The sequence below is a fragment of the Scleropages formosus genome, chromosome 14, assembly GCF_900964775.1.
Source record: "Scleropages formosus chromosome 14, fSclFor1.1, whole genome shotgun sequence".
Lineage (NCBI taxonomy): Eukaryota > Metazoa > Chordata > Actinopteri > Osteoglossiformes > Osteoglossidae > Scleropages > Scleropages formosus.
Window position 1 is genome coordinate 13,689,217 of NC_041819.1, and position 60,948 is coordinate 13,750,164.

A 60,948-nucleotide genomic window follows, 5' to 3' on the forward strand; every position below is an offset into this window, starting at 1 on the left:
GGTTTTGTTCACCTTCTCATGTCTGTTGTTTTTACTGCAGTTACTGCTGTTTCTTACGACACAGTTAAAAGTCAGCATGACGCTTCTGCATAGATGAGGAGTCGGTGTCTGGTTTACGACTTGCCAGATTTTCCACCAGTTCAATTTGTGTTCATCATCTCTTCTGCAAAAACCCTGCGCTCGCATCCCGCCGGGGCTCGAGATTTCATGAGGAGAAATAAATTTCCGGGGATCAAAGACGAGGAAGTGACGAACTTTGTTTTAGTCAATTGCAAAAAGTGCTCCAGGCGGGCAATCAAGAACTTTCCCTTTTTCATGTTTTTGTGAAGGAGCATCCCAGTAAGGATGGATGGTGATTGTTCTCAAAAAATGTGTCGACTGACTCTTAACTTTACATGCCTTATTTATGAGGAAAACAGCGGATCTGTCAAACAAAGGATCATATATTACTGTAGTAAAATGTGAATATTTCAGTAGTTCTCTAACAGAAGAAAGCCTCGACTCGGAGATATGAAGACATATCAAAGCCTCTGTGCTGTGATAACATTCATTTTTGTAACGGCAATTATGATTCACAAATCACAACCGCTTTAAAGTGCTCAGCACTTGCTCTGTATGCTGAGCGCACCCAGTCCATAAGAAGAAATGCAAGGAGATATACTTAGTGTAGAATACAAACACGAAAATAATTGCATTCTTATATGCAAATATGTATCTAAGCTATAATTTAAAAGTGATCATATTCTTTTTTGTGTTTAGTTTCTTTGGATCTTCATGGCTGCAGTTTGAGAACAGCTTTGAGAACATGCGGTGGCATAATGGTATACAGGGTAGCGCTGGCACTTCGTAGCTCTGGGTTGTGGGTTTGATCGCTGCCCTCTGTGTTGTTTTCGTTTTCTCCTCGTGTTCGCAAGAGCTTCTTCTGGATCTCCCGTTTCCTCCTTTTGCCTGTGAAATATGTCTCCCAGGTGAACTTCCCTTAGTGAGGGACAGCAGGTGGCGTAGTGATTTTCGCTGCGGTCCTTGGCCCCGCAGGACCCAGGTTTGAATTCCACCTACTGCTGTAGTTCCCTTAGCGAGATATTTACCATGAATTGCTCCAGTGGAAATTATCCAGCTGTGTAAAGGGATAAATCACTGCAACTAGCTTAACATTGTGAGTTCCTTTCAGAGCAACGCTTTATCCCAGCGGCCTGCGCTTCCAGAGGAGAAGAAGAATGACTTTTCAGAAAAACGCTCTTTCCCGGCACCAGAAGATGCCCTTTCGCTGATAATAAAATGAATTCTTATCACCTGATATAGCTTTTGTTACAGATCCAAAGCTGCAGAAAATACAAAACAACCAGAAAAAAAAAAAAAAAAAAAAAAAAAAAAAAAAAAAAAATCAAGCAGCACAAAAATCAACCAAACCAAAGCAAAATTTCAGATCTTAGGTGTCTCCACAGTGCTCAGGGACTTCTGCTCTGGCAAGACAATATTCCAGAATGAACTGAAGATGAGGATTTATCGCCCGTCGTTGTAGAATGATGATGCAGAGTTCGGATTCAGGCACCGCAGACATCATTTCGGTTACTTGGCGCACCTGGCAGGACACGGGACGCGGCGGTTAGAGACGCCCTGCTGACTCCTGTAATCTCTCCAGCCACACTCTCACAGGTGGAGCAGGCGGTTAGAGATGTGACCTGCCGCATGGGAGGAGCGCGGTGCTCGGCTCGACCTTCGTGCTGCGCGAAGGCCCTGACGAGCGGCGGTGTGGAGCAGCAGGTCAGCAGCCGACCAGTAGCCCAGGAAAGGATACATTAACACAAGTTAACGTTTCCAGAGGAAAAGAGCCATTGTCATTAACCTGCTCTGACACCAACCTCTGTAAATATTACTTATATCTTTATCATACATCCTGTCATCCATTTTCAGTAACAGCTTGTCCTGTTCAGGGTCGCAGGGTCCTGACGCCTACATTAATAATAATTATTATTATTTTCTCAGCTGCTCTTTTTTATTATTACTTAGCTTATGAATGGCACAAGGTCACAACATACAGATTGCAAATATGTCTACATGGATAAAGCTAGAGTTCAAGATCAAATGGTTACAATAGTTTGTTACTGTAATTATCCTTTATTTAACTGACTCCTTTGTCCAAGATGACTTACAATGTTAAACAATCATCTTTTTAATAATCTACTCATTTATACAGCTAGTCATATGTGTGCGGTGTTTTCTGTTGTCCTTTTGTAATGTGAACGTCCCTGGTTTGGATCTCTACTCCTGCTGCAATGTCCCTGAACAATGTACTTACCCTGAGTGACTCTAGTAAGAATACCGTGCTGTATGTAGATGGGTAAATAATGCATTGTAAATGGCCTTGGACAAAGGTACCAGCTAACTAAATAATGTTATGTATGGATGCCTCTATTGATAACGGAAAGAATGAAAACAGATTGACAGAAATTGCATCTGCGATCTGTTCGCTGCTTACTGCAAATGCCAGAAAAGAAAGTACAACCCTTTTGAACACAATGTTCAGCCTGTGCGTGAAGAGAAACAAACAGGGAACACCTGGTACTCAACAATGGCATCAAGTCGAGTCTGAGCCCCGCAGCAGAGACCCCTTTCTGGAGGGTCTTTGTAAGCAGCCAGGCAATCATGCAGATGAGAACATGGCCCTGCGAGGTGAAAGGGCTGATGGAAAACCTAAGGGTTTAAAGAACACAATCACAAGGGTTTTTTTTTTTTATTATTTTTTGGTAATAGAAGAACTGCACCATTATTTCTAAGAGGACATTCGAGAGGAGCGTGATTGTGACTTGGAATTGTCCAGTGAAATTACACAGATTTTCCCCAAGATATTCTTTCCACCATTAGAGCAGGCTCCATTTCAGTGAGCTGATCTTAAAGGATTTTGACACATGGCCAGATTTTGCCTTCAGCTCAGGACTGATTGAACATGTCATTAAAAAGCAAATTTAAGTCAGTGCACAGTTTCTGGGTATCTGGAATTCATTTGCATAAGAGTGAGTGCATTATGATTTGATTTCCAAGACTGAGAGGCTGTTAAGCTGGTTTCAGGTAGTCTTCCATGCCTGCAAATTAAAATTCAAATGCAAGACCCAATTAAGAACAATGAAAATGACTATAATTTTCCTCAAATTGAACACTGCAAGATTAGAGTACATTTTAAAACTTTACACTTCTATATCACAAAGCTGATGTAGAACTAAAAAATACAGTTGGTCAAGGTAATAGCGTCTACTAATCTGCAATAGTTGGAAAAGCCTAGTTATATTTGCTTTGCACCTTTCCCAGCTAATAATGTCAAATAAGATTTAAACCGCTCTTGAAATATGCAGAAGGTGCTAATTATAGCCCTAAGGACTGCTCATCCATCTAAATGTCTGGTTTGTGTCAAAGAGTTGCCTTGAAATAAATTTCATTCAGCCCTTTGCAAAGAACCTGTTGCTCTTCCCTTGATTCCACTAAACACAGACAGAAAGAACATTAATTTGGGGAATCATCTTTTATCTGACTGAAAACAAATTAAAGAAATGGAAATATACTTTATGGGCACCTGTCAGGGATAAACATTGGAGACAAGTAAGTGGAGGACCCAAGTGCAGATGAGTTTTTATTCAAGCATCCAGGTTCCAGGGACAAGGTGAAATCAAGGTCAGGGACAGGCGAAGGTCTGAGAGGCACAAATGTCATAAAGGGGGTTAATCCAAGTCATGGCTGACGAGACCGGGAACCAGGTGAGCTCACCGAGACCGCAAAGCACAAGGCAATTGCAAGAATCCACAACCAAGCGTGGACGCAGAGCCCTTTTATGCCCGGTCTGCTTGAACGGACGCAGGTGCGGTTGCCTGGCTCGTTCCCGGGGGCGTGACAGCACCCTTGTTTGGGAAGGGAAAAAAACAAGCATGAAATGGGAGCATCAAAAACTGTTTTAGAGAGCGTTAGAAAAGAGAAAATCGGGAGTTAAATATCTGAATAAAGGATAGATTCATGTTCCCATCCAAATCCCACTTTCGACACCATGTCACATTGTTTTTCTGGGTTTGACACAGATACATAAGTCACTGTGAGAATTATTATATTTAGTGCTGGACACTTCAGTATAGCCAGCTCACAAACTGCCCCCATTTAACACGCTCTGTTTACTTGTAAGCCTATATTTAAACAATTTGAATCCAAGCAAATCTAAAAAATAAGAGCATTTATGTTATATCATATATCATTACCTTAATTTTTCAATATTTAATTTTTTCAGGCTGATGGACATATTTCGACCCTTTTGTCTGCTGAAACCTGTCATATTATGTGACTCCTGTATTACCTCTGCCACGATGTGTGTGTGACCTGCTGGAGTGTAATAAGCTCAGGAGTGAGCAGGTGCAGGCTGTTGAAAAGCAATTCTACACCTTTATTAGCATTCGGTACAAAATGAAATCCCCTCCTTTCAGGGGCAACAAATCAACTTGTCTGCTTTTTCCTTCTGTGCCACAGTCCCTAGAGTGTGTGCGAGTCTCTCACTCCTCCTCCTCCTCCTCTTCTTCTTCAGGAGCATCTGAAATTGGCCACACCTGAGGCTGGTGGCCTGCAACCAAGTCAGCCTGCTGCTACATTGCCTAATATATGTTGAAGGGGGTGTGGTGATGCAGTGGTGCAGTGGGTTGGACCACAGTCCTGCTCTCCAGTGGGTCTGGGGTTCGAGTCCCGCTTGGGGTGCCTTGTGACGGACTGGCGTCCCGTCCTGCGTGTCCCCTCCCCCTCTGGCCTCATGCCCTGCGTTACCAGGTAGGCTCTGGTTCCCCGCAACCCCGTATGGGACAAGCAGTTCTGAAAGTGTGTGTGTGGGGGTGTGGTGGTGCAGTGGGTTGGCCTGGGTCCTGCTCTCTGGCAGTTCTGGGGTTCAAGTCCTGCTTGTGGTGGACTGGTGTCCCATCCTGGGTGTGTCCCCTTCCCCTCTGGCCTTACACCTTGTGTTGCTGGGTAGGCTCCGGTTCCCTGCAACCCTGTAGCGGACAAGTGGTTCCGACTGTATGTTGTTGTTGTTGTTGTTGTCGTCGTTGTCAACAGGTTAACAACAACTTGTCAAAGAAACCCAAAGCACAATGCAGTACTAGAAATAGTGATATCTGGGCATGCGAACCAAAGTACTTGATCAATCTGTCAAATATGAGGTGTTTCTTCTCAAAATGAGCCCAGATCTTTGGTCTCGGCAAATCTTATTTCTAAACGATTCTAAGCTATTAAGAAACGTGAAGGATTTGGCTTTTTCGGTCACTTAAAATAGTGCATAGCTTCTCAGTGCATATTTTAATGTTTTAAAGGAAAGAATGCTATTGCTCAGGATAATATAATCACATTACCGATTGCATGACAATCGGTAGGTGCCATATATAGGTGCTTTTATTCGATATTGTTACAGGAAGTGCTGAGAAATAGGCTTAAAAATGGCTAATAGTTTGCTTAAAACTAATAGACGGTCACATTTTGAGGTATTTCAGCTGAACAAATAAAAACATGTTAAGCGCGTAACTGACGGCAGGTTCTAAACCGCGCCGTTTAATTACCACACAGTCGTGGGGGAAAGATGTGACGCTTTCAAGCCCATTAATGAAATGCACTTCTAATTAACTGCCTGTGCAGAGGATTAAAGAGACCGACAAATTTTCATCTGCAGCAGTCATTAGTTACAGCTTTCAGTTTATGCAGGATGTGCATTCAGTCATGTCTTAAAAAACAGCAGCTATTGAACCGTTCAGCAGGTTTGGCCACGTGTCCAGCTCCAGCCTACTCTTGTGGCCGTCTCCCTAGTGCGAGTATTACTGTAGGGGTGACGTGGCGGCACAGCGGGTAGCGCTAATGCCTCGCATCTCTTGAGCTGTGGGTTCGAATCTCACGCGGTCTGTGTGGACTTGGCGCGTTCTCGTTGTTTGCGTGGTGTTCCTCCCAGCGCTCTGGTTTCTTCCCATGCTCCAAAGATGGGCTTCAGGTGAACTGGTGATGCTACATTTTCCACTGTGTGTGTTCTTTGATGGGCTGGTTTCCTGTACAGTTTGTTTCCTGTCTACCAGGATAGACTCTGAACCACTGTACTGTATGAGCAGTTATTGATGTTAGACAGATGGATGCAGGAGGATACTGTATAAAACCAAATTATGGAATGCTGACTGGGCTAAAAGTTCACTAACGAATTCCGGAATGTGACGCTGGCCTATACCGGGTGTGAGCCATGCTTAAACGGAGACCACACACACCATCGAGAAAATCTACAAGCAGGGTGCGAGTCTGCAGATTTTGCTGTTTAAAAAAACAGAACAATGGTGTGATGCACGCACACATTGTCTGAATCGCTTCTCCCCTACAGAGTGGCGGGGAGCCAGAACCTAACCTGGCAACACAGGGCATAAGGCCGGAGGGGGAGGGGACACACCCAGGAGGGGACACCAGTCCATTGCAAGGCACCCCAAGTGGGACTCGAACCCCAGACCCGCCAGAGAGCAGGACCCGGTTCAACTCACCGCGCCCCCCTCTGTTGTGACGCAGATACTTTAAAAATGTACTATTTTATTTCTGTAATTATTGTCATTATGTCTCTCGTTACACGAAAGAGGAAATGCAAAGGGGGCGCCGAATGGGAAGAAATAACAAGTTTCCTCTTCTTGCTGTTCAGCCTGTTGCTGCCACGCAGGAATAAAAATGAAAGAAAACATGTAGAGCTGCTGATGACCCGCAGCAGCACCCGGGAACCCCTCCGCGGAGGAACACCCCGAATGAAAGAAGCACCGCGGCTCATAGCTCATTGGCGAGTTTCTGGGCGCGAAGGGCGCGCGGACAGGGGTGTCGCCGAACGCGCGAGGGTTGCGTTCTTCCCGCGCGCGACTAAACCTTGCGTTTAGACACGAAACGACATTAATTAAGTGGAGTTTAATTTCAAATAGACGTCGAATATGTGACACGGTAAGTTTGCCGGGAGGTGAATTAATGAGCTGTTTTGAAGCGCGAGGCAGAGCTCGTTATAGCGAAGTCCCGCACAAACGCTTTTGAACTTTAAAATCACAAGGCTCGTGTATGTAAATGTGACGCGCGCGCTCCCGCTCACAGGACTGCGTGCAGTTTGCCACGCGGCAGCGGATTTTAACGGAGCTCGAAGTGATTCGAACCAGTGACAATAAATGAACGTCCATGTGACCGCGCTGCCGCCAGACCGGAGAGGAGTCACCCGCCCGGGCCCTGGTCTAGGCCTGGCGGAGGCGCCATCTCCGATCAGCGACTCAACATGTCGCGTAAGCAGAGTTATGAACGTGTAATAGTAAGAGACATATCCAGTACTAGTATCACAGACTGTCTCTCTGCGGCGATAACGAATTTCCGTGACTCATCTCAGAGATGGGCTGTCTTGAGATGAGTGAAATTACATTGGAAATTACTTGATATTAGTTTCATCCCATTAAGTCTCCGGGTGGCCGACTCCCCCCGCGAGGCCTGCTCGTGCCATAATGAAGACTCGGGGTGCTCTCGCGGTTGGACCGGGACCACGGGATCAGCGCGCTCCGCCCACGCGCGCGTCTTCGCCGTCGTCGGCCACGTGCTGCTGGGCTGCGCGCTCCGCTCGTCGAGTCCTCCGTGCTCGGGTCAAGTAACATCTTTGCAACAAGTCGATCATTCATGGCAATCAATTATGCTTTTAATTTGTTTTTCGGTCTAGGCAGTTTAGAAAAGAAAAGGGGAAAAAAAGGAAAAAAAATCTTTCTCCAGCCAGTGAAAGATAAATTATCCATTTCGGTAACAAAATAACTGAATCGCTGCAAGGAATTTATGAAACGCATTACACACACATTTTCAGAACCGCTTGTCCCATACAGGGTCACAGGGAACCGGAGCCAACCCGGCAACACAGGGCGTAAGGCCGGAGGGGGAGGGGACACACCCAGGACGGGACGCCAGTCCGTCACAAGGCACCCCAAGCGGGACTTGAACCCCAGACCCACAGGAGAGCAGGACTGTGGTCCAACCCACTGCGCCACTGCATCCCCCTGAAACACATTATATATCGAAAAATCCACATCTTTAAAACTGTTAAAAATCAATATGTGTGGTTGCATCCCTTAGTGATAAGATGGAAAGTTCTAAATGCATCAAAAAGAAAATCCTGTGTAACATTTTTTTTCTAACTGTCAAGATATAACATAAATACGTTCAATCCATTCATCGATTATCAGCATCGTCTTATCCGGTGCAGGGTTACTATGGTTCAGAGCCTATCCTGGAAGCATAAGGTTTGAGATAGGGTACACCTTGCATGATCCATCAAGGAGCAATGAAACACATGCCAGATGCATGTCTATATTTAAATACTTTGCAGTTGTTCCAAGATTGTCGTATTCTAAAACGTACACAGAATTCCAGCGTATAACATTGTATTTATCAGACTCGCATGTCTACAAAAAATGTTGTTTTTTTTTTTTACATTAACTCGTTTAGCTGACATTTTTCTCCAAAGCGATTTACAATGTTAAGATATTTACAATTTACTCATTCATACAGCTGGATAATTTTTACTGGACTAATTCAGGGTAAGTACCTTGCTCAAGGGTACTACAGCCGAAGGTGGGGATCGAATCTGCAGCCTTCAGGTCCAAAGGCAGTAGCTCTAACCTCTTCACCACCAGCTGTCTGGCTTTTAGTAGCTGTTTTCAGTCATGTATACTTATTCTAAAATGTTACAATGTAATACACACTGGTCAACATGTGCAATCTGACCAGTCTGCAGCTACGCGGCCCCATACGCACCAAGCTGTGTTCATGACACCTTTCTGTCGTGGCCAGCATTAAGGTTCTCGGCAATTTGTGGGATCGGACCAGACGGGATAGCCTCCGCTCCACACACCCATCAATGAGCCTTGGGCGCCCGTGACCCTGCTGCCAGTTCACCAGTTGTCCTTCCTTGGAACACTTTTGGTAGGTACCAACCACTGCATTCTGGGAACACCTCAGAAATCCTGCCGTTTCGGAGATGCTCTCCCCCGGTTGTCTAGCCGTAACAATTTGGCCCTTGTCAAAGTCGCTCTGATCCTAACGCTTGCCCCTTCGTCCTGCTTCCAACACATCAAATTCAGGAACTGACTGTTCACTTGCTTCCTGTATCCCACCCCTTGACAGGTGCCACCGTAATGAGATAATCAGTGTTATTCACGTCACCTGTCAGTGGTTTTAATGTTTTGGCTGATCGGTGTATATGCATATATGTGTAAAATATTTCTTTTACATGGGTGATATGACACAAAATGAAAAAGGCCCTCGCTGTGAGCCAGTGGGAGATGGAAGCATCGGGGGGTGGCTCACTTTGACAGGCAGCTCACTTGGGCTGTCCCACCCTGATTCTCTCAGTGAGTGAAGACCGGCTGCCGGGCAACAGTCAAGGCTCTTATACAGAGCAACTGGTCTGGAGACAGAGGTCTGAGGTGGGATTTGTGTCTTGCAAAGTTGCGATTTGTTCCATTTTAATAGCCGCTCTGAAGAATTTTTTTGGATGTTTGCATTCGTGTTGGAATACCGGATGGCAGAATTGCAGCTGTGTGTTTCCATCACTCTTACACATATTGTCAGATGTCAGTGGCGCGATACAACGAAGGTCATAACGGCGGACGCTTACAGATTGAAAGCAAGACAAAATGTGCTGATTCAAGCCTTTGTGTGGATATGCAGGGTACCCTAGCAACCAGAACACTGACTGAGCATAACCCCCCCCCCCCCCCCCCGTGTTAATACACAGAGCACGTATGGAAATGAGATACTTTCAGGAAATGTCTGACACATTAGGCATACAGTGTGATTGACTGCCTGTGCTTGTTTGAAAGCAGGAGCGGCTATTTTTATTCTGCTGTCGAGGAGTCGGTGCGCCTCCTCATACACGGAGGCTGCTTTGAATCAGCTTTCGCACCGGAGAAAGAGGCTGGCTGGAGGGGGGGGGGGGGGGGGGGTTGAAACCCAAATTGCATGTGGTGTCAATTACTACAGCGTTATTACAATATTGCACTCTGACGGTCATAATAATAGTGTGTGCTCGATTCTCTCAGTGCCTGCAGGGCAGAGCTACAGCGGAGGCCTCCTGGTATTTGAAAGAACAACCTTCCGGTTGAAAGGCCACGTCTTTAAGTACTGTACCGTGCCTCCAACTTCCTCCTCCATTTGCATTTTGTATGTCGAATCTGACATGCACTTAAGTCATGAGAAGCTGTCCAAAAATTGTCATACAGAATCTGCGGTAAGCAAACACTGTTAATTAGACTTATGTTTAAAAAGGTTTATATATCACACAGGAAATAAAGATGGCCAGAGGGGTGAATTAGACCGCAAAATCGCAGACTGGTTGTCCCAAACGACACTTTTGCTGCCATTGTTTACAACGGTAAAAACACTTCGTACATGTATGTTTAGTTAACAGGTGGTTACTGTAATTCACCGTTAATTGAGTGCTATGGGACAGGTTGTGCAGCGAAAATAATTAATGTAACGGGCTGAAAACTAGCTGTGTTATTCCTTCCCAGGCCGCGGGACGTGCACATCAAAGAGATCCTCGCACATGAAAGTGGGATGATAAGGGAGAGGCTGTTTACACATGCCAGCGTGTTCCTTCAGGGCCACGTGATTGTGCCCCCCCTCCACCTTTTTTCCAAATGATTTTTCTATGTGCTCTGATTTGGAAATTAGTAGTCGTGGTAAGAAAGGAGTCTCTCGGATAAGGTAAGCCGAAAGGCACGGGTGAAGCGATACGGCTGCCGCGGGACACACCTGGCCAGTCCCCCGGGGGTCCGGGCTCTGATAACGGGCCCGGCGATGCACGCTGTCCCGCAGGATGACCCCCCCCATCTCCGAATTAGCAATCGGCTCAGTGCAGTACTAACGCTGCGTAATTCGCAGAGTGAATTAAAAGGTATAAGGATGGGCTAAATGGTTCTCTCCTGCCAGATAGCGTTTGTTATTCAGGGTCAGTCATCCACTCGTCCTCGTTTATTAGTGACTTAGGAACACGAGGCAGCCGAGCGCTTGTTGAAAAGACGCTGCATTGCATAGTCATTGCAAACAAGAGCCATGCTTCTTGGACAGCCCTGGGTCACACATTCTGCACATATCTTTGCATATTAAATCACTTGCAACATCATGTAATATTTCTGCATGTGAAACTGTCCTGCTGGTTTTATTCCTTATGTCTGCTAACACATCTTATGTCGTAATGATGCTTTCCTTATTTGGCTAATTATTTTGCAGGCTGAAACAGTAACTATATATATGGTATATGTGCAATACAGTAGGCTATGTTGCAGTGCTTTGAGATCTAACTCCATCCAGGTGCAGAATTGTTTTAAGCAAATATGGAAACATGGTGACCTTAATGCCAACACAGATTTAATAAATGAAAATATACTAGCTCTTCGTGTTATGAATGCTTGACTTATGAACGACTTATAACCAAACAGATGTGGCTGTGTGGGACACTGTCTTGCTATTACCCTGTCCACTATTAGTATGTCCACTTTGTGCTATTTATCACTGTTAGTATATGAAGTATAACGAGGTGTCAAGGCCTCGCATGTTTATTGGACGAGTTGGTCGACAACAGACAATGAACGTTTTTATTCTCAATCGTATTAAATGGAATTTTATTTTAGAGGAGCTCACATGTAAACGCTTCTAAATAGGACGTCTTGCAAGATCTCTTTTATTCATTATAGCTATATACCCAGTATTTTTACAGAACCTAACTGATGAGCTTCTGTACTTTAATTGATTCTGACTTGGGTTAAAATGACTTTGGAGTTACAAACAAAATGAACTACAGTTTATTTTTCTGCTCCCATTTGTGTTCATAAAGTGAGGGGTCGGTGTGTTTAGAGATATGCAGCAGTGCACTCACCTTGTAGGACCTATGGCCCAGAAGTTCAATCTGAATATATAAATACTGGGTTTTTAACCACAGTTCTGGGTACTAATTTTTGTAGCACAATAGTAGCAAGAAGAGAAATGGTAGGGAGTTATAAACACCTGAAATAAGCTGTTTAATGAACTGGTCTGGTTGTCTTGTTGGGCCTGACCTATACAGTAAAAATGATCCATTTGACTACTTTGATCACTCAACAGCCATCCACCATTAATCCCTGGTCAGTACCTGCTTGTCCAGTGCAGGGTCACGGTGATCCAGAGCCTATCCTGGAAGCACACGGTGTGAGGCACAGTACACACTGGACTAGGTGCCAGTCTATTGCAGGGCAACCCAAAAAACACTTTAGATTGGGTATATAAAATGCACCAGTTTCCACATCCCTCCTGAAATATGCACAGATTGCCCACTGTTTGCCATACAAGTATGAAACTTTAAAGAACATGGAAGCTAATTAGCAAATACACCTGATTTGTTAATAAAGAACTGGATTCTCTTTTTATACTACAGCCTGTCCTTAACCTATCCGATGAGCTCGCCGTAGATCGACTTCGTCGCAAGTTGAAAGCCCGCTGTAAGAGACGAAGCGGGAGACGAGAGGTGCGGTGCTCGTCAGTGAGGGATTTTATTTAGTGCGGGGAGAAGGAAGGGGGTGGAAAAGGGGGGCAGGGAACAGGTAGGATGAGGCTTTGTGCGGGTCAGGGGAGCAGGGAGCCTCGGGTCGGTCCGGACGCCGGCGTTGTCTCCGGGTTCGGGTTTGGGTTCGGGTGTGTCTCTGTCTCGCTGGATTTGCTCTCCTCCTCCGTCTCTCTCCCCTACTGCTGGAAATAGGGGCGGCACGGTGGCACAGCGAGTAGCGCTGCTGCGAGAATGTGGGTTCGATCCCCACTCAGTCTGTGTCAAGTTTGCATGTTCCTCCTGTATCTGTGTGGGTTTCCTCTGTGTGCTCTGGTTTCCTCCCACAGTCCAAAGACATGCTGTTCAGGTTCCGCCTTAGTGTGCGTGAGTGTCACGGAGTGAGTTTGTTTCACTGATGCTTGGATGAGTGACCCAGTGTAAGTAGTGTATCCAGCAGTGTAAGTCACCACGGTGAATGAGGTGTGTGGGCTCATAACACTACATAGAGTTCATTGTAAGTCTGTTTGGACAAAAGCATCTGTTAAGTGAATAAATGTAAATAGAGAAGGTGATCAGCTGTGGCTGCTTTAGCCCTGTCTCCGCTGCCTTGGCGTGCTACACGCGCTTATGCTGTATTATATAAACCATATGGATGCATAAACTGTTAATACCCATGAGTGCTATGCTCTACAATAGGTGTCTGTTGTACACACACACACACACACATTTTCAGAACCGCTTGTCCCATACGGGGTCACGGGGAACCGGAGCCTACCCGGGAACACAGGGGCGTAAGGCCAGAGGGGGAGGGAACACACCCAGGACGGGACGCCAGTCCGTCGCAAGGCACCCCAAGTGGGACTCGAACCCCAGACCCACCGGACAGCAGGACTGTGGTCCAACCCACTGCGCCACCGCACCCCCATGTCTGTTGTATTATTCACTAATTTCACATATTATTTATGTTTAACGCTATGCATTGGGGCTCAAAAATAATACGTGTAAGTCGGATGGGGCGGTCGTCGTAAGTCAAGAATCACGCGCACACTGGAAGGGACTGTTTCGAGCAGCGGTTCCACCGAGTTGAGTAAACAGCCAAAGTACAGTTTTCAGAAGCATACAGAATACATTGAGAGCTGTGGGTGGAAAATCAACTCCAGGGTAGGCGACACAAATGCTCATCGTTGTGCAAAAGCGACCCTTCGTGTGTCAGTCTCTTCCGTCTCTCCCAAATCGTTGGGCAGATGCACGCGGCGCACTGATGTCTGATTGTAATGTAAATGTTTATGTATATAAAATTACTACTAAGGAATCATTGATATTCAGATAAGAGTTTTATGCAGCTACTCGTGTGATGAACGTTGGTTTGAATGGTGGAAGGAAACAAACTGTACTTAAGAATCACGTGTCTGCATCTAAGTGTCTCTTTCTGCTAACATAAGGGACACGTTGTATTTTCTACGAGATGTATGTCGCTTTGGAAAAAAAGCATCTGCTAAATGAATAAAAGAAAATGTAATGTCTTAGCGCATCCGGCCTCAGTTCGAGGCTGCTGAGGCGACGTAGAGCGTGTTTCTGGGGCCCAAACCGGAGCGTCATCCCACACACTGATTCACACCCCAGTTCCCCTGTCCTCCGTTGCCGTTTGATCTCCAGCCGCTTCTTGCCGCTCTCCTCTAAAACCGTTTTGGGTCCCGAAGCTTCAAACAAATGAGTTTTGTTGGGTTATTTGTTCGGCCCGTTGCTCCTTTGGTCGCGCAGCACAGACGCGGAACGGAGAAGCGGAATAGCTGCGATTGTCTGCTGCTGAGCGCCCGGCTTTAGCGTCGAAAGCCCGATTCCCCGGTGACGCGAAGGCCGCTGCCGATGCCGGCGCGGCGGGACCTTGCTCCCTGTAATCTCTCGCATCCTTAAGAGACTCCTTCAGCCAAAGCCTTAAATATTTACCGTCTTGTGCCGCAGCTCTCATTTGTAAGATCAACACGTGTGGCAGCAGACACAGAAACATCCACTGCAGGTATTATTGCCTTCCTGGAACAGCGTTACTCATTCAGACTCACTTTAACGCTCCTGCTCCGACTGACATGTTCATCTTCAAAATAAAGCGTAGTTTCACACGTGACGCTAAGCGTCCTGAAGTTTCGATACGTGAAAAGCCCTTCGTGGTGTGAATTTCGTAAGTTCTCGTAAATCAAACGCACAATTACTGTTAGCTTCACTGGCAATTTTTTTAATGAGCCCTTTAAGCAGCACACTTTGAAAATCACCGCATCCCATTAAAATGGACACAATTATTGCAATGGTTAACATCAGTTATTATAACGCAGCATAATGAGCGTTTCCCCCTTCATTAATTACGCTATTATACTGTATGATTGTACCTGCACTCGTTCTTCTTCGAGACTGTTTTGTAAAGTACAGTTAAAACACACACACATGGCGGTGTTTATGCACTAATTCAGTGTTTAACGAAAAGAGTAAAGATGAAAGAAATGAATGAGGACGAAGCGACGGAGAGTCCAAACGGGACCATGATCACTGACATTATAACAGGTGAAAGTAGCACTCGGGGCTGATGGAGGTTGAGATCTTAACGCGGCACAAAACCAACTATGACAGGGAAGAAGATCTCGTGGTGGCTCTGCTCTCGCGACACTCAGCTCTTGGTAGGAGCTCCAAATCCAAATTCCATCCTCTTAAGTGTGGAGAAATGTTCCGTAGGCCAAGGTACAGGTTTTCAATAAAACTTGTACAGCAGAATTCTCATAAACAAATTTATCTCAGTGGATGACTGTTAAACTATGAAAACAAGAACATTCGCTTGCGACGGACTGTCCCTGTGCAAGGACAAAAACATGAACAAAATTATATTCTGTTATGATGCAATGGGTTTGGAGGAAAAAAAATCAATCGGGGTGAAGCTCATTTATAATATCAGTAATTGTTTTTCTTTCAAACAGCTGCAGAGAATTTGGCGTGAGCTACAGCACCGCCGAGCCATTTTGTCAAGTTTAAATTACTAATCAATAGAAATAAACGAATCAATAATAGCAGTAATATGAAGAATAATAGTCCTTGATAATTCATGTGCATCAGTTGACCTTGTGAGAAACCAGCCTGAGAAAATATAGTGTTTTACCATCTGTAAATCAGTGTCCATTACAATAACTCACATGGTACCTTCAGTATTTCACTAGTCTTTTCTTGCAGTTAAATAATACTTAATCTGTTGGACCTTTGATTCAAATATTTTTCTCAGCACATTACTGTACTTTTTCTTTTCTGTTACTTTAAAAATCTAATTAGGCATTGCAATTAAGTCACACCACCTAAATAATGCTTTAAGACAGAAGCTTAACCTCTGTCTGATATCCCAATTAGGTCTCCTGCCTTATTATAAGGGACTTCAATAATTATTCTAATGATAACATGAGCAGATTATTTTTGGTTTATCTGCTCTGGTGTGAAATTTCACTTTGGAACTATCAAAGGAAAGCAAGAATAGATAACAGCAGACACATATAACCAGATTATATGTGCAAACTCCTTATCTTACAAAACAAAACTGTAAAATCAAGTGATTTGCTGAGACTGACAAAACATCATTCCTTGTATACCACAAAAAGTTATAATTTTGCACTTTTAAATAGTATTTTTGTGCACTACTAGGGGAGAAAGTCGTTTTAAAAATGATGTTTATTTGATTATAACTTAGACTGCACTCTTGCTGTGCCTTTTCAGACCTTATATTACAGAAATAAAACTTTAATTTTGTGCATCTGTGCGGTTCATTGTTTTTTACTTGCAGCTTTTCATTTTCGCATGTGCGGCAAGCTTAAAATAGAACTCCATATTCGGTAGAATAAATAACATTTATTTAGTTGTAATTCATGTCACAATATATTGGAAAAAGTATATCCCAGAATTATGGTTTTGATCTTAAAACATTAAGAGAATTTAAGATGAAGTTCGGGTTTTTTCATGACCCTCATCTTGAATAGGAAGTTATATGCTACACCCGTAGAAGTTCTTATTAAATGAGGGAAAGTCGTGACCCCGATAGCTATAATGATCTTTGCTCGTTACTGTCATGAGCCTCATCATACTTTAATGATGAAAGACGCATATGTAATTTTATTTTACCTTATCATGCATTGACTCATCGCTTTTAATTTATAGCATTGAAGGTATTCACGAATTGCAGGTTCAACAGCTTATAAGATCAATTGGTTCATATCTCCCAAAACTATTTTTATACAGACACATTTTTATAAATTGCCTTCTTTATTGAACAAGGATTCTTTCTAAATGTAATTCTGCTACATGTGTACTACAAAAATTTGCTAATGATAAATGGCTCAAGGTGTTATGAAGCACTAAAGGATTATCCAAACTCTAAGAACCGTTTGTATATTGATGCCATAATTGTTATCCTTTTAAAGAACACCAACAATGAAAATATATTAAAATTTCACTTCTCTTCTACAACATCTTCTTTGGATTACTGAATATGACAATGTAACATATAGTTCAAAAATAATTTGACTTTATTAAGAGTTACAAAGATCCTCTTTAAATCACAATCAGCAGCAATGGTATGAAAAGGAAAAAATATATATGTACACACACACATCCATGATTTTCAACCACGTACCCAAATACAAGCACCTTACAGCATTAGACAAAAAAAAAAAACATAAACAAGAATAAATACATGTAACTTTTTCAAGTAAACAAAGTTGGGCAAAGAAGTTTTCTTTCAAAGACTGGGCCCCAGTGTGACCATCAGTGCTTAGGTATAATTACCAAAAAAAAAAAAATCACTTCATGAACTAATGGGTGCATAGCATACAACCTACATTCATAAATATTGAGCCTTTGAAAAGGTGAAAATTAAAGGTCAAATACAAATGAGAAATAGCAAAACAGACAATTCACAATATGTATCTATTCAAGAGACAAAAATGCTAAACCTCATAAGCATAATGGGGCTCTTTTATGACAGAGAACTAGTTCATTCAAAAGTTTAGTATACAGTACTTTTGATTAAGGTGGGGGGGATCAAATTAACATAGCAAGCTCAAAACAAAGTATGCAAGAAATTACTTTGTTGGGTGGGTACAGCAGCCACAGTGACACCAGTGTTTGCGTAACGGTCCTTTCTTCACAGGTCACCTAGAGGAAAAGGGTCCGAAACCCTGACAATTGCCGCACCACTTGGATTTCTCTCTCGCTGGGAGTTCTGGCTAAGGGGATCCTGTGAAACCTGGACACACACACTCAGGGCAGCACTAGACGTACACAGAGTGTACACGAAATATAACGTATGAGTCAGTGTTGCTAAGAACAATGGTTCCGTGGAAAAGGACTGCCAGACAAACACTTGGCCTCCAATCAATTCACAGTAGTTTTATGCCTTAAAGTCTAATCCTGATCACAATGAAATGCTGAAAGTATGTGAGAATCAATCTCGTGCTCCAGAGTTTGGTCTTACTTCTCAATACCAAATTTAAAAGGAAGCCATTTCACCACCACCCCCTCCTCCTCGGCTCCCATTCCTCACACCTTCAGCTTTCACCTCTGGCAGTTGAAATTGATTCAATACATCCAGAACAACAGAACAAAAAAGAGAAAATAACACAAAGGGTGATGTTTCAATGTTCCTTCTGGGTGAGTTTCACCTTCATTTGCCACAGAGAGCCTGCAAACAAGCCTTCCAGACTTTGCAGATTCCAGCATAGCAATAAAAATACATTAGTTATTCCTGTGAATTCCAGTACATTAACATTATATATATAAAGTTAATGTACTTTTTTATAAGTATACATATGTATAGAGCACGTTCCCAAAATCAAAATTCAGACACAAAAGAAAAAGAAAAATCTGTAAACATTGCTTAACAAGTAATCCTGCAAAAACAAGATAAGCATGAAATCCCACAATTAGAACTACTGCACAAACTCGCACACAGGGATAAAAACTGCAGTATCCAGAGCTTGATGTGGAATTTACATGCTGGTATATGTATGAAAATTTTAATATTAAACATATTTAGTGTTACTGTTCAGTTTTTTGATCGTAACAAGTACCATTGTAATTACCAATTACTGATAATTGCACACTTATGACTTGAAGGCCCCTTATAAGTCTTTTATAATAGAGCCTGTACTGAGCACAAAAGGTGTAGTGTTAATCTGTTATCCTGAGCACACAGGAAATGCCTTACACATACTGTGCACTCGGTGCAGGTGACTGGTGGGAACTGCTCTTAATTCAGATGAAGGAACATACCGATGTAACCTATTAAAGAAAGTTTGTCAAGATCATTTAGACTTGTAAACAGGGCCCAATCAAATAGCGTCTAATGAGGATTACATGCCTTTATTATGATGTGATGTCTTCCTGCATTTGGGATTTAGCAGGAGGACATCACATCACTTCATACCAATAAGTATTTCTGTGCTACTGATACTTCAAAAATGTTAATGCCACATAGAAATAGCTGGAAGTAACTGCAATCTAACCCCCAGATTGACTACAGTTCTGATTTAGCAGTGATCCAAAACAATGAACCAAAGGAAATATTTCTTTTACACATGTCATACTCAAGAAAAAAAAAATAAAATAAACGGAACATTTTAGAGTTTATATAGAAAATTCACAGCAGATTACAAATACAGCAGATTAAGTGGTTATGATTCCATACTACTACAGAGCCAGTTTTACATGGCTTCATCCACATCGCTATCAACAGATGGCCATTAATCAGCGTTATTTACCAGTTGCGCCATCTGTTGGACATCTTGCGTTACTGCAGCAACCCTTCACTGCCCAAATGCATCTAACCATCATTTCTTTTGCAAAAGGCAACTTCAGGCTTATGAAAAGCACACAAAAGGCTCAAAAAACATTCTGTTTATCATGTAAATTAGATGCATAGATTTTATACAACCGTAGTTGTGTAAACATTTGCAAAGAATTTGAAACCATTAATTATAATAGTGCAGATGTTTAAAATGAAACTTCAGTCCAATTAATATGCAATGTAATCAACAGGAATTAAAGTAGAGCAAAGAGACCCAAAGTCTATACTCGAGCATCCATTATACCATCCATGCCTACTGTCATATTGAGTCACAAAATTCAACTATGTGTGACCATTACTTTCACAAATCGTTTAGTGAAATACACAGCAAAGTTTGGAAAACACCAACCAAATTATCCGTATGCCCTGTTCTTACTACACGTCACTTAATAAAGTTACTAAAGCCAGTGCTGTTCACTGAATAAATCTAGTACCAGTGATTCCAAACTTAAGAAAAACTTTTTAAAAAAAACAAAAAAAAAAAAGTTGAGGGGGTCTATATTTTTCTAACTGCCACCATAGGATTGACTGTGATGTAATAATTTAAATATTAGAAGAACTGTGATTAGATATGGAACATTCTGATTGGCCCTTCTGTGCATAAAATATTATTTCAGCCACACAACTTTGCAAACCAGTTATTCAAATGGTGCATTCATGCACGACACATGTAATGCTGCTGCTGGTTCCCAGCATGGAGACACTGACATTGGTGTCTTCAGCAGGGGGATCGGCATCTGCATCAGAGTAAACTGACTGGGAGAAAGCGGGACCCTGGCGGTTGCGTACCTCGCTTTCGAGGGTGCCGCCACTCCCGGCTACTGACATCACTTCTTCCCCGTTGTGGCACGGACCTTCCGCGATGGCCTGTCGGAGAGGGTCGGCGTTGCTCACTCGGGCCTCGTCGGACGCCTCCCCCACTAAAGTCCGGCAGCTGAGAATGAGAGGTGGGAGGGGCACGCTGCGTGCCAACTCTTCGACATGCCGAGCCAGCTCCATGGTCTTAAACTGCGTCACCTTGGCCAGCTCCAGCGTCTTGGCCGAGGTGACGATGGGGATGCGCTTGGCGATCTCGAAGGCCTTCTGCAGCTTCTCGGCACCCTCCGTGCGGAAGAACTCGTTGATGGCCTTTTCCGTCTTGCGCAGGTGGCTACTTACCATGCAGAGGCGCGTCACGTTGAGGATCATGGTGATGGTGAAGGCGACGAGGCAAACTATGACGTAGTACATGCCCAGACCGCTGTGGGTGTAGGCCACCCGCAAGGTGACGGTATAGTTGGACGTTCCGGACGAGTTGGCCGCCACACACGTGTACCTGCCCCTGTCCTCAAAAGTGACAGCCGTGATGTTCAAATCGCCCTCGTCGGAAATCGTCCATTTTCCCCCTAGGAGACACCATCATTAATACGCAACGTTTTATCCAATCAGCCAGTGGCGAGAAACAGAAGTGGCAGCAAAACTGAACAAACTGACTGCAAACACGGTGACGTGGGACACCTGACTGACATTATCCACCTCAACTAACATTTATTTTGCTCACACTGACTTTTATCCAACGCGGTTTACCATATTACAAGACTGATTACACCGATTTACCAGTTTGTGCAGCGTGTTCTTACTGTGTTTCAGGGTACAGGAGGAGCTTTAAACCCGAGACCTAGTGTAGTGAGAGACCTGAGGCTGAGCACCACATTTCTCCCCCTGGCTGGCAAGTGTATTACCTTCCTCCTGCTGCCCCAGTATGCGGCGGCCTTTGGGGCTGAACCAGAGGACGCGATGCTCGCTCCGGTTCAGGCCGCACTCGATGAGCGCGCTGGAGCCCTCCTTCACCACCACGGCCCGGACTGCGGCCACTGCAGCAGGCACAGCGGCCCGACAGAACAGGACACACACCGTGACCTCCCACAGCAAAGCGCTACGTCCACCGTTCAGCACCATGACCATGTCGCCCCAGATTGATGTCGCGGCTCCTCTTCATGCAGCTAAAAGAAAACAAAACAAGTTCAACAAGTGCAGCACTTCCGGGATTCAGGTAGACTCCGGAATACCGCTCCCTCCTCGTCACTCACACAACAACATACTGATACTGCACATTTTTCTACTTACATTTCATAACAAAAACAACACAGAGATATTAGAAGATCAGCAATAAAGAGGAAATAATAAGAATGAGACAATATCACGCCAGTACCTTGTTAATTACCCATGTTTAACTTGTACATTCAGTCCTCCATATACTTCAGGACTACTGCTTATGCGTCGCCCTCACCGGAAGCGGAAGTTATTCCTTTGTTTTTACTACATCTTACTGGCCGCTAATGGTTTTGCAGGTCGCGTGGTATTTGCCGGAAGCGGATTCTTGGTCTCCAGATTGTACTTCCGGTTCAGGGTGTAAATCCCACCAAAACAAATCGCGTGAGTCTTTCAGTGACGTGGCTGACAGGGAGAAACCCACCAGAAAGAAGAGGAGCAAGATCACTTAGAAGACATAAACGGTAAGTCGAAAGTTATAATATCGCCCTACTTCATTAATAACGGACATGTTGCTCCTTATGTTGATTTAAAATAGACAGCAGTCGTCACACACACACTCTGCCAGACTCTGGCGTACTAACTCTCTAAATATTATTAATTTATACGTCCTTCATGTTAAATATTTATTTTTTTCTACGTCCTTTATTAAATAAGATGACATTTGATTTTACCAAAAAAAAAAAGATATCATATATGTTCTCCACTTAATTTTTCTTTTTTTTTTTTTGTCAGCTGTATGTGATGAATATCAGCATTATATTTCTGTTTTTTATTGCTACAGTTTAATCTTCTTTAACCTTTGGTTATCTTGGTAAGACTGTAACTTCCCGTCATATAATTGCTGATGTCTAAGGTCAGTGGTGCCATGATGTGAGTGCATTGCGTTCAGACTGTGGCTGGAGGACTATGAAGGATGTGACTTCATCTTTGGCATTGTCAGCAAACATTTCAACTTTTCATTTTGAATGTGTCCTGTAGGTGAGTATGTACTAAGATGTCAGACAGCGAGGACCACAGTGACTCAGGAGCGAATCTGGGCGCCCAGGAGTCGGGCAGCTCGGAGCAGCCACCCTCCCCAGTGACCTCCCCTGAGGCTGATGGGGAGAATGACGTAGATGCGGTGCCGGTTCGAAAGACCCGCAGGAGACCAGAGAACAAACCGCTCGCTGAATCTGAGCTGCCCTCCACAGATCCTAAAAAAGAGGGAGATCCTGCAAATGTAAGTTAATGCTTCAAAAACAAGACATCACAATATTTATATGCAGAAGTAAACCATACATCCCAAGTCATATTAAAAGTAAGTTTTAAAGATACTTTAAAAATAGTTTAATTTCATTCCTTTCAGGCATCGGCTAAGACAACGGTGGCGCAGGGAGGTTGGGGCTATTGGGGGAGCTGGGGAAAATCTCTCATTTCCAGTGCCTCAGCCACAGTGGCCAGTGTTGGTGAGTGGTTAATGTGCTGCGACTGCTATATTTATACCATTTGTATAGTCCAGTGATTTGTCTGAGGTTCTTTCAATACTAGGAAGAAATGAAGGAGTCCTTTACAAAAAACAGTTTGACCAGAACGTATAGTTTTTTGGTATTTTGAATTTTCTTCTATTTTGGGCCTTTTTTCCTCAAGCTGTGCCTTTATTTATACTTGCTTTTTTACCATTTAAAGGTCAAGGGATTTCTCATGTCATTGAGAAGGCAGAGACATCACTTGGAATACCCAGTCCAGTGGAACTGTCTACACAGGTCAAAGAAGAAGAGAAGGAATACCGTAATGATTCTCATCCTGTTCAATACTTTAGAATGACAAAATACTTGTTTTCCTTTGAGGCCTGATTTCTTATAGTTGTGCTGATTGTTATTTAGCAATGTGATACGGCAGAACACCAGTGCTGTACGATGTACTGGTATTAATTCAAATTCTGTCACTGCTTAGATGAAGCCAGCAGCGAAGGTAACGGTCAAGACACGTCCGCAGTGAGTGGAGCGCTGGGAATGTTTTCATCTCTCTCAAATGTTGTCCAGAGCACTGTGAGTCAAAGCATCTCCCTGTGCTTCCTCGGTCTTGCCATTCACCAGTGCCTCTATCAGAGAGTGCAAGTGTGAACTGTGTTCTTCTTATAGGGAAAAACTGTGATTACTGGTGGCTTGGATGCTCTGGAGTTCATTGGTAAGAAGACCATGGATGTTCTTGCAGAAGGAGATCCAGGATTTAAGAGAACAAAGGGACTCATGAATAGAACCACCACTTTATCCCAGGTAAATTAGATACCTCAATTAGAGCTTTCCTTTTAGGTGTTGTAAAATAGAGATAGAAGAATGCAGCCAAAACCCTAAGTTGTTTGATTATGGTATAAGCACCACTGTCCTACCAAGCAGTTAAAATGAATATTACATTTTTAAAGGCTGAAACTTGAGTAAGTAGCTAAACTTTCCAGATGAACTTCAGCATTTTATCTGTGAAACAAAACTGATTGGGTAGGGTTACCTCATATGCTTTGTGATCCTGGCAGGTTTTAAGGGAAGCGAAGGAGAGAGAAGAGAAGCAGACTGGAGAAGAGGTGTCTTCGGAGACTGACAAGAAGGCCCATTACGGTGTGCTCTTTGATGAGTTTCAAGGCCTGTCCCACTTGGAAGCCCTCGAAATCCTGTCCCGAGAGAGTGAGGCAAAGGTACAAATGGTCCAGTTCTATTCTCTGATTTTTAAAGATGTTAAATTTTGTAATCGGAGAAGATCGATACAGTTACCACCAGGCGATTTCAAGTTGAAATCGAGTTTAACTGGGTGCTGTTGTTCTTGCCTGGTGCAGGTGAAGTGTGTCCTGACCACCCTGTCAGGTCACGAGTTGGCCCAGCTCAAAGAGGAGCTCGAACTAATCAAAGACCAATTCTCACTGGTGGAGTTTGATGATGAGGAGGTGGATGAGAAGAAAGGTATTATCACAGTTCATAGGCTGGAAAAAAAAAACAGAAGACATGCTTACATTAAGACTCTAGTTAAGGACTTAGGTGCACAGAACCCAGTGGTATATATGAAAACTAACAAAAAAGATGGGAGAGCTTGGACAAGCTAACAGCAAGGTCATCTGTGCTCTCCCATCTTTGCTTTTAATTGCCACAGTTCTTTTTTTTTTTTTTCTTTTCTTCATGAGTTCCTTTTAAAAGATTCACAATTAAACATGATCAAGTTTAATATCAGATTTTCATTTTTTTCACATCAACAGTGTTGGTTTTGATTGGCGGTGTCTCTTTTTAAGATGACAGTGGGACTGAGTTTGTGAAGGAACTGACAGACGCGCTGGCGGAACTGCATATAGCGACAGCTGCAGATAAACTCGACAAGGTACATCTCACTTTACTGCATTTCACATTTCACTTGGGTTTTCTATACAGTAAAACTAAAGTTCCATATTATATGAACTGGGAAGACCTACTTCTTTTGCATAGAACTCACTGAATTTTTAAAATTAATTTTAATTAGTTTAACAAACAGCACTAGGTCAAAGTTGCACCGAGGCAGAAAACAATGGCAGAAGGTTGCAGTGTTTCACAGGTGTGGCAGTATCTAATAAGTTCCCAAAGGGCGACTGGATACTCCATAATTAATTTGGATTATAATATGGATCAAATGTTAATTTTTCTAGTGGAAAAAGTTAAACACTTCGGTCATCCACATATTTGCAGAGGGAACTTCAGGTGCAGACGATAGCTATGAAGTATCTAAGAGTAATCAGTCTGTGTTCCACAACATGAAAGTAACTGCATGGAATTTATTTAGGTATTACCTAGCTATTTGTCATATGAATCACTCATCTGCAACATGAATGTCAGAGTTCAGGACTGGAGGAAAATGAAATTAAAAAATGATGATGGCTACATGTATGGTTGTGGGCTGAAGATGTACTGTTCCCGCTGAAGGCCAGGAAAAGTGCGTGTGAGTGGGTTGCTGAGGTCAGTGCGCTGGGGCAGGACTCGAAGCCGCTGGAGAATGCGAGCGAAGAGGAAGCGCAGAGCACGTTGGATGTCCCGAAAGCATGGACTGCAGAGGTGGGGAAAGGCCAAGCAGCAGAACATGCACAACATTAGGAGCTAAACACACCACTCAACTTTAATTAGTTTAAAAATCAATACAATCTGAAAGGTGGTTTGAACATTATTTGACTTTGATGTCCAGGAATCTCGTCTTCTTGTCTTGTCACGTCAGTATTTAAGAAAAGAGTTCTTGCCTCCCCCTATATGGTTTAAGTGCTTTCTGAGAATAGGAAGAGCCTTGAGGCGGTATCCTCAGTACTAACGTGCCCAGTGGTTACCCGCTGCAGGACGTTCACTCTTCCGCAATCAGGAGCCTGGCAGAGCTCACCGCCAGGTCTATTGAGCAGTTCCACAAAGTGGCTGAGCTGATCCTTCACTGCGACAGCCATCAGGTGACGGCTGTGGATCAGGCCAAAGCCCTGTCGCAGTAAGTGCTCCCTGCCACACAGAGAGAGAAAGATGGAACTGGACACAGTCACTTCTTACTCTGGTGTCACAGTGACACCAAACCTTCTGCACTGCGCTATTATTTTCATTTATTTCATTGACACCTGTGTTCAAGATGACTTATAATGTGAGGCTTGCAATAAAAAGTTACTTACAGTGATTTACACATTTATACAGCATGTAACATTAACTGTCTCATTTCAAGATAATTATCAGGGTGTTAGAGTAAGACACAAAGCACTTTGCTATTGTAAAGCGATTGTAGTTACAGTACTCTTAAAAGTTGTTTCCCTTTACAGAATTACAGTTATTTTGTGCAAAGAGATATTGCTGCTGTCCAAGAAGTTCACGTCTTGCTTAACTTCTGTAGGGGTAAGTTGATTTATTTATTTTGCTTTTTTCAAATTTTAATGCAGCATCTTTAAAGATTAAGTTAAAAAACACATGTATTGTTTCACTACCATATCTTTCATTTTTACAAGGGCAATAAAAAAATATGATATAATTTCATTATTTCATTACTGCAGTCTCATGAAAAAGGTGATATTCTCAATCCGCTCATAACAGGAGTGTTTTTGGAGGTCAGTATAACCAGTTTTATTTAATTCCTTTAACACCATCCTTCAAATTCGCAGTACCAATGAAAAGTGCGAGTGCAGCTTGATATCCTGCGTAATATTTGACAAAGAGTCAAAGCAAGGCAAGCCACAAGTGCCTGGTGATGATGATAATGGCAGTAATGGTGATAATAAATATTATGAATATAATTTTTAAATGTAATATAAAAAAACTAGTTTCCAACAAGTGTTTTCAGACTTTTCATTGGTACTGAAAATGTGTTAATAAAGGTATTGTATTTCTCTATTACAAGTACATGAATGATTCTTTGTTTGTGATTAATGAAGCAGTGAGTTGAATGCTTTCGTCCTTGCTTTTAGGCGTCTAACAGTGCATCGTACATCCAGGATGCCTTTCAGCTGCTGCTCCCAGTGCTGGAGATGTCCCACATCCAGAGGAGCGCTGGGCAGTGACCGCTGCCCATATCTGACCTTTCAATCTCGTGCACATAGAAGCCGCAAGATCAGCTCATCTGTCCTGTCTGTTGGACCAGTCCTGCCAGGCACATCCATGGCTGTGTAATTGGGGATGATCGGAATCGACTTTGACATATGACTTTGACACAGAATAAACCTTCACTGTCCTTACTTCAGTTGCATCTATAGGAAGTTGATGAAGAATTGGAATGAGCGACTCATTTGCGTTGGGTGGATCGCTCCTTTTCTGCTATCGGAGAGTATGTCAAAATAATTGTGCTTCCTGCAGTTGTGTTGCAATTTGTCTTATTTATAAGACATAATTTAAAAAAAAAAAAAAAAACCATTAATGTATTACCTGTGTTTGACTTAGTTTGACATGTAAAGCACTTGTGATTTAAAATGTCATTTTCTAAAAATAGGGCTGTTCATTGTTGAAGAGGCAAATGAGCAGAATAATAGAACATAGTTTTTAAATGTACACAAGCCAGTGCATGAAGTTGTTAGTTTTTTTTTTTTTTTTTTTTGCAAAAGTCCAACAATTGATGTCCCTGTTCTGAGTAAACTGTATTATTCTGAGTTACTCATGTTCATGAGCTGCTTTGGGGAAGCACCTGATCATCACGAAAAAGGGATGGCTTCATTTGTATACATTCATATAAAATTGGATTATGGTTTCCTACTCAAGCATTGTGCTGTTTTTTTATTGTTACTTTGACACTTGAACCCCAAGCATCTTATAGTATTTCACCCATTTATACACCTGGATGGATTTTTTTTCTGGATCAATAGTCCAGGGTAAGTACTTTGCTCAATGAACCTAGAGCAGTAACAGGGAGATCCAGATTACCCTTCAGTGGCCTCTAATGATATGCTTCTTCCATCAGTGTTACAAAGGCATAAAAAACCTCTGCTTACTGCCACACCTTCCATAAGTGAGTGCGATCACAAATTGATTAGAAACGGGTAGGGGTGGAACTTAAACGTGTCACGAAAGGTGTGCCGTCTGGCCAACAAACAAGGGTGGACTCATACAGTCATATTCAAGCAACCTGCCCTGAAAGGTAATGACAACACAAGTGCCACTGCTGTCGATTCATTGCCATATCCTGAAGAGTTTCTAGCCATTTACTCGGTGAGTGTTTGGGACCCCATCCTGGAAGTTGCGAGCTGCCTGCTTTTCTAAGGTCCTTTGTGGAATTTTTCATTCCACGTAGCCATGTCATTTTCTGTCCTCCTTGAGTTCTTTTCCATTTGGCATTTGGATTAATACTATGCCACATGTTGTTTTCCATAACAGAACACACTGTACATATATACATAAACAAAAATTTAGAAAATAACTTGTGCTCTTGCAGTTTGTGTGGCAAAGTTAATGTCAATAAGTCTGAAGAAAGAAATTATGTGAAAGTCAGTGAAAATGTGGCCATCCTGCAAACTATATAGAAATATGTTACTAATCCTGACAACAGTAAGGTACAGGTGCGTAAAACAGAAATAAACACTGCAACAATAGACATCAGATCTAAAAAAACAAAGACAAGTTTGGTTTCTTTTCAGTTACATGCATGTTAATTGCTATAAGATGTACCGTATTACTTTTAAAGTTTATTAGGTGAGTATCAACAGGAGGCGTGGTGGCAGGGCGGGTATGGGTTACGAGTTCTACTTGGGGTGCCTTGCAATGGACTGGTGTCCCATCCGGAGTGCGTCCCCTCTCCCTCCAGCCTTGTGCCCTGTGTTGCCAGGTTAGACTCTGGTTTGCCATGACCCCACTTGGGACAAGCAGTTTCAGTGTTTGTGTTTATGAGTTTATCAACTACACTGTTATTTGCATGACAGATTTTATATATATCTGTCTCCTTTAACATGCACACAGTATTCACTGCATTGATCCAAAATTTGCTGATGAATCGCAATGAATTTACATTTATTTATTTAGCAGACGGGGGCGCGGTGGCGCAGTGGATTGGACCGGGTCCTGCTCTCTGGTGGGTCTGGGGTTTGAGTCCCGCTTGGGGTGCCTTGCGGCAGACTGGCGTCTCGTCCTGGGTGTGTCCCCTCCCCCTCCGGCCTTACCCCTTGTGTTGCCGGTTAGGCTCCGGCTCCCTGCAACCCCGTACGGGACAAGCGGTTCAGAAAATGTGTGTGTGTGTACATATATAGTTTGCATCTATAGAGAGAATACTACAACATGATGCATGATGTTGTAAATATGAATTCCATTATGGAAAAAAAGTTCTATAGTCAGTGTTTTCATGTCAATATCTAGGTCAAAAATACAAACCTCTTGTGAGCCAAACTCAGATAATGCTTAAAAGAGAACACAGTGGCAACATGATATGAATAAATGTTTTATTAAATCTGTAGTCTTACAAAATGTACTTTCCATTTAATTTTCATGACATAAAAAAAAAAGTCTGGTACTTCACAGCGTGCCAATAAAAAAGCCATTATTAATGTGTATCGCTAAGGAAACGTTGGGAGGCTCTGCAATGTGACACTGCTCCGTACTTCCTCAACAGCTGTACAGCCTGGTTCCTAAGCTCTGGTGGAGCCGGCGAGATTGCATCCACGTGCAGGATGACGAGACAACACTCAATCACATCTGGGAATGGAGTTTTCTGGAACGGCAAATACGGCTGTCACTGACCTGCTTTGCATTCTATTATAGACTAAAATGACAGTAAATGAGAAATGTCCAACACTGAAAGGAAAACAATACTAATGCTATAACACACTTTTATATGTTCAGGAATATTAGCCAGTTCTTTATGATGCTCAGAAACCATGGCAATCAGGGAGGGCAACGATTCAGAGTCATTCCTAGAGAAGGAAAGAGGAGGGAGGGGAAAAAAAAAGAAAAAAAAAAAAAAACACAAAAGTGATATGTTATAATGAACTCCACACAGACATTAAAATCTGTATTGATGACTCATTTTCAATGTACTAAAAATTAAAGAAAAACGCAGACCTATAATTATCAAATATAATCCAATGTTGCAGTTGCATCTTAATGTCTTTGCATAATTTACCCCTCCGCAGCTTCAGAAGGCGCTGGGACTTCTGGACATGGTGACTCGCCTGCGTCGGCCTGGGACTCCTGGGTTCGGGCATGCTGCTTGACCAATTCAGAGAGCCTCCTCTGAATCTCTGCTATCGCTCTCTGCGTGGCCTGGAAGGACACATGTACCTCGGACAGGAGGACCCCGTAGGTGGCCAGGAGAGCTGGTTCCCTGGAGCCACCCTCTTCGGAGGTTAAGGGAACGTCATTGCTGTTCCACCATAGTTCATAAAGCCCCAAGTAACTCAGGAAGGCTTGGAGACCCAGAGCGACAGTTAGGCTCCTCTCGTCTCGAGGGTCCAGCTTCTCCTTGTACTGCGAGACCGAACTGGCACCTGCAGGAGAGACACTTCAACATGCAAAGCCTAGTATCCCTTGCAGTTTGTCACCAGTGGCCTGATCCATCCATAATAAAAGTAGAAACCGAGCTTTATAACTATTATAATATAAGCAAGAGCTACGATCTTTGTTCATGGAACATACTACAAAACTAACACCATTAAACAATCATGTCAAACTCTAAACGAAAATGTGGTGGGGGGTCAAGGACAAGGCGTTGTGACTGCACACCAGTAATAGGAGTTCTTTCTGTTCAGTCCTCAAGTTGTTTACATCCAATAGTTTAACCCCAACAGTTTTGTTTGCTGGACAAAAGGACAGTAACTCAGGGTTCCTGGACACAAACAATCTTCATTGTGGAACTCCCCAGGGGAAGTCCTCCTACCATGATCAGAAGGGGCTTAATTGGGGGAGTTATGGCAACTACGTGATTGTTAGCTAAATAGCTATTGGGGTTTGAGTGCCATGGTGACCACCATGCCAAGCAGCTACAGGGAGGAGAAAAAAAAAAAAAAAAAAAAAAAAGAAAAAATGCAGGGAAGGGAATTTTCATCTGATGAAACCTACAGCTACTACCTTGAACACAATGTCAACAATTTTGAGGCTGTGTGTTCCTTGGGCAGTTTTTTGGAGAGCTGTAAGAAGTGTACACTCTGAGGGAAGGTACTCTGAGAAGGAGGAGGTCCCCAAGCATTAGAAATCTCCAGATGTAGAATACAGGAACAGTTTCAATCAACCCATTAAGACCATAGCAAATATATCTCATCCAAAATATGCAAGCACAACACCGTTTACAGTTTGAATTAAGGCGCTCTGCTCTAATAAAAGATCATGACAAAAGCTCAAATACATGTCCCCTGTTTCATAATTGAGACCCACTGGGTGTTTGTACCCACCTTGAGGAAAGAGCATGCCACAGACCTCCGACATCAATGAGAACTGCCCCGCCTCCTTGCATCTGGCCACACCCCCAAGTAACTCCTCCAGCCCTGCCCCCCAGTCTCCCAGCAACCAGCTCAACAGGCAGAGTGTCACATTGAGAGACACCTGTGACAAGAGCTTGAGGAAGAAGAAATCAATGTTACAGCTGGGCTTCCGTGGAACAATTAAAAAAAAAAAAAAAAAAAGGGAAAAAACCCACATGATTTCTATAGTGCAGTGCACATGTTGAAGTGACAGCGTACTGTATTGGGGTCATGTTACCAACAGCTGGCTTAACGTTTAAGAAATTAACATTTTCCACTATTTTCAACTGTATTTGTCTTATCTATTCTAAAATGTCTGTCTACAGCGACTTGTGTGGACGAGCTGAGTCAGTAGATGTCAGCAAAAACACACCTAAACAGAATAAATGTGTGGGACCTTAATTCAACTGGTTTTCACTGTGTTCAGAGCACCTGCCTGGTGTTCCCTAGAGTTGGTGATCAATAACAAGATGAGAAACATTGCTCATGTTTATGGGATGAATCAGTCAACAATCAGGATTACAGTTTATGGAGACTTTAATTTTCAGTCATAAATTTGTTTTCATTGCTCTGTGAAATCTCAAAAGTATATTATAGCTGTATCTCATTTTACAGAACTTAACCTTTGAATAGATTGGGATGTCTAGATCATTAAGCTTTTATTGATTATGAGTCAGCACTAAAACAGTATGTATTTGTCGTCTCCTGTCTATATCTGTAGTGAATCTGTATTTCCTGTTGCCGGTTGGCTTCTATTTATTACCTTAATGATGTGACGGAGACAAGTGCACCGTGCACACATTCTGTGTACATATGACAGGAGTAAACCTGAAACTCGAACCTTAAGTGACTTCGAAATTGCAAACAAAACATACTACACACACACTTCTAGTCCCTAGTGCACAGTAAACAGAAGCGTGTCCTGTTCCCAAACACACCTGTTTGATGGAGACATTGAAGGTAACAGAGGGATTTTCAACAGCCTTGAGCTGTTTGTGGGCTGCCTGGATCTTTTCCACATCCCCATCTGAGACTCCAAACTCTCGCTCCCACACTGCCTTAAGGGTGTTGAGGAAGTCTCCTTCACAAGGTTTGGACCAGCTGTGGCTGGATGTGGAGCTCTGAGTGATACCATTGGTTTCTGTCACCCTGGAGACAAGCAATTCATTGGTGCAGAATAATAATCGATGGCCCTGTGGAGCAAAGAAAAAGGTAGAACGCTTGACAGTCTACATGCGATATAATCCGTTACCAGGATTCACGTGCAATCTGGTCCCCTAGAACCTCACAAAGCTGTGAATGCATGCTCCTGAACAATGATGAACAACTCCTGTATTAGCTTTTACCAGTGGATGTAGGCAGCTCCCACATGATGAGGTGTGAGACTCACCAACAAGCTTTCCTGTGTTCTCAGTACTTCCTGCGCTCCCAGCCAATCCAGAGCAGACAGCAGATCTTTCGCGCATCTCAAGGAGAGTGAATGAGACAAGTCTTCTTCACCTGCGATCCTTGCCAGCTCGGCAGCAGTCTTCAGTGAAGCCACGTCACCTTTCTTAGCGATTACCTTGGCAGCGTCAAACGAGGAGTCTGCTGCTAAGTAGCTTCAGATGTGATGTGCAAAGTATGACAGTGAACAACAATTATCAAAAACTGCACATTTTCAGGATCCAAAAAAAAAAAAAAAAAAAAAAAAAAATCTAAATTCAAAATTTTTCTAAAATTTCTAACTTGTTTTATACTACTGCTGTAAAGTCATCAAAATAAAAACAGTAAAATATTATATAAATAAGCACCAGCAAGAAATAGTGGTATCTCCAAGTTGTCATAAGAACTCAAGATGGGTACATGTAACTTCCATGATTCAATAGATGTCCATCTCATAATTATTCTCTGCATCTGGTTCTTTATTTCACCAACATTTTGTTCAGTAACTTCAATCAGGTCAAAATACATACTTTCAAAACAGGTGGAGCTAAAATATTAAATTGCACTCAAATATTCAGCACGTACCACCTAGCGGCGGTGGCGTAATGTCCGTCCTTTGCCAGCAGAGCCGCCCAGCTCGTGTACAGTTCTCCGAGAACAGGGTCCTCTGGCTGGAGACGAGCTTTAGCCAGCGCTATGGCCTCCCTGACCCAAGACAACAAGCATTCCTGTTAACACTTATGCATTTACCAAAGGCCATCGTGTGTGACATTATAATGTGGTCAGTAAGGCAAACAGCAGTAAATACATTCATCTCATTATCTGTTTTTTTTTTTTTGCTTATCCAGCCTGCCATTATTACTCATTGTTAACTGGAAACAATTTTCATTTATCCAGTCTGAGCCTGCAACTTTCCCCCTGACACAATAAAGACTGAATCTGAAAATTGTGCCAAGCAGCTGAGTGAGACAGACAGATGCACTGCATTGTGGGAATTATGTACCCATGCTCTCCGTTACATTCTGGCACTGTGGTCTTGCCTGTGGTTGCATCCTCTGTTTTGCAGCATTGTGCTTTAACTTCCTAATTATTCCTTTATTTTACTCTGACATACAGTCTTTGCCTTCTTCAAGCCAGTTTACACACAATATGAATTTTTAAGTTCAAAAATTAACTTATTATTCATTCCATTACACAACTTTCTCCTTATAACATTAGGCATCATTTTGAAGGAGTCTGAGGTAAACTTGAGATGGACTTGCAATAAACTTATTTTTTTCCTGTATGAAATAATGGAATGAATAATTATGTGGTTTCTCAACGTTTGGTTGGTTTTCCTTAACAAATAAAGACCAGATAAAAGGTGTATAAGTGTAGAGTTTTCTTGAGAATGACCTAAACAGCTGGTGAGACTTGAGAAGTTCAACTGCTTCATAGACTCTGTGGAGGGAGAGAAGGTATGAGGAGGCCTTGAGGAACTGCTCCTGGATGCACAGCTGTTTCACAAAGGCCTCCACAGTCCTGACCCACACCTGGTAACCAGCTGAGAAGAAAACAGGAACAGTCATGAGCCTCAGAGAGAAACTGTACCAATACTTAGTCATCATCCCTCCAAACTTCCTGTCCTTACCCATGGGTGCCATGGAGACCAAATGATCAGTCAACTCCCCTTTGTCTGTGGCCATCTGTAATGCCCCAGCAATGTCTCCTTTCCACAATAAGAGGTAAACAGCAGACTCAAAGTAACCCTCCTCGATGTGGTTCTGCCCTGGTAGTCCAAAGACAATCACAGTTATGCATAAAGCATTTACACAGTGCAATGACTTACCATTTCATCTTTCTTACCTTCCTCCTCCAGCATCCTGTACAGTGCAGCCCTGTCTGTGAACAGGCCAAGCTGGATATGTTTTCCAGATCCTGGTACACACTGACTCTGCATGGTTGCTGGTTGAGAAAGCACACCGAATGCACCGTTACTGTGGTAGTAGCTAGCATAATGTTCTACTCCAAGAGGCTTAAAATGAACACACTATAGAGCTGAGAAAGGGCAAAACACTAGGACACCAAGGAGGGAAATGGCAACCACACTTGAGCCCTCTTACAAGGGTTCCAAGGGCTGACTTACACTCAGAATGCCTGAGTGTTGCAAGGGTCAAGCAGTCCTCCTGGAGCTCCTCCTTTGACCTGTGGTCCATGGAGATGCTGAGTTGGAAGATGGAGCGAGCCTTCCTCTTCTTCACACCCATCTCTGGGAAACACCAATGCTTCGATGAGTATTATATTTCACATGAAATTACACTGAATAACAATGCATATAAAAAATAATTTTTCAAATGCATAAGAAATTATACACTGGCTCCTCAAATTATGAGCTCAAGTGAAACCACTGCACTCCTTAAAGCGGCATCAGTAAGTCAAAGAAGGGATGAGAACCTGGTCTCTCACGTCGTTTCTCTTCCTTGATCTCCTTCTTTGAGACGGAAAGGGACTTGATGCCATTCTGTAACTTCTCAGGGACAACTCTTTCCGTCTGGTTGTTAGACTGCTGCAACAAAACTGGCACAAACATGACAGAAATAAGACCAAAATGCACAAGTTAAGACATCTACTCTTAAGTGATGACCACAGCAACTTAGTTCTTTCTCAATAGCCTTAATGTGCCCAGAATTATCTCCTTTGACATGTGGACAAGAGAGACAAAAATAAATTTAAATGACAAACTGTAGTGGAACAGAAGATGGGAGATACCAGTCGGGGGAAAGGTGCTGGTCCCTTCACTCATGGCCTCCTCCTCTTTGTCCGACAAGCCTTCCTCGACACCTACGGTATTCCAGCATCGCTCCTCTCCATGTGGCACACCACACTCCTCCACCCTCATCTCCCCTTTACCAACACTCTTGTTCTTCTTCTTTGCTTTGCTCTTTGACTGAAAGGCCCTCTTCTTCTCTAGTTCCACACTCTTCTTCCCTGGAAAAGGTAAGGACGTGTTTCCATGCGCTCCGACACCAGCCACCACCCTACCCAACCCATTTCCCTGAGCTGGTGAGCGGTACGGGGTACCTCGGGGTGGTTTGGCATGTTCCTGCTTGGACACGGCCCATTCCTGCACAGTGAAGTCATCTCCTCCAGTCCAGACCAGATCCGGGTCCACGGGGGACCACTGCACGCACAGCAGGCGGCCCTGGTGGCCCCTGTAGTTACACACAGCCTCTTCGGTCAACACGTCCCACACCTGGCAATAGAATGAAAAATTGGTTTCAAGACTGGGAAAAAAAAAAATTTGTATTCAAACTACCAGGTTGATCATCATCAACCAGCTGGCAGATTCTAAACGAGACATGTCGAACTCATGTGAACACTGGCTCCTCAATTTAAACGCTGCAGGGACCAGAACTCTGTCTGGAATTCATAGCATTTGCAACCCTTTTTTCCCCCCACTTTACTAGTAAATCGCTACCTACAAATCAACATAATACAGACATCCCTGGACTTATTTACAGATTCGAGTATGTAAAATTGTCAGTTACGAAAAAACGAGCTGAATGAAACCCAAGCCCAGTTCCTCATTCAGCTCTGGAACAAGCAGAATAAGGTGGACGACATGTGAAGCCTACTTATACACACATCCCACTTCAATACACACAGCACACACAACCTGGCCCTGATGTGGCGTGGATGAGGTTGGAGCCCCACCTGTGCTGTCCCATCATAGCAGGCAGTTACAAGCCGTCCATCGTGGTGTGGGCTCCAGGAGAGACCCGTGATTTTGGCAGTGTGTCCTGCTAGACTGCGGAATGCCTCCGTCATCAAGACCGGGCTCTCTGGGGGGGACTCTGCGCGTGTGGAGGGGCAAGTGTTTCAGGAAAATTTTATTCAATATAGACACCACTACTTAAATTTACAACAGATTCCTATGAGATGTTCTCTAGATTTCTCAGATCTTCTGCCACCTCACCAGTAAACAGAGGACCACATCCCCACTGACCTATGATGCTGCGGAGGTCATGCACGTAAACAATCGCATTGCTGGAACCCGAGGCAAGGAGGTACGAAACCTCTGGGCAGGTGCTGTGCTCATGGTGCCAGTGCAGCGTGTTGATTATCTTGTGGTGCTGCTGGATGGTGCAGAGCAGCTTCAGCTCCGGTGCCAGGAACACATCGATGGACCTGGGGAAGCAGAGCAGACATACATATGTACAACACTGTGGTAAAGCACTGCAGGACAGCAATGTGAGAAGGACAGCATTACAGGGGCACAATGAGAGGAAGACAAGGTTCAGTGGAACCCACCCGTCCTCGTTCCCGATGGCGAGCGCTCTGCCATCCGGCTTCCAGCTCAGATCGCTGTGCAGTGACAGCTTGTGCTGTGGGTGAACATTTACATGTATTCATTTAGCTGACATTTTCTCCAAAGCAACTTGCACTGTTAAACTACTTACAATTATTTACCCATTTATACAGCTGGGTAATTTCACTGGGGCAATTTAGGGTAAGTACCTTGCTGAAGGGTCCTACAGCTGGAGGCTGTATTTGAACCTGCAATCTTTGGGTCCAAAGGTAGCAGCTCTAATTATGCTACCAGCTGTCCCAAACGCAACACGCATCTCACCTTCATAAAGTGCCACTATCAAATATGCATTTTTGTAAAATAAGCAAGTCAGAGGGATCTGTCAGGAATCACCTTCAGCAAAAGCCAAGGAAACAACAGCAGATAACACAAAAAAAAAAAAAAATCATCAAACAGTTGTATGTTCCTACCTTTATGCTGTTTGTGGAGCGGATGAGCTTGTCGATATCGGTTGCGTCAGTGGACAGCTTACAGGGGTTGTGCTGGAAGATGAGTCCTTCCCCAGCACAGCTGTAGAGGGTGAAGGGCGGTGGATCTTCGGCTCCTGAAAATGACAGCCAGTCACAGTAAGGCTTGAGGACCACCCGCAACCCCAGTGCTCCCACACACCTTATGGAAAGATTACCATGTCATTTATCTGAGATTTTTTCCAGAGCAACTTACAATGTTGAGCTACTTATGATTTACCCATCTTTGTAGCTGGGTCACTTTTTACTGTACCAATGAGCAATGCAGCATAAGCCCTTTAATCAAACCTGGGTTCTCCTAGTATAAGTCTGCAGCTATAACCACTATGCCAACTGATGCCCCTTATTACACTTCATCTGCACGCTATCAGATGTCAAAATTCAATATCAATAGTGATTAAAAGTGCATAAAACTTAACATTAAAAACCACTTTATAGTAAATGCAGATTTGATAATGTAAAAAGAAATAAATAAATCACATATATGATACAGTAGAACAGCCAGTTAATCCCAGAAGTGGAGCACCCCCACATTAAAATTAACTGCATATTATTATTATTATTATTATTCACTGCATGCACAGTATTCTTTGCAACAATATGCATCATAAATGTGCCAGTTTCATCTAATTTTCAAAAGTTTATTGTAATCATTATTCTTATTTGATGCCTTTCTCCAAGGTGATAAACACTGTCCAGTGTCAGATACAGTAATTTAACCATGTCTACAGCATGGCATTCTTACTGTATCAGTACAGGGTAAAAAACCTCGATCAAGAGCACTACAGCAGGATGTGGTATGGAAACCCAGGTGCTTCATACGACGAAGTGACAGCCCTAACCGCTACCCCATCTGCTGATTTCTCAAAGAAGAGCACTTCGGGAACATAAGACATCATCTAACAATCTATGTTTGTTGAGAACAGAGGACTCCAGGCTTTTCTATGTACTTACCAAACACAGGGGGCACCGGGGGCCCCCAGGCCAACGAATACACAGTCTTCCGGTGGTAAGTGCTGGATATCTGAGGTGGCCTTTAAATGAACAGAAATGAACTTCTGTACTGCTTTTCCACCAGGAAACATTAATATACAGAAGAAAGAAAAACGCAACTGCAGCTGTGTGCGTACTTACTTGCTGGAGAAAACTTCATAAATCCCAACCTTGCCATCATCTGTACCAAAGGCCAGTGATCCTTCTTTGGTCGGATGCCAGGACAGCTGCAGTGCAGTGGTGGTGGTGGGGGGGGGGGTGAGATAAAGATGAACAGGATGCAGGATAGCTGAAGGGAATGGCAGAATCCCATGTACTTACTGCGGTCACTTTGGATTTGACGCCCTGCCAGAAGCTCTTGGAGTCATACTTGTTGCTGACAGATACGGTGTTCCACACACGGATCATGTTGTCCCCGATGCCCAGGGCAAGGTATCCCACTCCCACGGGGGAGAAGCTCATCTTGTACACGTAGCCCCCCAGCGTGGGCAGTGTCCAGCAGCACTCCAGGGTCAACAGGTCCCAGCATTTAATCTGAAATAGAAGGAAGAGACTTGATGGCCACAGATGGACATTTAACCCCACCTGGGTCAGTCACAATTTAAAACTTGATGGTTCTGTTATGGTCATGAGAATTCATAGTATTTTCGCTCACAATGGTGGCAACCATGATGATTTAAGAAAAATGCTGTCCTTCTAAAAGATTATTTTATTTCCATTTCCTTAAGATTTTCCATAAGCTCCTGTTACGGTAAAAAGAACCGATGGTGCAGTTAGGCTTACAGAGAAACCTGTGACATTTTTCAGGTGTGAAAAACAAGAGATCAGCTCACACTGTCTTCATCTTTAATCTCATCTGCTTCATGAGGCATCATGGAACAAATTAACGTTATTTAAACCATGTCTGTAACAGTCACATGAACAAATAAAACAGTTAAGAAAAGTGCCCAACACCATAATTTTAATTAGAATATTTTAACTGTTTATAGTGGATTGAGGGGGGCGCAGTGGCGCAGTGGGTTGGACCGGGTCCTGCTCTCCGGTGGGTCTGGGGTTCTAGTCCCGCTTGGGGTGCCTTGTGACAGACTGGCATCCCATCCTGGGTGCATCCCCTCCCCCTCCAGCCTTACACCCTGTGTTGCCAGGTTAGGCTCTGGCTCCCCGCGACCCCGTATGGGACAAGTGGTTCAAACAGTGCGTGTGTGTCTTTACTCAATATTTCACATTTTTAACAAGATTTTAATTTAGGTTGCTGTTAAAGAAACGTTAAAACTATGCATTTTGAACATAAATATTTTAAATCTGGATGCATTATGGTAATGAGAATTTTAGGAAAAAAAGTGATAATATGCAGGTTTAAATTAACTTTATTTCTAAAAATATTCAAGGTCATAATATAAATACTATCTTTCAAAGTAGTGTTGAAGAGTGGTATCTTGTTCAAGTAACCGAAACCAGCACTGACGCCATTTATCGTTGGTCTACGAGACTGACGCAACTGATCTTCAGACAAGTCTGAGATCGCAAGGTGACATCTAACTAAACGGTCCCAAGAAGCAGTGCTCATAAAATGACTGATTACTATAAGGTGAAGCATCTTGGGTCTCATGGGGAAGTCTCACCTCCCTGTCCAGTGAGGTGCTGATGAGGAACTCCTGCTCCTCCCCTAAATGCACGGAGCTCACGTTGAACACGATGCGACTGTGAGTCTGGCTCCCAGGGCTGCTGCCCAGGAGGCTCCACTTTTGTTTGCCCGTCTTGTCAAGGTCCCACATAATTAGCTCTCCGCTATAATAAGGACCAAATCAAAAAAGGATCGAATGAAAACGTCCTCTCTGGAGGATCATCAGTAAAGACTGTGGTCCATGGTCGGGGTCCATGGCTGCTCTCTAGTTACTAATAGCCACCGTTCTGAAAATAAATGCTGACTTAGCTCAGTTAGAGGTGGACTCTGTTCCTCTAAAAAGCCATAGTTGTGCTCCTGTGAAACACTACAGTATGTTAATTTGAATCAAAAAAGATAAGTTTCATTGGGGAAACACTAGGCTGGGTCAGAGTGCAGAAATTATAGTGACAGTCACCTACTAAAAATGACTCTTCATGGCACACGGCTGTAAACATGTGACATCACGGCAAAGGCCAATTTTCTTTACCCAAAGCAACTGGACAAGACATGTGAAGGCCTTCCTTTTGGCCAGTGCACCGTGAGCCAGAGCTTCTCCTTGAGGCTGGGGTCCATTCCAGTCGATCTTCTCTTTAGGTTGGGAAGCTTGAGGGTCATCACACCTGGCAGGGGGTGGAGTGGAGGGGTGAAGAGATACATGATGGATCAGACTGGCAATCCTTGTCCAGAGCAAAGCCAATGCTTCTCAAAAAGCTCCTGCTGCCCCAGGACTGAAAATTTCAGAACCCACAGAGAGATTGAGTAGAGAGAGAGAATGAGGAAACAGATGTCCTGACGCCCATCGTGTCCTGACCTCTGCCCCTGGCTGTGCTCCAGATCCGCACTGTCAGGTCCTTGCTCCCGGAGGCCAAGTAACACCCCTTCTTGATGCCTGCCAGAGCTCCACTGTTTGCCTCTTGAAAACAAAAGCAGACATCATAAAACCTGGGACCAGGAAAAATAAAATCCAGCCATGGTATTTACTCTTTCATTCATGGCATTGGGCACTGCAGGATCTCAAACCTGAGCCTTCCTCTGGATGACTAGGAAACAAGTCCTCGCCGGGCTGAGGGCACCAGGAGAGGGCATGAATCTCATCATCGTGGCCTCGCAGGCGATGAACCACCTCGTCCTTCTTAGTGATGTCAATTACTACGATCATCCCGTCTTTGTACCTGGAAGAAAAACAAAATTAAACATTAGATGATGTCACCTTGTCAAGGCAGGGGGGCAGCATCATTATTTACCCTATCAATTCCTGGAGGATAAAATAAGTAAGATGCCAAAGGACTAAGTTTTGCGTTTTTGTTATCTACACGACAGGGACATTTTACCTGTCCAATTTTAGAACATATTAGAAAGACAAATCAAGATCTTTTTTAATTGCAACAACAGTAAAAGCACTGGGTCACAACAACATACAACGGCAAAAACAGTAATAGTGGAAACAGCTGCAAGTATAAACCAAGGAGAACAAATTATGCTGTTTCTCAGAAATGAGCAACTGCTACTGTCCAGGCGGTTCTCCAAAAGGGTATATCGCTATGTGTTCAGATTAAATTATAATTTTAGATAGAACTCACCACTAACATCCTCCAAACATGAACACAGACCACAACTGCACAACACTATTATTTAAAAATTTTGTTGACATTTCTTTCCAAAACAACTTACAATCTTAAGGTCCTTACAACTGTTCACCCATTTATACACCTGGGTAATTTTACTGGAGCAATGGTACTACAGCTGGCAGAGGGATTCGAACCTGTGACCTTTTGGCTCCAAAGGCAGCAGCTCTAACCACTAGATTACCAGCTGCTGCGACAACCCAAGCGATAATTTCAACGGGAAACTCCGTTTTACTGTACAACACTAATTACCCCAGAAACACACTGTCCTGTCAGACAAGGACATGTGACCCAATGAGGTAGAAAACAGAGGTAATAGAGGAAGAGACAGAGAAGCAATCTAGGCATCAGATGAAAGGAAAGAAAGGACGCATATTTACAAAAGCCAGCAAAAAACTAGGCTATTTCGCTTTTAAATTTGAGGACATCCGAGGGAAAAATATATTGAAATGAAACTGAAACAATTAATGATGTCATATGGATTCTTTCTTACGATGGAGGTTCGCATTTTGCATTGAATTTCTAAATATATTCCATAGGACAGGCATCAGAATGATTCTACCTGTCCCACTAAGAAAATTTAAGCAAATTACCAGTCCTGGGCAGTCGGGGAACTGCTCATTTTGAGCCCTGAAACATGTGAACACTGACGTTCACAGCAGAGGTACTCAATGCAGTGCAGCGCGGTGCTGGACAAACGGCGTAGAGCACCAGCAAAACGAGAGTGTCCGCAGGCTGGAAAAGAGTTTTTGTTTCACAACTCTGATGAGAAGATGAGGCTCCATGTCTTCCCAGTTCTTCTGTAACAGTTCCCAGAGCTGTAGGATACCTGCGTGCTGCTTTGCTCTCACACTCCTGCACAGTTTATCCCGCACAGGTGTTGCCCGGGTGGACCCACACTTTGTTTTTTTTCCCCCACACTGGTGATACGTACTGCAAAAAGTCTCTAAATGGGTTACTTTAATACCCATGCAGCTCAAACAGAACCTGATTACAACCATTACGCAACAGGTGAAACCAGTACGGCTGATGGATCTCCAAGGGTTCGGCAAAGGTTGCTATCCTTACCCCACTGCCACATAGTTTCCGCTGTGAGGGGAGCAGGACAGGCAGAAGATGCTTCTTGGCTCAGGGAAGAAGCTCTGGGTCTCACCGTGGTTCTGCCAGTAGCAGACGACGATACCCTTCTCGTCACCCGAAACCACCAGGTCCTTCTCCGCTGGGGCCCAGTGGAGTGCAGTGATTGTGCTCTGAGGACAACAAACAAAACCACCTTTCATAACCACCTGTCTCCTTAACACATCCATCTGGTTGGATCCTGTCTGAGAGCAGGGGAGGCACAACAGTCGCTATCAAGCGAGGGCAGCTCATTGTGCAGTGGTAAGCGCAGCTGTCCTTCTATCGGAAGGTCGCCGGTTCGAATCTCACCAACTGCTGGAGCACCCATGAGAACGATACCCACCCTAAATCGCTCCAGCAAAATTACCCAGCTCCATAATTATATGGATATGTACTGTAGTTACCCTAATATTGCAAGTCATTTTTGAGGGACCGGCGTGTCAGAGAAATGAATAACAGTAAAACCGCCCACCTGGTGAGCTCTGTGCTCTTTCAGGACGACTTTCTGCTCAATATCCCAGATCTTTACCGTTCCATCATCTGAGGAGCTGGAACACAGGTTCTCCAGGCCAGGATGGTGGCAGAAGGAGAAGCCAGAAACCCTCTCTTTGTGTCCTGTCAGCTCACCTGGGGGACAGCATGGCAAGCAAGGAGGGATGTAAGTCATTGTAACAGGTCAGTGTACAGGTGTGACACAGGGCTAGATAGATTTCGTAAAGAACGCAGTACTCGTGAGTGAGTGAGTGAATGAATGAATGAATGAATGAATGAATGAATGAATGAATTAATGAAGGTCTTACCCACGAGCACTGGCCACGATGGAGTCACAGTCATGAGATAAACAGTGTTTTTAGCACCAAACCCAAACACCCCGTTGCTGTTTATATCACTACATCGCGACAAATACCAGTTCGGAGAGGCTGGCAGGAGTCTCTCATACATTCTGAAAACGCTATTCTGAAGTTTGATAACACAGAACTCATGAAACACTCGGATAGACAATCAGCCACACTGCACGACTCACGCCGCATCCATCAAGCCATAAATGAACGTGAAACGTCGCAAACTACCTACGGCAAAACGGCAAGGACAAACTGAGCGAAACGATAAATGATAACCGCGCGATATGACTCCTGCAGCGTAGACTCTTGATAGAAGACGGTAACGTACGTTCGGGTAACACTGTCAAGAGTTTAAATTCCCCCGCGCTGTGCGTTAAACGTTAAAACTGTAATGCCGCTATAGGCTAGGTAAGCCGCATTGAAGATTTTACGGCATTACCGTAAAGCGAGCCGTATCAGCGACTCAAGATGGCGGCCCCCTGTGTCACTGCAGCGGGTGAGGACAATAACGTTTAGTTTTACTATATAATTTTTTGTCGTATTAAACACGTAGGGAAGTTTCACTGATGTTTGTGACATTCTTGTTGCAGGTTACTCCCTTTTCAGGAGCTTTGCGCGACTGCTGCACTCAAGGTAAGGAATTAAACTTTGAGTTCTACTAGTCGTCGTCGGCGCCAAAAAAATTGGGGAAAAGACTAGGAAATCAATGCGGACACAACGTGTTATATTCCCAATATTTCCATTGTTAGTAAATCTACTTGTATATTTTTGTTTGCTTCCCTTTTCTTAAACATGACATGTCATATGTGTTTGTCAGTCATGTTCATCATCTCAGTGTTCAGAACAGACAGAACTAGATTATAACTAATAAATTATAAATTGTGTTGTACAAAGTTTTTGTGCCTCATGATGTTCTCCTGTGAATGTTGGTAGGTTCTTGGCCTCAGCCAGTCATTTCCAGCAGCAGCAGTCCGGCCTCCACACCACAGAGGCTCTGGATGCCAAGAACTGGGAGAGGAAGAATCGCATCGTTTACCCTCCGCAGCTCCAAGGAGAGCCGCGCAGACCAGCCGTAAGGGTCCCTCACTGCCAGGACCCATCCTGCCTCCGATATACTGGGGGTCCCTGCCATACAATGCTGATGTGGGCCACAAGGTGGCATATTAGCTAGAGCTGTGGCCTTGTACTGGAAAGGCCCAGGGTTGAATCCCACCCCCTGCTGTTGCACCCTTGATTAAAGTACTTACCCTCAATTGATACAGTAAATATTAACCTGCTGTGTTAGTCACTGTAAGGAGCTTAACACTTAAGTTTCTTTGGGGAAAAAGCTAAAAAAAAAAAACCATTACATGTAAATATGGATGTTAAAGAAGGTGCTATGGTGAGCCCCTCTACTTTGTACTTACAACTGGGATTCTTTTTTTTTTTTAGGAATTCAGTGTAGGTGCCTTGTTCGTGTTGATTACAGTGGCAGCACTGATTGAGCAGACAACCTTCAGGATACAAGAATACATTAACATATGCATGGACTGTAGCTGTGTCCTCTTCAAAGTCCATCAGTTGAAACATTCATCTTGATTCGGAGATTAAGATTTTTCACATTAATCGTGGGATTACACTGTAGCTCTTTGTGTAAATCTGTGGTCACCCGGTGGCATAGTGGTTAGAGCCATTGCCCAATCAAAGGTCCTGGGTTCAAATCCATGCTCTGACTTTAGTACCTTTGATCAAGGTACATACCCTGAATTACTTCATTAAAAATTACCCAGTTGTATAAATGAGTAAAAAATAAACCTAACGTAAGTGAATTTGAAGAAACGCATGAGCTAAAAAAAATAAATTTAAAAGTAATGATTAATGACAGACAGTCTCTGTCAAGAGTCCATCATTGTTTATATGATGCCCTTTAGATTATTTGTTTCATTTTTATGAACTATAAATATTGATAGAATCCTTTCTTGTTCCAAGCAGTACAGGTAGCATAAATATATATGTATATGTTTATTTTCAGGAGATTTATCACTGCAGATACCAGATTAAGTACAGCAAGGATAAAATGTGGTATTTGGCAAAACTGGTAAGTAAACATTTATATGTGAAACAATTTTAAATGGTCTTATAGCTAAAGTTTTGTGCTGCCTGTCTCTTTGGGGGAAGAATATCATGACAAGTTTTTAGCATTATTATCGTTCTTCTTTTTAGATAAGAGGCATGAGTATTGACCAGGCCCTTGCACAGCTGGAATTCAGTGACAAAAAGGGGGCAAAAGTTATTAAGGAGGTACAGTATGAATTACATTGATTGAGTAGCAACTGTTTCCAGCGTTTTATACACACACACCCGCGGGCGCTTTAACAAATTCATTTTTCTGTTTTAGGTTCTCTTGGAGGCCCAGGATATGGCTATAAAAAATCACAATGTGGAATACAAATCCAATTTGTATGTGGGTAAGCATTCATGGTGCTTGTGCTTTTTCGTGACAGAATAGTTTAACATTTTTAACATGGTACATGTGTCTAAAAAAAAAAAATACAGATTGTTTCTTAGATACTTATAGTTATATAGCGTAGGCAGCATGGTGGCACAGCAAGTAGTGTTGCTGTCTCACAGTGCCTGGGTGGTGTGAGAGGACATGATGAGTTTGATCCTCGCTCAGTCTGTGTGGAGTTTGCGTGTTCACCCGTGTCTGAGTGGGTTTCCTCCCACAGTCCAAAGACATGCTGTTCATGTTCACCCATAGTGTGTGACTGACAGAGAGAGTGTGTTCCACTGATGTATGGATGAGTGACCCAGTGTAAGTAGTGTATCTAGCAGTGTAAGTCACCTTGATGAATAAGGTGTGTGGGCTCATAACACTACATAGAGTTCATTGGAAGTTGCTTTGGAGAAAAGCATCTGCTAAATAAATTACTGTAAATATAGATAAATATAAGAAATTATTACTAAAAGACAACAGGTACTTCATATATGTTAAATGACTTTGCATATATAAACATCTTTTTATTAATCTGCAGGAAAAAAAAAAACTGCAGGTTGTTGTCCTGTGTGTTTATACTGCTTGATGTTTTGAAATGACTGAGGGCAGAGAATACACTCCACTGTCCTTCATCTTTGATTATTTCCTATTGTCTGTCCTACAGCTGAGTCCTTTTCTGGGAAGGGGATGTATTTGAAACGCATCCGGTACCATGGCCGAGGCAGATTTGGCATTATGGACAAGGTCCGCTGCCACTACTTTGTGAAACTGGTGGAAGGACAGCCCCCCAAAGTGGAGCAGAAGACCAGCTTTGACCAAGCCAAGGAGTACGTCGAGCAGCTGAAGAACCGCACTATCATCCACTCATTATAGTGCGAACCAGTGTTGACTTGCAGTGATTGACACAGGAGATCCAGAATTCATTGTTTTGAGACTGAAAGGAAGATAACCAGAACTTGGGGGAGTGCAAGTCATCAAATTGGAGAAAGATCTTCATGGCAACTTCATGGGAGGTCCTCTCTTCACGCATTTCTGCTCTAACAGATCAGTAGGTGTCTTTTGTTAAATTGTTTCATCTAAAAATGGTGTTTTGTTAAATTAAACAGTTTTCACATCGTTGTGTTCGCCTGCCTGTGTAAATTTTTAAACTTATTAAAACTCACAAATATGGCTTTAGAGTTTAGTTTTAGCATCTGTCCCCAAAAAGTTTCCCACCCATTTACACATTGGGTCTGGTGGTTCTGTCCATTAATGGGTCGTTAAGTACTGCTAATTGTAAAAACAGGACACCACCCAGGTTAATTTCAATAACATCCTCTAATTGGCAGGTGATTATTGGGTTGTTAACAGACCCCAGTCATGTGAGTCTCAAATGGGCTCCACCCATAGATGTTCCAAGTTTAAAAACCATAACTCAATCCTAGTTTTTTTTTTTTTTTTAAAAGATCTGAAGAAGCCACTTGGATGAGTGGTGAAACGTTTTAAGAAAACTCATGCAAGTCCAGTTGCCTCTGTTTTAGCTTTTTTTTTTTTTTTTTTTATGTACCATGATCTGGATGATTGAGAATCTTCAGAGACATGGCTTTAGCGCTTTAAACACTGAGCACAATTTAAGCTCTGTGATCAAAGAAAGCATATATGATGAAATTCAGGCATGCGGGATGCTCTTTAAGTGGCTTTTGTAGGTGTATGATCTGTCATCCAGTGAGTGGTGATACTATAGACAATGTAATTTCCTTTGGGTTAGACCAGAACTTGATATTGTTCTGGCTTGTAATATACAGGTTATATGATAGACCTGGTGAAGTTGTTCAGGTGCTCCCTTAATATCAGCTGACTAGAGGTGATGCTTATGATCAAAAAATGATCACTTACAGAACGCACTCTTCCTACTGGATTCTATTTTCAGAGCTTTCACAGCTTCTATGTAATGTGTGTAATGGATTTTTTTCCTCTGTAGTAATGTAATTAATCTAAAAATGCAAGACTAGCCCAAAACACCTAACGCGACTCCATAGACGTGCAGTACGACCACAGGAAGAGCAGAGAGGGTCGGGAGAGCAGGTGTCGCCGCCCAGCACTGCAACTTCTTTGTTTCACTGTGAAACCCAGGTCCAAGTTTTTATTTCGCAGAGAACATTGTGCTTCTCCACACTTAATGAAATATTGATTTGGAATTGTGGTGGGAGAGTAGAGGCTTTTAAAGTGTTCAGAGTTTTGCTCTCAGCGAAGTTAATCACTGGCTATTTTTCAAATGTGCTTCAGCTGGAAAGTGATAATGTCCTTCGTGTAGAAATTATACTAAGTCATTCAAGGGAATGTTTTTGAGGGGATGCCTTGCCGGGGGTCCTTTCTCAGGAATTTTATGTAGTGGGAAAGTTAAGTCTTGCATTTCTACAGACTTTCACACAAGCTGGAATTATTCTGGGTTATTTCATCATGATGTGAAAGGGCAGCAGGTGGCAGAGACAGAGGTTGGAATCCCACCTCCTGCTATAGTCCACTTGATCAAAATATCCTCAACTGATACAGTGAAATATTTCCAGCTGTACAAATGAGTAAATCATTGTAAGTAGCTTAGTGTGTGAGCGTAACATGGTAACCTTATTTCTTCTGGTAAAAAGTTTCAGCAGATGAATAAATAATAGCAAAACATGTCTTTGTTTATGCAGCAATTTTAGAAAATACTGAAGGTCACTGAAACTGACACTATTTGGACATTAAAGACTTGCTTCAAATATAACATTTTTTTCATATACAGTATGTATAAAACTTATGTTTCTTGCTACTTTATATCATAATTAACATTATCCTTTACATCATAATTACCATTGTAAAAGGTTTGTAATTATGGAGGCAAATTTTGACCTTTTAGGGTAAAATATTTTTTGATATTAACACAAATTACTCATATAACAAATACCCACACAATAATTCCATAGCCATAAATTTTATATTTTCAGGGTGTAACTGGTGGTAAATAATAGTTACATACAGCATTTTTTTGTAGCCAAATGTAATGAAGTGCAAAGAAAATTTCTGGTATTTCTATGGTTTCTGATGATATATATTGTATTTCATAACTAGAGTATTTCATTCACTTATTGGGGTAATCAAGTAGTAATGTATTTTCATATGAGTTATATTTTAAAATCTCTAATTCTCTCAGTAAGACACAGTGCTTGCAGTTCTGTTTTATATTTATTATGGCCCCCTTATTTTTAGAAACACATTTATTGGAGACAAGCATGGAACTTGGAGTGCCTGGCTGTCTTACTGAAAGCCTCTGATACACAAAATATACTTACTAAACAGTACCATACTCTCTAATGTATAATGAATAATATATTGTGATTTTTTTATGGTATGACTTTCTCTCCATTTCCTTGGCAGACTCTATTATCATGTTAAAAAATGGGGGTTTTGGAGGGGAATCTGAACAAAGCAGTTGAAGCGAGTTGTGCATGGAGCACATTTTGAAAGGAATATTCCAGTGGCCCAAGCGTGTCGCACCCCTGCATGCAGATCTCCTCTTCGACCTTTATTTTTTGCAAAATGAAAAATTATGCTATGTTAAAATTATGGATTTTGTCTGGAAACAGAAAGGGGTCGGGGGTTGGGCGACATGTCACCTCCCCCATTTTCTCAGTTTCATCCCCCAGTAGGTGAGCTGTTACTCCACTTAGTGTCACCCCTCAAAAAACTTGAATCCAACAACATACTGCAGCTCTTATTCAAACTGAATGGGTTGTTTGTTGAAAGTTTTAGAACGTGAAAATGGGGTGCCCCCCCCAAGTCATATTTAGAAATAATCTATCATGGGGGAGATGTACTGAGCAACGTCCTGTGGAACTTCAGCTCAGTGTTCAATGTACTAAACCTATTATGTGTAGCGCTAGGAAAAAAGCCCGCAACAGTTAGGCTTGAAAACACTTGGTTATGGAACAAATCTGAAATTGGATTAATTGCACAAGAGTCTTGATGGCATAGTTTCTTTCATGTTCGACGATAGCTGACACTGCTGATCCCAGCTATATACAGTAGTCTCTATGTACCCTGCACATCCGGGCAGCAGGTGGCGCAGCAGTTAAGAACATTGTCATGTAACTTCAAGGCTGCTGGTGCAAGCTGTACTCTCGGCTATAGATAAACCAGCCATAAGCAAATGAGCTTCCCCAAATAAACTTCTACATAAGTGAGTGAGGTATTGTAAGATGCTTTTGAATGAAGCATGAGCTTAAAACAAATTAAAAAGAATAATACAGGGTAGGTTGTTATATATGTCTTTGCAAAGACCTTATAAAAGGAGAAAGGCCCATGTTTTCAGGCACTGAAGTGGAGCTCAAAGGAGGTGCACCTGTTTCTTTCCTCTGCTCTGTCTGTTCTCCAAGGTCCTGCCATCCATATCTCCAACCAAACCCGTGTTTGACAGCCCATAGTTCACCTCGTTCATAAATAATGAGGCCTTCATCTTGATTATCTGCAGGCTACTGAACTTGGCTGGAATCTAACAACAGCGATCAAGTGTCCGGTGAAACGTTGCTTTTAAAGTCACTCAGTGAACTACAGGACAAATGCTCACAGACAAGCTGGAGAGATGCATCTTTCACAGTTTTTCGGCTGCTCACTCGCTTTAGATTACAGTAATTAAACGCTTGCTTATATGGTGTCACCTGCACTGAGACCTTGGGAGAGGAGCAAATATTCAGGTGAGATCTCACAGTTCATGAAGAATAATGAACATGTTTCAAAACAGATTATATAGAGATTCTGCTTGCTACCATAACACTACATTCGTAACAAACCTTTCTAGGTGGACTGAGAACTCAGAAATCCAATCTAAGAAAGATTTTTTGCTGTTTTGAACAATGTGTGTTTATATATATATATATAAATGGCGGCGTGGTGGATTTGGCCAATACCTGCTGTGTGGCAGGTCTGGGGTTTGAGCCCTGCTTGCGGTGCCTTGTGGCAGACTGGTGTCTCATCCAGGGTGTGTCTCCTCCCCCTTCGGCCTTGCGCCTTGTGTTACCAGGTAGGCTCCAGCTCACCCAGACCCCACTCGGGACAATATATAATTATATATAACCAATTCTAAGACCAGACAGACCAATCTAAACACTGCCTGGATTGATTAAAGGAAAGCCTATGACTCAATTCCCCACACATGGATACTGGAGTGCTTGACACTATACAAGGCCAACACAAGACACCGATAGCCTTCCTCAAGAACTTAGTGCGACTCTGGAAAACAACACTAGAAGCCAACTCCAAGGCCATCGCACAAGTGACCATCAAGTCTGGCATCTACCAAGGTGATGCACTGTCCCTGTTACTGTCCTGCATAGGCCTGAACCCCTCAGTCAGATCATCGCAAAGAGTGGCTATGGATACGAGTTCAGAAGTGGAGTAACCATAAGCTACCTCCTGTAGAAGGATGACATCAAGCTGAATGCCAGGAGTGAACAATACATCAATGTACCTCACCAGGATGTACAGTGATGACATGGAGATGTCATTCAGACTAGGTAAGTGTGGTCGAATGGTAGCAAGAAGAGGGAAGGTGATCAGGACTGAAGGAGTGGAGTTATCAAAAGGCAGAATTGCAGACATGCAGTATAGGACAGTTACAAGTACCTTGGTATCCCATAGGTTCATTGGAACCCACGACAAGGCAGCAAGGAGCTCAGCCACAACCAAATACATCCAGAGAGTAAGGCAGGTCCTGAGAAGCCAGCTAAATGGTAGGAATCAGATCCAAGCCATCAACATGTATGCCCTACCAGTCATCAGATACCCAGCTGGAATAATAAGTTGGCCACAAAAGGAGATAGATGCCACAGATGTCAAGACATGAAAACTCCTCAGAATGCATTGAGGCAGGGCCAAGGGTTAGTGAGCGTCCGAGTCACTATCCAGGATGAAACAATGAGCATTCAAGAGTACATCAGGAAGGTGGCCCCTCAAGACAACCCACTAAGTGAGTACCTCAGGCAGCAGAAGACAGAGAGGATGAGGAAGAAGAGGAGACATCGTGGAAGACCAAACCCCTCCATGGGCTCTACCATTGGCAGATAGAGGGAGTAGCTGACATCAAGAAATCCTACCAGTGGCTGGAAAAGGCCGGTCTGAAGGACAGCACAGAGGCTCTGATCACACCAGCATAAGAACAATCTCTAAGCACCAGATTCATAGAGAGCGGGGTCTACCACAGCAGATAGGACCCAAGGTGCAGGCTGTGCAAAGATGCCCCGAAACAGTCCAGCACAGAGTAGCAGGGTGTAAGATGCTAGCTAGGACAGCATACATTGAAAGGCATATCCAAGTGGCTGGGATAGTGTATAGGAACACGTGCGCAGAATACGGAGTGGAAGTCCCCAAGTCCAAATGGGAGACACCACCAAAGGTGGTTGAAAAATGCAGAGCGAAAGTCCTGCGGGACTTCAATTTCCAGACTGACAAGCAGTTGCTGGCCAACCAGCCAGACATGGTGGTGGTCGACAAGGAGGAGAAGAGGGCAACTGTGATAGTTGTAGGAATCCCAAGTGACAGCAATATCAGAAAGAAGGAGCATGAGAAGATCGACAGGTACCAAAGGCTGAAGGAAGAATTGGAACGGATGTGGAAGGTGAAGTCCAGAGTGGTCCCAGTGGTAATAGGAGCACTCGGGGCTGTGACCCCCAAACTGGAAGAGTGGCTCCAGCAGATCCTGGGAACAACATGTGAAGTCTCTGTCCAGAAGAGTGCAGTCCTAGGAGCAGCTAATATACTGCGCAGAACCCACAAACTCCAAGGCCTATGGTAGAGGACCCGAGCTTGAGGAAGACACACACACCTCCCCATGTGGGGGTGAGAGGGAGATTTTATTTTATTTTTATATACATATACAGTACAGGATTTTCTATTTATTTTAAATCCTTCCCACATTCCTCTCCTCACTAGAATTCCTTATTTCTCCTGATATGTCTGCTAAAAGGATCAAGATCATATTTAATGAATTGTTAATATCTGTTGCCTAAATAGGTAATCATGTTATTTATCCTGCATAGTTATCTGAGTACCTCGAGGGTGAGATGATCCTTCTTTCCCACTGGATTTTGCAACTGATCTGCCCAAGCAATTTTCCCCCTAGCTGTATATTTTTTTCCGCACATGAAATCCATACTAATGGTGCTGTGATGCGTGAGGGAGACCGCAGATTGGACCAAGTGTCTACATCCAAGCGGTCAGCTGACAGGTCCTAAAAAGAGGTGTCTAGATGAGTAGACTGAATGTCCATCCCTGGAAGAAAGATTTGTTTACCACTGTCTCAATCATTTGCATGACCCTGTTTTGTTCAGCTATGCTAATTAACTGGTATGGTCCTCGTGTGCCTCATCTTAATCTTTTGTGCTTGACTCCGGCTTGGGGAGGTTGGGCTGCAGGGAGCTTCACAATCCACAAACATACTGTACATCCATTTGCATCATTGCATGCTTTGCCAAAATTAACTGGACTTTGTACAATTCTAATAAAATAAACTAAAATAAAATAAATAAATATTTTGTTTGGAATTCCAGTAAAACTAAAATTGACTGAAAGGTATTATTTTGAATCAGTATGGCAGTGGATACTGGCACATTAGCATCTGTCATAGTGAGAAAACAGCATTTCTACCACAGGCTACACCTGTTCATCTAGAATGGCTTCAAATGTCTTGGCTGTTAGGCGATAATGCAGAGCCAGGCAAACCAGATGAGTCGCTCCACATGGCTGTGTTAACATTACAGATTCCCCACCACAACTAACAACACCAATTACCGTTAATTTAATAGCATCCTTTGCTTGCTCCAGGAATAAACTCACGTGGATGTAGGGCGAAGAGCAGAGGACTCAATAGACCATATTAGCTTTTTGCCACTGTCCAGGGGTGCAGGTGTTGTGCTCATTATGCCAGGTTATGCCATTTCACACACCGCCCTTGGATACAAGTGGTTTGTAGATAAAGATTTAAAACCCAGTTTTGTGAAGCTCCTGATGTAGTAAACCCCAGTCTGGTTTACGCCGGGTCATCGAGATGCTCTGTGAATGTTCATCTGAGGCTGTTTGGTCATTTTTTGCAGCTTTCCTATTACGTGTCTGTCTATCAGTGAGCTTTTCCCTTGCAGTTTTATTTCCAAACCTGCAATTTGAGCAAAAGACTATTTATCCACTTTCAAAGCCCGTAGGCTGTATCATTCAATCTTTTATCCGCTGCTTTATGAACTCAAAAATTAAAGTGGTGATGAACAGAGATTTTCATAGCAGGCACTTAGTAAGACACTTGGCAAGTGGTGTGCAGCTCCATAAGACTCCATATACAGTACATAGCTGTAGTTTGGGCCTTTTCCATGTTGCCTTTCAAGGTTGTATGGATTACTGAATACAGAATGAATGAATGAATGAAAGAAAACGTCTAATATTATTAAAATATACACAATCATATATCCCCAATGTCAGGAATTTGCATTTGATCTTCATGAAAATATGAACACCCTTTTGGAAGTTATTGGGAAATGCTACATGATCATACCTGTGATAAATTATATCCGTCTGAGGACACACCTATAATTTCTTGGTGTACTATCTCTACTTATATACTGCTGTGTACCTGTGCTGTTCAAAAAAGTAAAAAAAAAAAAAAAAAAACATAATATATGTATAAATAAATAAAATAATAAAAAATTACATAATGAACAAATCAATCAATCGTATATATGTCTATGCAGAATTTATATACATTTATTTTATTTCTTGTTATATATTTTATACATTACCATTTTAAAAAAATTGTGTATATATATTTATATATAACCAGGGGGGTGCGGTGGCGCAGTGGGTTGGACCGCAGTCCTCCTCTTCGGTGGGTCTGGGGTTCGAGTCCCGCTTGGGGTGCCTTGCGACGGACTGGCGTCCCGTCCTGGGTGTGTCCCCTCCCCCTCCGGCCTTACGCCCTGTGTTACCGGGTAGGCTCCGGTTCCCCGTGACCCCGTATGGGACAAGCGGTTCTGAAAATGTGTGTGTGTGTGTGTGTATTTATATATATATATATATATGTATATATATAAAATATGTTTCAGAATACATTCACATACAGTGCATAACCATTGCGACGAGAGATCAACGACTGCTGCATGTGCAGGAAATGGAGGAAGTCCACCTCTCATTCAGTACTCATGTCGCCGATGTACAGTACGGCACCAGAGGCCAGCCATGTACACTCCAACGCAACATTCCCATCCACCCACATGATTTCTGTAAATAATTGCAAATTCTCTGTCTTTGTGTTGCCATGAATGGTTCTCTCCCACAACCTCTGCAAAGTAATCAGCTGTCACAAGCTATTTCCGTGGTGGCGGATATCCACCATGTAAATGCTCTTCGGGGTTTTGTGTGCTTGTGGCCACATGTGAGATGCAGAAGAATGAGACGGCCCCGAAAGCACCCGTCAGAGACAACTGTTTCTCCCGCTAACATCTCCCGGCAAAGAGGCCAACGCATTGATCAGCTGTGTCACACCGGATTAATTCTACTGGCTGGAGCTGCACCTCTGGGAATAAATTTCAACTAAACCCACACAGACAGAGGGCAAAACATTTGGGTTATATAACAATACAGTAAAGTATGGTATAGCTGGCAGAACATTCTCTGCCTGCCTCTAAGGTCACATGTTAAAATACAGTAAGACATTTTCAAGTGAAACTTTATGTAAGTACAGTACCTAAAACTGATGCAATGGCGATTTTGAGGAGCATGGTGTTCTCATGCTCTCGGAACCGATAAATGTTTTATTGATTAATTATAGAACAACGGGGGCGTGGTGGCGCAGTGGGCTGGACCGGGTCCTCCTCTCCGGTGGGTCTGGGGTTCGAGTCCCGCTTGGGGTGCTTTGCGACAGACTGGCGTCCTGTCCTGGGTGTGTCCCTTCCCCCTCCAGTCTTATGCCCTGAGTTGCCGGGTTAGGCTCTGGTTCCCCGCAACCCCATATGGGACAAGCGAAAGAGTGTGTGTGTGAGATTAGTTATACATTTTATCTCGTCAGACATTTGTCACGACAGGTAGAATAAGCTCTACTGAATAAAGGTTTAGGATATGTGACCAGCAGGAATTTTCTAACCTATTACACTACAGTTATATTGATACCTTCTTCAAAGTTGGGTAACTGTTGTAAAAGCAGATAACAACTGGTAAAAATGGAAACCAATGGGTAATGGTGGGAGAAGGTGAGGAATAGTCATTAATGGTAGGTTGCAGGAGGTAGCTGAAAATAACAGTTGATAAAAATGGGAAATAGGGGGGAATGGTGGGTAACAATGGGTAGTAGTGGGTAGCAGCTGGTAAAATGGGAAATACAGCATGTTAAAAGTCAAAAGTGGATAAGAGTGGGTAACAGTGGTTACAGTACTGGGGGTAATAGCACGTAGAAATAGTAAGAGGTGATAAAAAATGGGAAATACTGAGTAGGAGCAGCTAGCAGTGGGTAACAGTCAATAGCAGTGAGTAATGCTGGATAACAATGGTAAAAGCTTGTAAAAACCGGAAACACTGCATAAAAGTGGACAACAGTGGGCAACCCTGATCTTGAATGAACGTACAACTGAAGTCAATTGCATAGAAAATTTTGTTGAGAAATTGGTTGGTCGTAAAGGTGAAAAATGGCCAAAGACAATAAGATGGGGGCTCTGGAGCAGCTGGGGTTTTAACGTGACGCGCAGAACATTTCCGTGAGCGCTTCCAGCTAGTTGCGACATCAGATTGTCAGCCGGAAGGTAGCTTTTGGGAAAGTGCTATGTTTTTTGTCTGAGGAGGAGTTTCTTTTTATAGATAAAAAAACGAGGTATTAAAAGTCGGCTGGAGCCTTAGATGTTCGAGGAGAGCAAGTGACCTTGTAGTGTTGTCAGCAACAGCGGCATTTCAGATTAGCCTCGTCGCTAATGTACGCGCGGGCTGTGGGCCGCTTAGAAAAAGCTCATTATTCACCATCTGAACCACAAGAGGGTGCCAGGAGACCGGTCCCAATATGCCCTAGGCTCCAGTCCCACCCGCGTCCCGCTGCACTATAATAACAGTTATTTTTCAAGACAGAAATAGACTTAACTAGTAAATAGCAGGGGAGCAGCCACACATGACCACAGCCGCTCTGTGATGTGAAATATCAGACCACAGAAACAGTGCTTTTGTAGAGGATTAGAAACAATACTCAACCTCATTGAACACTGAAGACATCTCAGTATTAGTCTTAATAATCCATTGCACTGGAAGCAGTTATTATACACTTCCTAATTTAGTACAAATTAATATATTATACGTCAAATGCTGTTTCAAGTGAGTTCGGCAGTTAGATCGTATGCATGCACTGACTGACAATGACTCTGGCAGTCATGGAATTACCACCACGTAAAAACTACAAAAACGGGACATCTTATGAGGTCTGAAATGGAAGTTTTAAAAAAAGAAAACATCATGGTCGCCATCTTGTAGAACTATGTAATTTCAGGTGCATCTTATTCCCTGTTTTGAAACTTGGCCCAATGACCAGAAAGATGAGGCTCTGCTATTTGAGAAAGCTTCTCATCCTAAACTGGTTCAGCCAGTACTGTGCTGTACAAATGGTGTTTTTAAACTGTAAGCCATGCAGGTCATCTTGCATAACAGCGGATGCTGAACAAATTAACAGATTAAATTAAATGGAAACAAAAGCAAAAGCTGTGCATGACCTCGAGCGTTCCGCATCATCACACGGCTACAACCGAGTGCGGCACCGTTGCGTCAACAGCAGCTGAAAAATATCTGATTTTACACATCTCAGAGTAAAATTTTAAACACAAAAATGTTACCAGATAGTTTATTTTGAGAACAAGGCTTGACATTATGATATTCTAGACTTCAGATGAGTTTGAATTTCTGGCCTGGATTTAGATATTAGTTCAAATGGCGCTGATTTTTAAGATTTATATAGAAACACACCCATTCATTCATTCATTCATTCATTCATTCATTCAGTTTATTTTGACCAGTTGTCAAAATAAATAAGCCCATGGTATGATGAGCTAGACTATGGGTGTGACGCTCCTGTCCTCAAACTCCACACTCTCTGCTGGATCTTCCAAAATCTCAGCACTTAATTAATATATTGAAGTAAATAACTGGTTATTATTTTACCTCCCCTCGCGTTTCAGATACAAATCAGCCACTAATTAAAATGTGTTCAGTAAAAACTGCAGGATTCGGGCCCTCGAGGATCATTCCTGCACCTCACAGAGCTGGATCATCTGTGTCAGACTCTGCGAAGACGAGTTCTCCATTCTGCGTAGTGGTCCTTTGCGGTGTAAGTCTGATGCTCAGTTGGACCATAAAGTACAAAATGGATTTTACAGTAGTGTTTTTAGATCTAGAGGTAATGAAAGCCTGGCTCCCATTTTCAAAGCTTGTACACCAGCACAGAAAAAAACGCTCAGTGTGTTGTCATGCATTTTGCAAGGGTGATTGTCGTAAGGTACATGACACTTTCCAGAGGCAATAAAAAACAGAGGAACCGATGATCACCGGGGAGCAGAATAAAATCGGCTATTATTTTCTTTGCACAGCTGGGTGGCGACAGACAAGAGTCTACATTTCTTCTTATCTACGTGTCCGTCGCTGTACCTGGGAAGAAGACTTAATGTTAAGTGCCAACAATGCTCTGCAAGTGTTGAGAAGTGGCTACCAAAGATTGCAGCATCACTTATTCACAGGTAGTTTGAGGCCGACATTAACTTTGGCGTGGATAATGAGTGTCTATACAATAGTTTACCTTTACCTTCAGAACAACTTTTTTTTAGTTAGACACCGTCGTGCCCCAGAGGCGACTGACAGCATTTGCCGGAGACTTTATATTCATTCACGTAAGCATGAAGCTGTCAATCAGGACAGCAGTCGCAGCAGGAGTGCTGCTCCGCGGGGAGAAGCGGTTTGATAGACAAATGGCTTGCTGGCATGACATTGTGGAGTTTTCTCTCCAGCTGCGTTGCTTTCGAACCACGATGGAGCCGGGCTGATGACTCTGCTCTAGGCCTGCAGTACGCACCATAGGATACAGCCAGGAGAACATCTACAAAGTTCTTGGTGCTTCTGCCTTTGGGTGGCTTCTGATTGTGGCCCTTTGGGTCAACAACTGTATCCATCAGTTCAACTCTGTTTTGGGTAAGAATACTTTTGATAACAGGTGGCACTGGGGTGCAGCTGGTAGAGCTTGTATTTCACAGCTGCTGGGCTCTTGGTTTGGCTGTGGGTTTGAACCCAGCTCAGGCTGTGTGGTGTCTTTGCATGTTCTCTCCATGTTTGAGTCGGTTTCCTCTCACAGTCCAAATGTGTGGGTTTCAGGAAAACTGATGGCTTTAATTCAAGCACTGTGTGTATGTGTGAGTCAATGAGTACATGCATGTGCATAACTGACCGGTGGTGGACTGGCATCTTGACCAGGACGTACTTTGTCTTGCATCCTATATTTCCAGGCGAGGCTGTGAAACACTGTGATGTACGAATGCTACAGAATCAAATGTATGATGCATGAAAACATGAGTAACAATATTATGGCTTCAAACTGTTGATGTAACATTTTTAGAAATGGAAAGCTTTTTACTAAGACCAGACTAGAGTAGAGTTGACTCATAACTCATGTGGAACTGGAATCTTGGATTAGAGGAAATATGCATGATTTTTATGGTTTTGGTGAAAATGATGTCAGCGATCAGTAATAATAAAAATTCTGACAAAAACAATAGGGTTCTGTAGCACGCTGAAAAAAGTGTGAAAGTACAGCCATGCAGAGTTTCCCAGTCATTTACGTAAAATGTGGTAAATGTTGTTGAATCAAATGTATGATGCATGAAGAAAGGATCTCAACAACTAAAGGTTAATTTGAAGGTGAAGTCGACTAATTACAAGATAAATTACAGGTAATTTATTGAAACAAATGTGAAAGCCATTATAATTAAGGAGATTTGCTTATCTGTGCAGCAGAACGGTCTTAAAGAACCTGGAAGATAATTCCGATTGTAGGTGGGTCCACTGGTGGAAATGCAAACACATTTTACTTTGCATTCTGCAGGCTCAAGGTTACCATCCTATCTAAGTTTGTTGTTCCATAAATCAAGGGATAATGCTGCCGAGTGCGACCGAGGCACGGAGACTATTAATTTGCCTCACTCCACCAGAGGCACTTAAGATGGCATTACTAACACTTGAAATGTATTATCTCAATCAGTTGACTTGCCGGAGCGAACGTTTCGCCGAGAGCGGAATAAATAAAGTTTGAGCAAGGCCCGCACTTGCGGGATGGCTCCTGCAGCCAAGTTAAAATGAGATTAATTCCTTTTGTTTCCTACAAGCGCCATAAAGTATCTTCCTTGGAGGGAGCCCGGCGAACATAAACCGCGGAAATGTACACGCCATCTTCGGAACCAAATCACTTTTCCTGGGGACCCATTACTCACTCTGCAGCCAAATGCAACTATATATCGCAAAAGGGCTATATTTCACCTGCATCATAATGTTGGGATATAATCTTTGCTCGGGAGCAGTGTAAATTATCCCATCTGGGAACACCGTCCCCCTTCTGCCATTGTCATCAGTCATAGAAACTACAAAAAA

At 43.0% G+C, this 60,948-nt stretch overlaps 4 protein-coding genes across 5 annotated transcripts; 2 read left to right on the plus strand and 2 right to left on the minus strand.

Moving 5' to 3' along the window:
* Positions 1-19,897: 19,897 nt before the first annotated feature.
* LOC108920106 (microfibril associated protein 3) lies at positions 19,898-21,646 on the minus strand. Its single transcript, XM_018728624.2, has 3 exons — positions 21,619-21,646; positions 21,149-21,409; positions 19,898-20,812 (listed from the first exon to the last, which is right to left on the minus strand). Exons 2-3 carry the CDS (start codon positions 21,369-21,371, stop codon positions 20,070-20,072), a joined length of 966 nt encoding a protein of 321 aa, XP_018584140.1. The 5' UTR covers positions 21,372-21,409; positions 21,619-21,646; the 3' UTR covers positions 19,898-20,069.
* Positions 21,647-21,816: 170 nt separating this feature from the next.
* fam114a2 (family with sequence similarity 114 member A2) lies at positions 21,817-27,491 on the plus strand. The gene is made up of 14 exons (XM_018728621.2): positions 21,817-21,922; positions 22,440-22,680; positions 22,807-22,906; positions 23,127-23,228; positions 23,394-23,488; positions 23,582-23,716; positions 23,971-24,129; positions 24,268-24,391; positions 24,715-24,800; positions 25,376-25,504; positions 25,777-25,916; positions 26,236-26,308; positions 26,464-26,517; positions 26,875-27,491. The coding sequence occupies exons 2-14, from the start codon at positions 22,456-22,458 to the stop codon at positions 26,965-26,967; spliced, it is 1,515 nt and encodes a 504-aa protein (XP_018584137.2). The 5' UTR covers positions 21,817-21,922; positions 22,440-22,455; the 3' UTR covers positions 26,968-27,491.
* A 1,903-nt stretch (positions 27,492-29,394) lies between these two features.
* Positions 29,395-44,015, minus strand: gemin5 (gem (nuclear organelle) associated protein 5). Of its 2 annotated transcripts, none has more exons than XM_018728629.2 (28): positions 43,782-44,015; positions 43,454-43,608; positions 42,931-43,112; positions 41,258-41,409; positions 41,049-41,150; positions 40,725-40,857; positions 40,194-40,359; positions 38,893-39,105; positions 38,713-38,798; positions 38,533-38,612; positions 37,522-37,655; positions 37,054-37,127; positions 36,749-36,930; positions 36,457-36,596; positions 35,824-35,995; positions 35,512-35,730; positions 35,209-35,319; positions 34,889-35,011; positions 34,609-34,707; positions 34,394-34,531; positions 34,159-34,306; positions 33,349-33,468; positions 32,729-32,939; positions 32,277-32,531; positions 31,270-31,432; positions 30,006-30,369; positions 29,712-29,796; positions 29,395-29,594 (listed from the first exon to the last, which is right to left on the minus strand). In XM_018728629.2, the coding sequence occupies exons 1-28, from the start codon at positions 43,921-43,923 to the stop codon at positions 29,427-29,429; spliced, it is 4,317 nt and encodes a 1,438-aa protein (XP_018584145.2). In that variant the 5' UTR covers positions 43,924-44,015; the 3' UTR covers positions 29,395-29,426. The 2 variants fall into 2 exon arrangements, with proteins under 2 accessions (XP_018584145.2, XP_018584144.2); XM_018728628.2 differs by having other exon boundaries at positions 35,197-35,319.
* Positions 44,016-44,243: 228 nt separating this feature from the next.
* Positions 44,244-47,616, plus strand: mrpl22 (mitochondrial ribosomal protein L22). Its single transcript, XM_018728487.2, has 7 exons — positions 44,244-44,319; positions 44,414-44,456; positions 44,757-44,895; positions 45,835-45,900; positions 46,026-46,103; positions 46,201-46,270; positions 46,964-47,616. Exons 1-7 carry the CDS (start codon positions 44,292-44,294, stop codon positions 47,170-47,172), a joined length of 633 nt encoding a protein of 210 aa, XP_018584003.1. The 5' UTR covers positions 44,244-44,291; the 3' UTR covers positions 47,173-47,616.
* Positions 47,617-60,948: the final 13,332 nt, after the last annotated feature.

Coding starts and splice junctions, on each gene's coding strand:
- fam114a2 (XM_018728621.2), top strand. CDS start 22,456: ATGTCAGACAGCGAGGACCACAGTGACTCAGGAGCGAATCTGGGCGCC. Junction 22,681..22,806: donor AAGAGGGAGATCCTGCAAAT/GTAAGTTAATGC, acceptor CATTCCTTTCAG/GCATCGGCTAAGACAACGGT. Junction 25,505..25,776: donor CGAAAGCATGGACTGCAGAG/GTGGGGAAAGGC, acceptor TACCCGCTGCAG/GACGTTCACTCTTCCGCAAT.
- mrpl22 (XM_018728487.2), top strand. CDS start 44,292: ATGGCGGCCCCCTGTGTCACTGCAGCGG. Junction 44,457..44,756: donor GCGCGACTGCTGCACTCAAG/GTAAGGAATTAA, acceptor GAATGTTGGTAG/GTTCTTGGCCTCAGCCAGTC. Junction 46,104..46,200: donor GGGCAAAAGTTATTAAGGAG/GTACAGTATGAA, acceptor TTTCTGTTTTAG/GTTCTCTTGGAGGCCCAGGA.
- gemin5 (XM_018728628.2), bottom strand. CDS start 43,923: ATGTATGAGAGACTCCTGCCAGCCTCTCCGAACTGGTATTTGTCGCGA. Junction 40,858..41,048: donor GAGCACAGCCAGGGGCAGAG/GTCAGGACACGA, acceptor ACCCCCTGCCAG/GTGTGATGACCCTCAAGCTT. Junction 35,996..36,456: donor GCTATGATGGGACAGCACAG/GTGGGGCTCCAA, acceptor TTCTATTGCCAG/GTGTGGGACGTGTTGACCGA.
- LOC108920106 (XM_018728624.2), bottom strand. CDS start 21,371: ATGGTCATGGTGCTGAACGGTGGACGTAGCGCTTTGCTGTGGGAGGTC. Junction 20,813..21,148: donor ACTGGGGCAGCAGGAGGAAG/GTAATACACTTG, acceptor GGTGTCTCCTAG/GGGGAAAATGGACGATTTCC.